Source organism: Haliotis rufescens, unplaced genomic scaffold, assembly GCF_023055435.1.
Source record: "Haliotis rufescens isolate VD_foot unplaced genomic scaffold, xgHalRufe1.0.p SCAF_25, whole genome shotgun sequence".
Lineage (NCBI taxonomy): Eukaryota > Metazoa > Mollusca > Gastropoda > Lepetellida > Haliotidae > Haliotis > Haliotis rufescens.
Window position 1 is genome coordinate 7,816,261 of NW_025963946.1, and position 72,089 is coordinate 7,888,349.

Consider the following 72,089-nt stretch of genomic DNA (forward strand, 5'->3'; position numbering starts at 1 on the left):
AATGTAGACACGTATATCACACTGTTACATTTGGTGTGTACAAAGTAGACACGTATATCACACTGTTACATTTGGTGTGTACAAAGTAGACACGTATATCACACTGTTACATTTGGTGTGTACAAAGTAGACACGTATATCACACTGTTACATTTGGTGTGTAGAATGTAGACACGTATATCACACTGTTACATTTGGTGTGTACAAAGTAGACACGTATATCACACTGTTACATTTGGTGTGTAGAATGTATACACGTACATCATGGGTTATAACTTCTGATTTGTAGGACATTTTCACTCGCTCGTTTCCTTTTCCCAGACTTCAGTGACCACTTTGGAATATTGCTGTGCCTCTGCCGGGAAACAAGAAACCAATACTACTGTATAAATAAAACACACATATCACGCCAGAACAACTTTGATCCGCATTGGGTAGATACGCACGTCACACCCTGTCACATCGGTTTTGTATGATGGAGATACCCACATCACACCCTGTGACATCTTGTCTATATGAGGGAGGTACGCACGTCAAAACTGGTCTGTATGAGAGGGATGCACACATCACAACGTGTCACAACTGGTCTCTATGAAGGAGATCACACCCTGTTTCATCTGATTTTCATCGAAGAAATACCCACATCACACCCTGTCACATCTGTTCTGTATCAGGGAGATATGCACGTCAAACACTGTCACATCGGTGCTGTATGAGGGAGATACGAACATCACACCCTGTCACATCGGTTCTGTATGAGGGAAATACCCACATCACACCCCGTCACATCTGTTCTGTTTCAGGGAGATATGCGAGTCACACCCTGTTACATCTGGTCTGTATCAGGGAAATACGCACATCACACCCTGTTACATCTGGCCTGCTTGAGGGAGATACGCACATCACACCCTGTCAAATCTGGCCTGTACGGCCTCAGACACATCCCGTCTGTATGAGGGAGATACGCATATCACACCATGTCACATATGATCCCTATGAGGGAGATACGCACATCACACCCTGTCACATATGGCCTGTATGAGGGAAATACACATATCACACCCTGTCACATCGGTTCTGTATGAGGGAGATACGCACATCACAATCTGTCACATCTGGACTGTATGAGGGAGATACGCACGCCACATCCTGTCACATCTGGCCTGTATGAGGGACATACGCGCATCACACCCTGTCACATCGGTTTTGTATGAGAGCGACACACAGATCACGCCCTGTCTCATCTGGTCTCTATGAGTGAGACACACACATCACATCCTGTCACACCTGTTTTGTATGAGGGAGATACGCACATCACACCATGTCACATCGGTTCTGTATGAGGGAGATACGCACATCACACCCTGTCACATCTGGCCTGTATGAGAGAAATACACATATCACACCCTGTCACATCGGTTCTGTATGAGGGAAATACGCACATCACACCCTGTCACATCAGGTCTGTATGAGGGAGATACGCATATCACACCCTGTCACATCTGATCTGTATGAAAGAGGCATGCACGTCACACCCTGATACATCTTGGCTGTATGAAGGAGATATACACATCACAGCCTTTCACATCGGTTCTGTATGAGGTGAGGTGAGGTGAAATTGGGTTTAACGTCGCGTCCAAGATTATTGCACTTATATAGCGACGTGCATGCACGTGTATGTGTGTGTGTGGCTGCTTGTACTAGTCCGGACTGATGCCGATTTATAGTGCTAGCTCACTGAGATACCATGCCGCAGTTTAACATGAATACCCCACTCAGACACAGTATACTGACTCCGAGCCGACCAGTCCTTGTTTTAGCCCCTTAATGCCGAGCGCCAGACAGGGTAACAACAAGTACAATCTTTTAACGTCTTTTTGTATGACGCGGCCCGGGATCGAACCCTGGACCTTCCGCTCTCCGGGTGGACGCTCTACCACAAGACCACGGAGGCGGTCGGTTCTGTATGAGGGAGATACGCACATCACAATCTGTCACATCTGGCCCGTATGAGGGAGATACGCACGTCACACCCTGTCACATCGGTTCTGTATGAGGGAGATACGCACATCACAATCTGTCACATCTTGCCCGTATGAGGGAGATACGCACGTCACACCCTGTCAAATCTGGCCTGTATGAGGGAGATACGCACATTACACCCTGTCACATCTTGTCTGTATGAGAAAGATACAGACATCATACCTTCTCAAATCTGGCCTGCTTGAGGGAGATACGCACATCACATCCTGTCAAATCTGGCCTGTACGGCCTCAGACACATCCCGTCTGTATGAGGGAGATACGCATATCACACCATGTCACATCTGATCCCTATGAGGGAGATACGCACATCACACCCTGTCACATATGGCCTGTATGAGGGAAATACACATATCACACCCTGTCACATCGGTTCTGTATGAGGGAGATACGCACGCCACATCCTGTCACATCTGGCCTGTATGAGGGAGATACGCACATCATACCCTGTCACATCGGTTTTGTATGAGAGAGAAACACAGATCACGTCCTGTCTCATCTGGTCTCTATGAGAGAGACACACACATCACATCCTGTCACACCGGTTTTGTATGAGGGAGATACGCACATCACACCCTGTCACATCGGTTTTGTATGAGAGAGAAACACAGATCACGCCCGGTCTCATCTGGTCTCTATGAGAGACACACACACATCACATCCTGTCACACCTGTTCTGTATGAGGGAGATACGCACGTCACACCCTGTCACATCTGATCCCTATAAGGGAGATACGCCCATCACACCCTGTCACATATGGCCTGTATGAGGGAAATACACATATCACACCCTGTCACATCGGTTCTGTATGAGGGAGATACGCACATCACAATCTGTCACATCTGGACTGTATGAGGGAGATACGCACGCCACATTCTGTCACGTCTGGCCTGTATGAGGGAGATACGCACATCACATCCTGTCACATCGGTTTTTGTATGAGAGAGAAACACAGATCACGCCCTGTCACATCTGGTCTCTATGAGAGAGACACAGACATCACATCCTCTCACACCTGTTTTGTATGAGGGAGATACACACATCACACCCTGTCACATCAGGTCTGTATGAGGGAGATACGCACATCACACCCTGTCACATCAGGTCTGTATGAGGGAGATACGCATATCACACCCTGTCACATCTGATCTGTATGAAAGAGGCATGCACGTCACACCCTGATACATCTTGTCTGCATGAAGGAGAAACACACACATCACACCCTTTCACATCGGTTCTGTATGAGGGAGATACGCACATCACACCCTGTTACATCTGGCCTGCTTGAGGGAGATACGCACATCACATCCTGTCAAATCTGGCCTGTACGGCCTCAGACACATCCCGTCTGTATGAGGGAGATACGCATATCACACCATGTCACATCTGATCCCTATGAGGGAGATACGCACATCACACCCTGTCACATATGGCCTGTATGAGGGAAATACACATATCACACCCTGTCACATCGGTTCTGTATGAGGGAGATACGCACATCACAATCTGTCACATCTGGACTGTATGAGGGAGATACGCACGCCACATCCTGTCACATCTGGCCTGTATGAGGGACATACGCGCATCACACCCTGTCACATCGGTTTTGTATGAGAGCGACACACAGATCACGCCCTGTCTCATCTGGTCTCTATGAGTGAGACATACACATCACATCCTGTCACACCTGTTTTGTATGAGGGAGATACGCACATCACACCCTGTCACATCGGTTCTGTATGAGGGAGATACGCACATCACACCCTGTCACATCTGGCCTGTATGAGAGAAATACACATATCACACCCTGTCACATCGGTTCTGTATGAGGGAAATACGCACATCACACCCTGTCACATCAGGTCTGTATGAGGGAGATACGCATATCACACCCTGTCACATCTGATCTGTATGAAAGAGGCATGCACATCACACCCTGATACATCTTGTCTGTATGAAGGAGATACACACATCACAGCCTTTCACATCGGTTCTGCATGAGGGAGATACGCACATCACAATCTGTCACATCTGGCCCGTATGAGGGAGATACGCACATCACACCCTGTCACATCGGTTCTGTATGAGGGAGATACGCACATCACAATCTGTCACATCTTGCCCGTATGAGGGAGATACGCACGTCACACCCTGTCAAATCTGGCCTGTATGAGGGAGATACGCACATTACACCCTGTCACATCTTGTCTGTATGAGAAAGATACAGACATCATACCTTCTCAAATCTGGCCTGCTTGAGGGAGATACGCACATCACATCCTGTCAAATCTGGCCTGTACAGCCTCAGACACATCCCGTCTGTATGAGGGAGATACGCATATCACACCATGTCACATCTGATCCCTATGAGGGAGATACGCACATCACACCCTGTCACATATGGCCTGTATGAGGGGAATACACATATCACACCCTGTCACATCGGTTCTGTATGAGGGAGATAAGCACGCCACATCCTGTCACATCTGGCCTGTATGAGGGAGATACGCACATCACACCCTGTCACATCAGGTCTGTATGAGGGAGATACGCACATCACACCCTGTCACATCAGGTCTGTATGAGGGAGATACGCATATCACACCCTGTCACATCTGATCTGTATGAAAGAGGCATGCACGTCACACCCTGATACATGTTGTCTGTATGAAGGAGATACACACATCACACCCTTTCACATCGGTTCTGTATGAGGGAGATACGCACATCACACCCTGTTACATCTGGCCTGCTTGAGGGAGAAACGCACATCACACCCTGTCAAATCTGGCCTGTACGGCCTCAGACACATCCCGTCTGTATGAGGGAGATACGCATATCACACCATGTCACATCTGATCCCTATGAGGGAGATACGCACATCACACCCTGTCACATATGGCCTGTATGAGGGAAATACACATATCACACCCTGTCACATCGGTTCTGTATGAGGGAGATACGCACATCACAATCTGTCACATCTGGACTGTATGAGGGAGATACGCACGCCACATCCTGTCACATCTGGCCTGTATGAGGGACATACGCGCATCCCACCCTGTCACATCGGTTTTGTATGAGAGAGACACACAGATCACGCCCTGTCTCATCTGGTCTCTATGAGTGAGACACACACATCACATCCTGTCACACCTGTTTTGTATGAGGGAGATACGCACATCACACCCTGTCACATCGGTTCTGTATGAGGGAGATACGCACATCACACCCTGTCACATCTGGCCTGTATGAGAGAAATACACATATCACACCCTGTCACATCGGTTCTGTATGAGGGAAATACGCACATCACACCCTGTCACATCAGGTCTGTATGAGGGAGATACGCATATCACACCCTGTCACATCTGATCTGTATGAAAGAGGCATGCACGTCACACCCTGATACATCTTGGCTGTATGAAGGAGATACACACATCACAGCCTTTCACATCGGTTCTGTATGAGGGAGATACGCACATCACAATCTGTCACATCTGGCCCGTATGAGGGAGATACGCACGTCAAACCCTGTCACATCGGTTCTGTATGAGGGAGATACGCACATCATAATCTGTCACATCTGGCCCGTATGAGGGAGATACGCACGTCACACCCTGTCAAATCTGGCCTGTATGAGGGAGATACGCACATAACACCCTGTCACATCTTGTCTGTATGAGAAAGATACAGACATCATACCTTCTCAAATCTGGCCTGCTTGAGGGAGATACGCACATCACACCCTGTCAAATCTGGCCTTTACGGCCTCAGACACATCCCGTCTGTATGAGGGAGATACGCATATCACACCATGTCACATCTGATCCCTATGAGGGAGATACGCACATCACACCCTGTCACATATGGCCTGTATGAGGGGAATACACATATCACACCCTGTCACATCGGTTCTGTATGAGGGAGATACGCACGCCACATCCTGTCACATATGGCCTGTATGAGGGAGATACGCACATCATACCCTGTCACATCGGTTTTGTATGAGAGAGAAACACAGATCACTCCCTGTCTCATCTGGTCTCTATGAGAGAGACACACACATCACATCCTGTCACACCTGTTTTGTATGAGGGAGATACGCACATCACACCCTGTCACATCGGTTTTGTATGAGAGAGAAACACAGATCACGCCCGGTCTCATCTGGTCTCTATGAGAGAGATACAGACATCACACCCTTTCACATCGGTTCTGTATGAGGGAGATACGCACATCACACCCTGTTACATCTGGCCTGCTTGAGGGAGATACGCACATCACACCCTGTCAAATCTGGCCTGTACGGCCTCAGACACATCCCGTCTGTATGAGGGAGATACGCATATCACACCATGTCACATCTGATCCCTATGAGGGAGATACGCACATCACACCCCGTCACATATGGCCTGTATGAGGGAAATACACATATCACACCCTGTCACATCGGTTCTGTATGAGGGAGACACGCACGTCACACCCTGTCACATCTGGCCTGTATGAGGGAGATACGCACGTCACACACTGTCACATCGGTTCTGTATGAGGGAGACACGCACATTACACCCTGTCAAATCTGGTCTATATGAGCGACGATCGCACGTCATACCCTTTAAAATCTGGCCTGAGGGAGATACGCACGTCACACACTGTCACATCGGTTCTGTATGAGGGAGACACGCACATCACACCCTGTCCAATCTGGTCTATATGAGCGACGATCGCACGTCATACCCTTTAAAATCTGGCCTGAGAGAGATACGCAAGTCACACACTGTCACTTCGGTTCTGTATGAGGGAGATACGCACGTCACAATCTGTCACATCTGGACTGTATGAGGGAGATACGCACGCCACATCCTGTCACATCTGGCCTGTATGAGGGACATACGCGCATCACACCCTGTCACATCGGTTTTGTATGAGAGCGACACACAGATCACGCCCTGTCTCATCTGGTCTCTATGAGTGAGACACACACATCACATCCTGTCACACCTGTTTTGTATGAGGGAGATACGCACATCACACCCTGTCACATCGGTTCTGTATGAGGGAGATACGCACATCACACCCTGTCACATCTGGCCTGTATGAGAGAAATACACATATCACACCCTGTCACATCGGTTCTGTATGAGGGAAATACGCACATCACACCCTGTTACATCAGGTCTGTATGAGGGAGATACGCATATCACACCCTGTCACATCTGATCTGTATGAAAGAGGCATGCACGTCACACCCTGATACATCTTGGCTGTATGAAGGAGATACACACATCACAGCCTTTCACATCGGTTCTGTATGAGGGAGATACGCACATCACAATCTGTCACATCTGGCCCGTATGAGGGAGATACGCACGTCACACCCTGTCACATCGGTTCTGTATGAGGGAGATACGCACATCATAATCTGTCACATCTGGCCCGTATGAGGGAGATACGCACGTCACACCCTGTCACATCGGTTCTGTATGAGGGAGATACGCACATCACAATCTGTCACATCTGGCCCGTATGAGGGAGATACGCACGTCACACCCTGTCAAATCTGGCCTGTATGAGGGAGATACGCACATTACACCCTGTCACATCTTGTCTGTATGAGAAAGATACAGACATCATACCTTCTCAAATCTGGCCTGCTTGAGGGAGATACGCACATCACACCCTGTCAAATCTGGCCTTTACGGCCTCAGACACATCCCGTCTGTATGAGGGAGATACGCATATCACACCATGTCACATCTGATCCCTATGAGGGAGATACGCACATCACACCCTGTCACATATGGCCTGTATGAGGGGAATACACATATCACACCCTGTCACATCGGTTCTGTATGAGGGAGATACGCACGCCACATCCTGTCACATATGGCCTGTATGAGGGAGATACGCACATCACATCCTGTCACATCGGTTTTGTATGAGAGAGAAACACAGATCACGCCCTGTCACATCTGGTCTCTATGAGAGAGACACAGACATCACATCCTCTCACACCTGTTTTGTATGAGGGAGATACACACATCACACCCTGTAACATCGGTTCTGTATGAGGGAGATACGCACATCACACCCTGTCACATCTGGCAAGTATGAGGGAAATACGCACATCACACCCTGTCCCATCTGGCCTGCATGAGGGAGATACGCACATCACACCCTGTAACAACTGGCCTGTGTGAGGGAGATACGCACATCACACCCTGTAACAACTGGCCTGCGTGAGGAAGATACGCACATCACACCCTGTCACATCTGGCCTACCTCATACAGATCAGACGTAAACAGGGTGTGATGTACGTACCTGCCTCATACAGATCAGACGCAAACAGGGTGTGATGTATGTACCTACTTCATACAGATCAGACGTAAACAGGGTGTGATGTATGTACCTACTTCATACAGGTCAGACGTAAACAGGGTGTGATGTACGTACCTACTTCATACAGATCAGACGTAAACAGGGTGTGATGTATGTACCTACCTCATACAGATCAGACGTAAACAGGGTGTGATGTACGTACCTGCCTCATACAGATCAGACGTAAACAGGGTGTGATGTACGTACCTGCCTCATACAGATCAGACGTAAACAAGGTGTGATGTATGTACCTACTTCATACAGATCAGATGTAAACAAGGTGTGATAATAAAGTATCCACAAGACTGTATGACAGAGGGATGACTTCAACTGTCCCTTTATGTCGAATAGTCCAGCAGCTCCAGCCTTTGGGGTCTAACATTTCGCAAATGTTGACCTTTCAAAGAAGTTTTGACATAACACGTCCCATTTTAATTCTGGAAACCCAAAAGTCCAGAAACTCTACGGTCTTTTCCCAGTCTCGGTCAAAGGTATTTACAAAAATAAGCATGCTGTTTTCATGGGAACATACTAAGGAGGAAAAAATGAAAAATAAAGTTAAAAATCTCAATATTTACACCTTCTCATTTTCACAAACAGGGCTGTTAGCTGATATAAGGAAGGTAACATCCAGTTGAATTCCCAGTTGACGTATTTACTATTTGTTTTATCAAATATGAGGACTGTATACGACATACGTTAGTCTCTCAACGACGTTTATGCAATTAATATTTTGAATAAGCCGTTCATATGCCAGTTGTGACAGGGATGATGGTATGGTAGCTGTAGCACACAGATTGACAGTCATTGTTACGTGCGTCACTAGGTAATTAGTACGGCATTGACCTTGTTGATTGTTACTACACTTTGAGGATTACCTCTGTGGCCAGTGGCGGACGTAATTCAAACTCCTTCCACACTGACACCGCATCAAATATATTTGTGTACCGATTACATAACTCTTACGGACAGGGTGGGGTTGCAGTTCACCGGACGACACTGTGTATATTGGGCGGCTCCTTTGATATCTCCTCCACACATACTTTTATTGAATGGCCCATCAAACGATGATACACATCTCGTTGAATATATCAAGGCACTAATTCATCTTTCATAAACTTTTTTTTGTCTTTGTAATACATGTATCCACAAAAAATATAGGCTAGGTATTTGCCCACCTGCACAACTGTTTATTCGCGCGCGCTGTGGTAGATCGTGATTGACCGAGAGCAGGTATTGTAGAATCACCTGTAAATAATGCCGACACTGTAATTAGATACAACGTACTAATGAGAATATGAGAATTATCATAAGAAGGCTGTTTTTTTTTCTGAACTGTTACCATTTTCATACCAAAAGTGACAATGCATTTAAAAGTTGCTTTAGTGTCATAATATTCACTCAATCGCCTGTAAACATCGCACCGCATATAATGAAATAATTATTTCGAGATTTCGTTAGAATGTGAGCCATTCAGCTAGACGTTATGCAATAAAAGACGAATCGGTTTTTTCCCCATGAAATACGCGCACGTGTACCTGTATATTGCATATCTATTGTCACTTAATTTCTCAGTGTGATGTATTAACGAGACATAAAATGGGCAGTGAAATAGAAACAAACTAAACTTTAATTCGTTGAAAAATAACGCCAATGAATTGGTGTACAAGCGCATGAATTTGTATGATAAACTGTCAAAACGTTTTGAGAGATAAGGCCGGGTTCATTACAGATCGTTGCAATATGTAAAAAAGGTGAAATTTGTAAAACTTCTGCAAAGGAAACATCCAACCAAAGGCCCTTTTAATATAGTAATGTAATGATATAATACAAAGTGTGTTTCACATGATACAATATACTTTGTAAACAATTAGTTAATTCTTTAAAGGGACTGACGAAAACAAGGCCGAAATATTTTAATAACGCCAAAAACTAGTTGAATTAAGTTAAAATGAGTTGAATCATGTGTCATGCTTATAATCCCTTAATGTATTTGCGAAACTAAAACTGTTGAGCAAAGGAAAATATGCTCGCCCATGGGCCAATTCTTTTCTCGCCCATGGGCGAAATATTTCAATATCTCTATAAAATCGTTGAATTAAGTTAAAATGAGTTAAATTTTGTGTATGATACTTGATGGAATACAAGTTAAGTATTTGCGAAACAAAAACATGAATTTTGTGTAAAGGAAAATATTCTCACCCATGGGCCAAGCCTTTTTCTCGCCCATTGGCGAAATATTTCAATATCGCTTTAAAATCGTTGAATTAAGTTAAAATTAGTTAAATGTTGTGTATGTTACTTGAAGGAATACATCTATGTATTTGCAAAACAAAAACATGAGTTTTGTGTAAAGGAAAATATTCTCCACAATGGGCCAAGCCTTTTTCTCGCCCGTGGGCGAAATATTTCAATATCGCAATAAAATCGTTGAATTAGGTTAAAATGAGTTAAATTTTTTGTCATGATACTTGAAGGAATGCATTAAAATATATTTGTGAAACAAACACATAAGTTTTGTGTCATGGAAAATATTCTCGCCCATGGGCCAAACCTTTTTCTCGCCCATGGGCGAACTATTTCAATATCTCTATAAAATCGTTGAATTAAGTTAAAATGAGTTAATTTTTGTGTATGATACATGATGGAATTCAAGTTAAGTATGTGCGAATCAAAACATGAGTTTTGAGTAAAGGAAAATATTCTCGCCCATGGGCCAAACTTCGCCCATGGGCAGGCCCATCGGCGAGATGGTGTAAAAATATTGAGTTTTTGAACATTTTTTGGTCATTTTTTTCTCCCCTAGTATGTTCCCATGAAAACAGCATGCTTACTTTTGTAAATACCTTAGACTGAGACTGGGAAAAGACCGTAGAGTTTCTGGACTTTTGGGTTTCCAGAATTAAAATGGGACGTGTTACATACAATCTAGCATGATCTTTCTCCAAAGATTTCTTTCATAAAAAATATTAATGTGAAAAACATTTGAAACTTTGATGCATCAGTGATCTCAATGGTGTCCACTGCAATTCCCTATTTTGACTTGTACTTTATATTCCCGTGTTTGTCCAGGCGAAGACTTGATCATGATCGTGTGGACAGGATGCACTCAACTCAGGAACACCTGGTATCAACACTAATTGATAGGAATTTACAGACACATGCTTTTGATCTAATGACCGCCTCCGTGGTCAAGTGGTAGAGCTCCCATCCGGGGAGCGGAAAGTCCGGGGTTCGATCCCCGGCCGCGTCATACCAAAGGACGTTAAAAGATGATACTTGTTGTTATCCTGTCTGGCGCTCGGCATTAAGGGGCTAAAAGGACTGGTCGGCTCGGGGTCAGTACATTGTATCTGAGTGGGGTATTCATGTTAAACTGCAGCATGGTATCTCAGTGTGATAACACTGTAAATCGGCATCAGTCCGGACTGGTACAAGCAGCCACACACACACATACACGTACATGCACGTCGCTATATAAGTGCAATAATCTTGGATGCGAGGTTAAACCCCATTTCACCTCACCTTTTGATCTTATGAAATGGATGACTAGGTTCTGCTTTTATCACATATTTCTCATAGTAATGGTTTTGTCATATTTTTCTGTCCAAAAGTTTAAAAATTAAGGAGATTTCATAAAAGTTGGTCGATCCGCCTATGCGAGTGAGTATAAAACTATAACGGAGCATTTACACTCCCATTTCATGACCAGTATATGACGTTATGTTTGTTACATCCTTTCTTGTACATCAATATATCATTAAGGACATTTAAGTGCAGCTTGGTTCGGAATGCCACATACTTCTTTCAGGTAATCCAATGTCCAGTGACATGTTCCAAAGTAAAGTCCCAGTTCACAACCGGTATAATCACGATGTGTCTTCCACATACTTCTTTCAGGTAATCGAATCTCAGCAGAAATGTTCCAAACTTCAAGAACTGGCAGCATTTCAAATCTGACAAAGGTGGACGGGCAGACAGTGTTCAGCTCGGATTTCCTGTTGTTTGACGTGAAGAGTTGCAATGAAGTGCAGTTCGTCATTAACTTCGACGACGGCATGGCAAGGATGGTCATTTATCCGAACAGGAGTTTGCAGGTGGAGTACTGTTACAAAGGCCCTGATTGTACCGTGGAGATGTTTACAGTAACCGGTGACACGTGCGACGGCTATACACCGTTGTGGGTGCAGGTGCCGATATATGGCGTGGTTATCGGCGAAGGTTGTGACGTTGAAGAATCCACTCGTCTTCACCATGGCGGATGTTGTTGTATGGAAACACAAGCATCGGAATCTCTTCTGCAGATGATGCTTGGTGGAGACTGGGTAAAAAAACTCTCATTTTTGCAGAACAAATAACACAGTAGGGCAAATTACTGAGTCAAAATGAATGAATTAAGAACAAACCACTTAATCCTGATGTATAATGTCAGATATTGTACAATTTACTATAAAATTAATTATCACTTAAACAAAACATGGATAGTGAAAAGTGTTTCCCAAATAAAGTGTGGCTCTTTGTAACCAGCATGCATGCTTATTCGTATGTTGTTAAAAGCCGCACTACATAGTATTCTAGCAATTTATATCATATAAACGACAAACCTCTCAATCGGTATAGACATTACACGTAGCTACATCACCGAGTCTGACAACCCGACATATTCAGTTACTTTTCCAAGAACCCCAGTTAACTAAAAGAAAACAGGAGAGTCTGCGTGTAAACCTGTGGCCACACCAGCTACGACCACCACCTCAACAACACATCCTACAACAACGCCTGCGACGACATCCGAAGCACCAGGGTCTTTAGTGAATGATACAACGAGGAATGAAACCATGCATAAAAACGTGAACATGGGGCGATCTGGCGGCGCTGTCTGCAACAACTTTCTGGCTGTGATGACTATGGTTGCTACGTATGTATTGTGCTATCGAGTTCCATGCAGAGTGAATCAGGCACCATGACCATGTACAAGACAGTTACTTAATTATACTGAAAGTATTTGTAAACAGTAAGTAAGTCCAACCTTATTCTCGTCGGAAACCTTTAGATAGAGCCCCTGGGAATGTAGTCAGCAATTTACAATTTCAACAATGAGAGACACTTAAGAAACAATTCTGCATCATTGATATTCATTCAAATAGTTGCTGCCTACCTAACACCTACTTACACAGGAAAACGTTTTAATTTTCAGAACACTTTGGAGTATAGTCATGACACAAAAAGCAAAACAACTTCAAAATTTAAGTTATTGTGAAAACGGGTATTGAATCTTAATACCAACTGAACGTAAACCAAATTGTATTTTGATTGGCTGGCACGGCTGCCGTATTCGGAGCCCATCATTGGTGGGAACATATGAAATTTCTGCTCCATTAAACAACAATCAAACACATAAATAATCATGCTGATGGATTCAAATTCCAGACTTGCCTGGAATATGGTAGTTGCTGTAACAGAATCATACAAGTGCTTCTGGGATTCACTAAAAGGGTAAACATCTAAGATCTGCATCTTTTCGGGCTTTCCTCCCACAGTAAGCTGAGAGCACATGATACAACTGCAATACTGAAATAGTGATAAAAACGGGGTTAAACTCACTCTCTTCTGGGTTCACAGTCCATATATTGGCTAGCCTTTACTCTGATATTGCGTATTCCAGTAATAGCCTGTGATCCTGATGTGGGAGAAAGGCCCGATGTAATGCAGGTCTCTGACGTTTATCACTTTGGTGTAACACACGAGCACGGGGATGGTGCAGACAAACCTAGAAACAAAATCGGGTTGAACAAGGATTTGAACCTAAAAACGGGGTTTCTGACGTGCCAAAGGGGAGCCACCCTGCACAGCGAATTGCGCCCAGCCGTGCCCCCTTATCTTGAGACCAAGGGAGCACAATGAAAAACAGCGTCAATTTTGTTACAATAATGAGGTAACATATAATTTAAATGTATCATTTATACCGTAAAACATGCAATGCTACACCTGCGTATATTCCTTTTCAGGTTGATGTTCTTTTTGAAGTACTAATGAAACATACAGCTAGAGCCGATGCACCTGTCGATGCATTTTGTCATTGTTGTCTTATAATGAATTAAAATCTGCCCCGAAAATATGACTTATTGTTAGAGGACTCGTGAGAAAACTGGAAACTTAGAACACGCCATAAAAAGTGGGATGCATTTCTTTCAGTGAGTGAGTGAATGAGTATATATTTATTCCACCCTCAAGGAGACCCTTGAAGATCCGGGGTAGAATAGGTCTTCAGCAACCCATGCTTGCCGTAAAAGGCGACAAACGGGATCGGATGTTCAGGCTCGCTGACTTGGTTGTTGCATGTCTACGATCCCAATGTCGTGGATTGATGCTCGTGATATCAATCACTGGATTGTCTGGTCCAGACCCGATTATTTACAGACCGCCGTCATATAGCTGGAATATTTCAAACAACAAACCAACCAACCTACCACCCTTAAGGCGAAAGTGGAGACCAAATATTTGTTTCACACACAAGGCGTTTAACTGGGTGGAACATTGCTCATAATTTCAATCACTTGATTGTCCTGCCTAGTGTCGATTATGTCAGAGGCAACTGCCATATAGCTTGAATATTACTTTGTTCGTTTTTACAAAAAACGAACAAACAGGGGTCCTTCCGAAACCGTACACCGACCCCTTGCATATAGGAATATGCAAATAATCAGTATAAAAATCGCGTTGTATCCCAAACTGCGTGGTCTTCAGCAGCCCATGTTTGCCGTAAAGGTGACTATGCTTGTCGTAAAAGGCGACTAACGGGATCGGATGGTCATGATATTAACCACTGAATTGTCAGGTCCAGACCCGATTACTTACATACCGCCGTCATATAGCTGGATTTTTTCTGAGTGCGGCGTTAAACAACAAACAAACCATACGAACAAACCGAACTTACATTATACATTATCTTAGCAATTGGTGCTGCCTATTTTCCACATTGTGCAGAGTTACACCACAAACATACATATTCATAATCTTGTTGTACTCGTGCAGTGAACAAAACAGAGGAGGAATACTGCTCTGTTATTTTAAGCCTAATTTAGATGAGGGTGCATGAAAACATGGTACTTAAGTTGTATGCAACAATGCGAAGAAATTAAACGGCGCTCGAGACCAGTTTCAGTTTCATAAGTATCATAAGTAGCATGCCTCGGGAATAGACCGCTGCGACATCGTAGCCACGTACTACCCTGTTTATGCAATCCGACATTCTCAGGCCGCTAACGCATAGCTATATTTCACTGCCATTGCAATGTTCTAAAATCGGCTGTGTCAGAGTGTGTCCTAAAAGTAATGAATACCGTGTAAATGTCCATAACATCGTGTTACGAAACCTTTACATTTATCATTAATGAGATACAGATTAGGGAAGTGTTTGTACACTATCTGCAGAGGGACACGCCACGCTACCTTGCCTGTTCACATTCATGATGAAAAAGTAAACGATTCAATGCAGCTCAATGAGAGTCAGAACATTGGTAATATAGGGATCAGACAGTTAGCATAAACACACGTTTCGAGTTTAGCAGGGGGCTTCATTTCTATTACTGTTTCAAGACAAAGCCAGGCAAGAAATCGAGTGAGGATTTCCCAACATTGTTTGGAATAAATTATGTCAAAATGCCTGTACCTAAGCCTAAACCAACGGCACAATAGGCTCTCCGCCATCAATACTGATAGAAATGTATTTTGTCAAAGGTTACTAACCGTCGAAGTTTGTCGAGTTTATTGCCCTGGACGCTATTACTTTTAGAACAGCGACAGTGACAAAACTCGACTGCTCCACGTATACAGGTGTTTATGTCGTACCAATGTGAAAACAGCACTTGAGACGTTACTCTCTGTCAATTATGACATGGCATAGGCTGGTATGAAACAACCAAGATTTGTGAGACTATAAGTTCAGAGAAAATTTTATACTATTTAATATACTTTGTGTAACTTGATTCGTCATCACATGGTTGGAAAATTCATCAGCATTCTGTCCTGTCAGCCATTTCCGTGACATGAATGAACAGAAAATATAACGTGGTCACTGATCATGCCCCACATATTGTTTACACTGAGTGCAAACATCACTGTCACTACGTCAAGTACCCTTAACATGTTATGAACTTTCAGACAGAAAGTTGTCATGGTTATCCAACATAAAGTAACACTGTTTCATTTAGGAGATAAACCTACTGTGTTTTCACTGTAGAGCTAGGTTACCTGTAGATTTAACCGCGCTAAATTGAATTTGGAACCGAACGCGCAGAAGTTTTCAAATGTTAAATTTAGCGCGGTTAAATCTACAGGTCGGTATGAAGAGCAACGTCCCGCGCCGTCGCTGACTAAGACATACAATCCACCAAATCTTTGCATGAGTCCCATCAAAAATGCCTCTTACGACAGCGTACGTTACTGGATACCTATTCTACCCATGCTTCCGCTCAGGGACTTGGAAGATACGTAATTCATCAGTCATACAGCATAGATACTATAGTCATAGTGGCTGCTTCGTGATATACTTTCCCAAAAAAAGAAACGCAAAGCCAGATCTGCGTGAGGTAGGAAAATATATTAAAACATTTATACGAGGAACCGTACAAAGTATTGAACCAAAATGATGTGGAGAGAACACTTGATGATTGTAGTCCCCTCAGTTATCGGTACATAGAAAAAGTCCTAGCTGAAAGTCAGCTACCATCAATAACGCGTTTGTCCCCCGTTGGGATAGTGGCCTGTCATCTCCAGCCCATGGAAGAGACGAGTATGCGAATCACATCCTGGGGAATGGTAGCCCACTCGGCCTGCAACGCAAAAGTCAACTTCTCTAAAGCCTGGGGTTGTGGTTGACGTCAGCTTAGCCATCTGTCCAATTCATTCCATAGGTGCTCGGGCCAGGGGAGAACATCAACGCTGGGCGTTGTCCTGCTGGAATACACCGTTGCTGTTGGCTGCAATTGGGAGGACGTGTGGGTAGGAGAATTTGTTTGATGTATCGTTGAACCGTAAGATTGCCCTGGATAGGGACCAAACCTGACCTGCCATAGTGAGAGATAGCCGCCCACATCATAACGCTACCTCCACCAAACCTGTCCAATTCCTGTACGCAGTTTCCAGCATAACGTTCTCCCAGGCGTCTGTAGACCAGTGCTCTTCCAGCCCCTCGACGCAGGAGAAATATTGATTCGTCACTTAACCAGACATCTCGAGCTCCGTCGCAGTTGAGGTCATACCCTGTGTAGACTACACCAATGCAGTTGTTGTCTGCTCTTAAACAGTTTTGTACGGTCTGTTCGGAGATTCTACGCAGTCCGGGTATTTGGGATCGGTTGAGGTGGCTGTTGTTGTCCTTTCACGTAGGTGGTGCAGTCGGATGTAGCGATCTTGGGCGGGGGTGCTTACTCTTTGTCGTCCCGACCTCGGCCGATCATGTATTGACCCATGCGGTTGAAACTGATCCCATGCCAGGCAATCAAAAACCCTGCTCTTTAATACCGTTTATAGTGCTGGTGCACGTGCAGTGCGTGCAGCTCCATGGCCCTTGTGTTAATGCATTGGGAGCGTTTCCCGACTACTGGTTTGCATGTCCTTGTTGTGATCACATTGATCCGGGAAATTTTTCACTGTCACTTGAAAAAACACATTAACCCTCTTCTCTGCACCTCTTGGTGCGCTAACATTTGCTGATTAATTTTGCTAAATTTGCTTTTGTGGCCAATATATCCGTATTGCGTTTCTTTTTTTGACTGCATATTTGCGGATCAAACAGACGTGATCGTGTGTTACTTATGGGTACATCTTAGTGTCATATGGAGCTGGGTGATGGTTTTGGTTAATGATATATGTGCCGAAATAAACATGAGTTGCTGTGTTTGGTAATGCCTTCACTCATACACCTTTCTCTTTTAAAACACAACTTCAACACAACACTTTAAATACGCAATGTTTCGTTGTGGTATGGGGGTTGATGCCATGTAAACTGAGTGAGTGAGTTAAGATTTAACGTCACATCGGCAGTATTTCAGCCATATCGTGACGAGAAGTACATTAATAATACACATATTTCGACAATATAAAAAGCTGTCAACGATGGACAGTACAATAACTAGAATATCACAGAGTCTATTTCAAACTAGTTGAGAATATATAAACGTCATAAGTATTAGTGAACAACACAATATAAAAATGGACTAGAGATCGTCAGTAACTAAAGGGAGATCACCATACCGGGGACCATGGTGACTTACTCCATGTAAACTGATGACGTTCTCGTGGTATGTGAGTAACTACTTTCGTAGTCACGTGTTGATCATGAGACTGAACCTAAAGCCAACATCATCATTTAAAGTGCAGTGTTGCAGGTCATATGGCAATTTGTGAGAGTCTGAAATGTGACATAAATGCAACCAAGCCTTGACAACAGATGGTGGTGAACGATAATTCTACCATGAATTTGAAATTTACTCGATTCTGATTGGTCAATCAGAGGCTATTAAATCACAATAAACCCCCTCTGATTGAAACAGCTGGTTTGACGTCCGCATCACTGCGGAAGCTAATATTCACAGAATAGTACTTTTTTCAGTCATTGTCGGTAGGCATATTTAAATAATTAGATCTACAATTACAGGTTACAAAATGCACAGGTGCGGTTACTACAATATTCAAAGGATGTTTTGCAATACATTTCGTGCAGAAAACACGATTGTAATCTACAAAGGGAATGTCTTTACGTTTTGAAGACATCAGAGAGCTTGGAATTTTGGCGCTTTTCTATATGCGACTGTGACGTCATAGATTTTGCGTCACAATGAGCGATATTACGTCATAATGGTGACGCCCGATGTAGAGCGAAAGCCTTGCAAAGCTTACCAAGTTGTCGTGCTTATATGCTTTCAATGCCTGTCATATGTTCGAGTGAAGTATTACAGTGAAAACAAACTGCTTGAGTATACACAGCGCCATATTTTGTTCGGTGATTCCGTAATTCAGATCGGTAACCCACTCAAAACACTGAACTCAGGATTAAAGGTTTTCTGGCACGACTTTAAATCAAAAGGTCAGATGGTCCCACAATGATCCCGTATCATGATACATGTGAATTACTTTTTTTCCTTATGTTTTAAATGTACATGTTATGAAATATATTATACACAACGACAGTGACATGATATGGTAAAAGATAGTCGATATATCATTCTACCCAAGCCAATCATGAAGTGAATGGAAATGTTTGTTTGACGAATTGACTTTGCTGGTCTAAGGGAGACAACTCGATATTTCATATCATGCTCCACTTTTCCCTTACACAGTTTTACAGTTGTCTGACATTGAGACAGACGTTGACTGTCTCTGTCATGCCACGTGTCAGAGTTACACAGTTTTACAGTTATCTGACGTTGAGACAGACGTTGACTGTCTCTGCCATGCCACGTGTCAGAGTTACACAGTTTTACAGTTATCTGACATTGAGACACGTTGACTGTCTCTGCCATGCCACGTGTCAGAGTTACACAGTTTTACAGTTATCTGACATTGAGACAGACGTTGACTATCTCTGCCATGCCACGTGTCAGAGTTACACAGTTTTACAGTTATCTGACATTGAGACAGACGTTGACTGTCTCTGCCATGCCACGTGTCAGAGTTACACAGTTTTACAGTTATCTGACATTGAGACAGACGTTGACTGTCTCTGCCATGCCACGTGTCAGAGTTACACAGTTTTACAGTTATCTGACATTGAGACACGTTGACTGTCTCTGCCATGCCACGTGTCAGAGTTACACAGTTTTACAGTTATCTGACATTGAGACACGTTGACTGTCTCTGCCATGCCACGTGTCAGAGTTACACAGTGTTACAGTTATCTGACATTGAGACACGTTGACTGTCTTTGCCATGCCACGTGTCAGAGTTACACAGTTTTACAGTTATCTGACATTGAGACAGACGTTGACTGTCTCTGCCATGCCACGTGTCATAGTTACACAGTTTTACAGTTATCTGACATTGAGACAGACGTTGACTGTCTCTGCCATGCCACGTGTCAGAGTTACACAGTTTTACAGTTATCTGACATTGAGACACGTTGACTGTCTCTGCCATGCCACGTGTCAGAGTTACACAGTTTTACAGTTATCTGACATTGAGACACGTTGACTGTCTCTGCCATGCCACGTGTCAGAGTTACACAGTGTTACAGTTATCTGACATTGAGACAGACGTTGACTGTCTTTGCCATGCCACGTGTCAGAGTTACACAGTTTTACAGTTATCTGACATTGAGACACGTTGACTGTCTCTGCCTTGCCACGTGTCAGAGTTACACAGTTTTACAGTTATCTGACATTGAGACAGACGTTGACTGTCTCTGCCTTGCCACGTGTCAGAGTTACACAGTTTTACAGTTATCTGACATTGAGACACGTTGACTGTCTCTGCCTTGCCACGTGTCAGAGTTACACAGTTTTACAGTTAGCTGACATTGAGACACGTTGACTGTATCTGCCTTGCCACGTGTCAGAGTTACACAGTGTTACAGTTATCTGACATTGAGACACGTTGACTGTCTTTGCCATGCCACGTGTCAGAGTTACACAGTTTTACAGTTATCTGACATTGAGACAGACGTTGACTGTCTCTGCCATGCCACGTGTCAGAGTTACACAGTTTTACAGTTATCTGACATTGAGACAGACGTTGACTGTCTCTGCCATGCCACGTGTCAGAGTTACACAGTTTTACAGTTATCTGACATTGAGACACGTTGACTGTCTCTGCCATGCCACGTGTCAGAGTTACACAGTTTTACAGTTATCTGACATTGAGACACGTTGACTGTCTCTGCCATGCCACGTGTCAGAGTTACACAGTGTTACAGTTATCTGACATTGAGACACGTTGACTGTCTTTGCCATGCCACGTGTCAGAGTTACACAGTTTTACAGTTATCTGACATTGAGACACGTTGACTGTCTCTGCCATGCCACGTGTCAGAGTTACACAGTTTTACAGTTATCTGACATTGAGACAGACGTTGACTGTCTCTGCCTTGCCACGTGTCAGAGTTACACAGTTTTACAGTTATCTGACATTGAGACACGTTGACTGTCTCTGCCTTGCCACGTGTCAGAGTTACACAGTTTTACAGTTAGCTGACATTGAGACACGTTGACTGTATCTGCCTTGCCACGTGTCAGAGTTACACAGTTTTACAGTTATCTGACATTGAGACAGACGTTGACTGTCTCTGCCATGCCACGTGTCAGAGTTACACAGTTTTACAGTTATCTGACATTGAGACACGTTGACTGTCTCTGCCTTGCCACGTGTCAGAGTTACACAGTTTTACAGTTATCTGACATTGAGACAGACGTTGACTGTCTCTGCCTTGCCACGTGTCAGAGTTACACAGTTTTACAGTTATCTGACATTGAGACAGACGTTGACTGTCTCTGTCTTGCCACGTGTCAGAGTTACACAGTTTTACAGTTATCTGACGTTGAGACAGACGTTGACTGTCTCTGCCATGCCACGTGTCAGAGTTACACAGTTTTACAGTTATCTGACATTGAGACAGACGTTGACTGTCTCTGCCATGCCACGTGTCAGAGTTACACAGTTTTACAGTTATCTGACATTGAGACAGACGTTGACTGAATAATTGGGAAGTAGTGTACTTTACCGGGCGCACTTTTTCAGATCCTGTTAGCGCTGTGGGGATCTCGAACGCGCTTCAGCAGCTCACTGGCTCGGCTCATTGTTGCATTATTTAGTCCACACTCTACCACTTGGACAAAGTGAGAGTCGTTAGAAATATCCAAAATATATTCAGGGAATACTGTTAATAACATGAATTTTCAGAACTTGTAAGAGATATTAGTTTCTAATAATAGATGATAGTAATGAACGACTTGGGAAGCATTACATGCGGTAGTGAAGTATGACAGTAGATGTTACGACCGCAAACGATCTTTAAGGACGACAGGGGTGTTTCACATACTGCGTGGAGCTAAACGTGACTCTCTTGAATATTTCAGATAATAAATTCGGGGAACTAAACATGAATCGCTTCTTAAAAAGATGAAGAAATGTAAATGTGACATAATTAACTGATTCTCAAAATCTATTGCTATCGATCTATCAGTCTAGCCCTATTTTGGCTAGCATTGTTGCGTCCTATTGCGACAGCCTATCTGAACTATCACATCCTACAACGTCCTATCTTGACGAGCTATAGAACGAAATTGTTGATGTACTTACTATCGCGACGACATATGCCAATCTCACCAATGTAGGTCCTATCGAGCCCGGGCGGTCTGGTAGCCAAGTGGTTAAAACGTTAGCCCGTCACGCTGAAAACCGGGTTCGATTCCCGACATTGGTACAATGGGTGAAGCCCATTTCTGGTGTCCCCCGCCGTGATGTTGCTGGAATATTGCTAAAAGCGGCTTAAAACCATACTCACTCACTCACTCACTCCTATCGAGCCGAGATATCAAACCAAACTGAACTCAACTCAAGTCTGATTTACCTCGTTTTTCACGTGCTCGGACAGCACGTGACATGTCTTACATTTGTTTTCTCCAGCTGCCTGTTCAAGCTTAACATGTCTTCAAATTAAGGGGTAAGATGGGAAAGTTGAAAGTTTCCCAGTTGAAGTTTATGGATCAGAAGTTTGTAATACCACCACAATTTGTCAAATATTAATTTACTTTCACAGGCATACTGCGTGTGAGTGGCGATTTGAAGGAGTCTGCAGTCTCACTCTCCGTGCGATCGCCTGGACATGTTCAGCCAAAGTGATCGCCGGCCTATGACTTTGATGCACACGTCTCCCTATCATGTCCCAGACGTATTCAATCGGGGAAAGGCCATGGCATTCTATGTATGTGCTGCAGGAGGTGAGCACTGATGATTCGTACACAGTGAACGTTGGCTTTGTCCTCTCGAAAGGCAAAATATCGACCACCACGCCTTTGAAACGGGGTAATAAAGGGTCTCAGTGTCTTGTCCTGATAGTACTGCCCAGTCACTCTTCCTTGCACAATAAGCTATAACTTTGTGATGATATGTAATATCCAGGGCTCCGTTCCACAAAGCGATAGTAGCGCTAAGATTTCGTAAGTCTATGTTAATTGTTATTATCTTAGCACTACGATTGCATTGTGGAACAGGGCGCAGCCTGTCACTCTATTGTCACACCATTGCATCTAGAGTAATAAAAACAACCTGATCAAAGTTGTCATTAGGAATAACATCTTCATAAATATTCCTTTTTGCATTAGATATGACTTTAACTATATCTGAACACGGGAAGTGATGCTATATGTTCATTCTATATTCAGCAAAACAATAATCCCATCAACTCATTTTAGGTGACTGCAACTAATAATCTGTGGGGATCAGCAATGTGAAACTGTTTTCCCAAGTATAGGGTATACCACCACAGTACCCTGTACGATTATGTGTGTGTGTTTGAGTGAGTTAGAGCTTTATTTTCTCTTTGAACAGTAGTTCGGTCATGTTATGACATAAAAACTTGGTATAGGTGGAAAACCCAACGTGATTCAACTGTTGTCAATTCTTGGTATATCTCCTGCTTACAATATTACTACTGGGTGGTGACAGTCGTCACACTCTCTGCCTCGACAAGGACGTATTTCGTGGTGTTAGATTGCGTGGTGTACTCTGGGTCAGGTCGTCCTCTCTTGAAACCCGTCATATGAGTAGGGGTGGTGGCAATGGCGGCGATGCAGGTACGTGGCTATGAGAGTCACAGCAACATTAGGTGACACAAACGATGGTTATTGACAATATAGTGGCTACATCGTCTTCTAACTTGGATCTACCACTCATGTGTTCACTATGGGATTATATGGATAACCGTAAGTTGAAGATTGTCATGTATTTATATTGTTTATTTTGACATGACACTAATTTCCAGGTGATTTGTTACAAAAGAAGACAGGTTACGTTACAAGCCAATTTCAAGGGAAAACTCGGCCGGAGAAGTACTTAACTGTTTGTCATAATAAAATGTCGACCCGTCATAAAGCTTGAATATTGCTGAGTGCGGCGTAAAACAACCAACCAACCAACCAACCAACATAATCAAATGTCAGATGAAAATAGATCTATATGTTGAAAAGTGTCCAACCAAGTACATGTGTACATGGTGTCTTGCTAATATGACACTTTATGGGCCTTCAACACGCCACCCAAGTCATGTATATACAACCTTGAACAATATCGACCCAGTTAATCTTAACTTTCTTATGACTGCCACCTTGTGGGCTATTTATAGTCAGGGTGGGGCTTTCTTTGACTGTATGTGTGCAGTAAACCGGTTTCAGTGGCCGCGTCATACCAATAACCGGTACAGGGGATAACGCAAGGACGATCGGTATGTGTTTGTTGGTATGGTGCGACATGCTATCTCAGACCTGAATTGACTGCCCTCGCTGTTATTCTGCATGGGCCGCGCCAATAAGAGGATAAGTCGAAAATAATCCTTGACAATTTCTAGTTTGAAATATCTCTTATATGCAATATCACCCAAGTGTTGTACAAGTAAGTAAATGTTTTGTCTTCAGAACGTCCATCTGCAAAAGTCCCCTTTAGGAAGTTATGAAGAAGAACAGCCCAACACACGTCCCTCCGGACAGAAGAGGAAAAAGACATGATGCTCCCTCACCTAAAAAAGCTCACAATCCTGTAGCAGGTAATCTACTCATACTAATCTTATGATACTTTGTTTGTATGGTTATTGTTATCATGATTATTTATATATCTGCATGCATTTCCATCTCCTTTCCTCGGCACGGGTGACCCTGTCGTCTAAGGAGCCGCAATTCGCTGTGCAATTCGCGTGGGCTAGAAACTTATGATTGTAGGTCCGAATTATGTTTCCAGGTTTGTCAGCACCCAAACCGTGCTTGTGGGTTTCACCAAGGCGGTCAACGTTTGAAATTTGCATCACTCCCCTGATACACTGTACATGTGATATAACTGGAATATTGTTAAGAGCGGCACTCACTCCGTCTCCTTGTATGTAAGAACTATCATTAACGATATTCCGATGACGGCATGGAACAATACCATATACTTTTTATGATATTTGCTGATACAATTCTGTGCAATTCGAACGTGTGATACCCTGATATTTGTCCACAGTTGTGTAAAAATTAAAAATTGTCGAATGTGTTTATGTCTAACTACTGATACTTCAATATGACAGCCAGTTGAGATTGAAAGACCTATTTTACAGAATCAACAGCTGTCTCTGTTACTGGCGCTACAGGTGAAAGCAAGGTTAAAAAGCTTGAGGCAATAGGACAGAAGTTTTCCGGAGGTCAAGGTGATGCATGTGTTCATAGTGTCTCGTCATTACGTTACATCAGTCTGTGGTCGCCGTTGTAAGTTTTAAGCGAAACTGTTAACATTTGTTGCAGCGTGCATACATATCTGTGCATGTGTGGCTGATTGTACTAATATATACTGGTTTTGTACTAGTCCGTACTAATATATACTGGTTTCATAGTGCTAGCCCGCTGAGATACCATGCCGCAGTTTAACATGGATACACCACTCAGATACTGTATACTGACTTTGAGTCGACCAGCCCTTTGTTTTATCCCCTTTATGCCGAGCTCGGGGCAGGGAAACAACAAGTACCATCGTTTAACGTGTTTTAGTATGACACGGCAAGGGGATCGAAGCACCGAGCTTCCGCTCTCTCGGCAGACGCTCTTTCCACAACACCACGGAGGTGGTCAGGGTATTTAGAACCACAACCTCCAGCTTTCGGGCCAGACGTCTTATGAAAAGATAAAATTCTCATTAAAAATTGTTGTGTTGAAATGACGAGTGATATCAATATTGATGGATATTTCTCTACATACAGACCCTTTGAAAACGTTAAATTTATGCTTCATATACATAGAGTAATCGATAACATGTTTCAGGTAGGAGAAATATGTTGACAATATTTACCATTTCTATTGGCAGTTGTGTTCATTTCTAGTCTCATGTTCTTGGATCGCGTGACCCATGCAAACCATGATGTTACCTAATTAACTCACATGACAGTACTTAATTTCCACTACCAATGGAAAATCATGTATATCATTGAAATCATGTGTAATCAGATGCAGAAGACATTCAGATACTGTACATTAACGAGGTAAGAACGTACACATTTCAAACCTGTCAAACTATATAGTATTATTCATGTCCACTCTTATATTGCGTTATTTTAATTATAATTTGATTGTTACTGAAATTTTGAAAAGTCTACTCTTCTTCTCAGTACAAGGTAGCGTCAGTACGTATACTGGAGATGTCAACGTCAACATCCACAACAGTTCCTCCCGGCCAGGTAGGATTGGAATAGTTATCGTGATGTGTATGCTACACAAATAGGCGTGACACTACACCACACTACGTTTCATGCCGATTGCACATACCAAGACACGTAGTGCATATATGATCGAATACAGAGAAGGATTAGAAAAAGTACATTTCAAGTTACAAGGAAGGAAACTTTAATTTGTTGTGTAATTGGAGGATATTTCATGTGTCGAGTGAAATACCATGTTTCTCTCATGGAGTGATGAGGGGAAGGGAGATATTTTCACGAGTGGCGTATTTAAGGTCACGAAAATTCTTTATCATACATTTCGACATGATTATGTACAAAATCAGCCATAAAAAAACATATTCTTGAAAACTAGGAGAACGCTGTTGGAAGCAAAGGAATACACGCTGGTTGGGTAACAGAAATGAGAAATCTACAGTTCATACCGAAACGTTTTCGAGAAAATAGCAAACGGCAAGCAGTGATATTAACTCCATAAATAACCATCTTTCATTATTTTGCCTTGTCAATATGGAACTCGTAGAAAAGGGACATCAAAAGTTTGTATACGGGCCAGACACTGGCGATAAAGTGAGATAATTTAAGGGAATGACAATAGTTCCGTGAAAGTGTTATGATCAATGCAGTGAAATATCAAGTGTTATGTTCACTGCAATGAAAATATCACGTTTCTCAAATTCAGAATGCTCAGTCTTTTACATTGATGTATATAATAATGTTATGGGTTGCGGTTATAGGTTATAGTACACGTTAAAGGTACAAAAAACTGACATGGATAATCGTATATTGCAGATAAGGGGCCACACGATCGTTATGAGGCTGATCGTGGACATTTAGTGCCGAATTTATTGGAAGAAAAAGGTAGGCATGTTAAACAGATAACAAAAGGGAGAATTTGGGATGGTGGAGCATGCATAGTCACCCTGGTATAGTCACAGGGCTGCACAACGTGATTAAAGTTAATATGCAGAATCATTTATTGAAGTTATTTACATCACAAGTGACCTTTTAATATGGGAACAATAACAACAACAACAACAACAACAACAACACCAACAACAGAGTCTTAGTTCATCAGCGTACCGATACCTGTACACACAATCATGATTAACAGGACGAAGTTGATGTTACTTAGTATGTGAAATATATGAACAATTATACTTCATTTTCCGTTACGGGGATGAAAGGCGGAGAAATAATTGAAACTGTTTAACGAAAATACTACTACGACTTTTCAATACAAACACACACGAAAGACGACCTGGAGGTGTTCTGCGGTTGGGGGGATAGTGTTACTGTTAACAAGAGATAAAGTAGTCACACCACTCAACAACCTGATGAACTGGGTCAGACGCACCTAAAATGCTGACTTGGAAAGTGTGGAAGACGGAAGTTTGATATTTGTATTTATGCACGAAACTGAAGAAGACGCTCTGAGGATGATGAGGGACCAAACATAAGTCAAGCCTCTGCTTCTGGGATTTATTCACACAATAATTACCAGTGTCAAAGATATCGAAATAAATGTTGAAATGCGAAAAACAAATCAATCAACAAATCCAGTTGAATCAGGTAAATTTTTTCCAAGGATATAATTACATGTTTGAATATAGATTTACCAAAAGTGAATATCTGTATTATCTCAAGTGTTGAAGTACAAGTATTATTTTTGGTCTCGTTCATTTTTCTAGAACTTGAAGATCTTCACATAGACTGTGAGACTGGACTGAAGGTATGTTTTCCCTAACGACTGTTGATAGTGTGTTCAATATTTGTATGCTATGTCTTATGTACTATGGATATTATATATTATATTATTACAAAGTAACATTAAGTTCTTTGTTAGATTTTGAATAAGTTACAGCATGTATATACTGTTTTTAGTTTTGAAAAAATATGATGTGGAATATCATTTACTTACACATTTGTAAGTTTATCTAAAATTTGTTTCAGCTTCGTGAACGTCTTGATGCCATGCAGCAAAGGATAACAGACTTGGAGCGAAGAGTGTTGAAGCTCGAGAAAGATGCAGAAGCAGGTACACACGCTTGTGTTTGTATTCACTCTGTTCCTTCAGTAACTGACAAACAGTACGATTGAATGACCCTGATAAAAACAACTTGCGTGGTGCATAATCAGGTCAAGTTATCTGTTTTTCAGAAACCAGGATGTTGCCTTGGATGCGATCTGACGCCAGCGGACACTGTGAGTGTATATGCCAGCTATTTTGACGTTGGGTTGGGCTACCATTGATGAGGACACGCATCTTAATTTCTATTTAAATCCACGCCCTGAAATTGCAGATATCACATTGCAGAGTGTATGTCCTTGCAACGAACAAAGAAAACACATCCTCATACATGGCACAATGTTACCCAAAATGAAACATTTTCTTCTGTTGTTATTCATGTGTCCCCAGTTTAACCATCATATGCACGTAATGTTAATCGATGTGTGACCGTTTGGTGTCAGTATGACATGCGCTGATGGAATAGATAACATACATTCCATACTCTGGACAAAAACTATAATTGTCTCTGACCGTGTCACTCAACCACTCAACCATGCACTGGTGTCAAGTTAATGCACTCTTGTGGGTTTAAACTATAAGCTTTAATACATTTTAAACAACCAGTTATATGTCTGTTTTAAATACGATATTGAACATTTTCTCTCAGAAATTCAGCTGTTATGTCAATGGTATTTTTTTTGTCACCACACATTTATGAAGCATCCAAGATAATTGATCTTATATAGAGACGTACATGCACGTGTGTGTGTGTGTGGCTGCTTGTACTTGTCCGGACTGATGCCGATTTATAGTGCTAGCCCACTGATATACCATGCCGCAGTTTAACTTGAATACCCCATTCAGCCACAGTATACCGACCAGTCCTTGTTTAAGCGTCAGACAGGGTAACAACAAGTACCATCTATCTAACATGTTTAGTATCACGCGGCCGGGGATCGAAACCCGGACCTTCCGCTCTCCGGGCGTACGCTCTACCACTGGACAACGGAGGCGGTCGTCACGTACAGACAAATAATAGTAACGTCACAGAACGAAGCGATTTTAAATACAGAATCATAAGTGCATCTTTCTTGTCATGCCGTAACATTCTACGTGAGGGGATAACAAATGGTTTTCCATCATACATCTAAACTATTCCAGAATCCAACGCCACTTCTCTAAGTTTAAGCAATACGGAAAGATACATTTCTTACACAGTACTTTAGGACACTAGTTGACGTTGTTGTTCTATTTTGCTTGTGTCTTGATTGCTGATGAGGATCGTGAACGGAATACACAGCCATAAACACCGGTGTTTTTGTGTGCATGTATTTGTAGCTTAAATATAGTTATTTTCAAACAGTTTGATGTTTGTTTTCAGATTCAGCTGATGACGATACAGAGTCGGTTTCAGACGCAGTTTCAGAAGGTGGACACAGGTTGGACACAGAAGGTGGGATTTACAGCTACATATATTATTCCTTAACAAATCAAGACTCTTTTTTTCCGATAGCATGTCATGGAAGTGATTAATACATTGAACTGTATTTGCATGTCCAGTTCGCAGTTCCTTTTCATGAGCTGATATGTCGTGCATGTTGTCGCAGGAAGATTAAATATTAACTTACATAGATAGGAAACATATATTGCTTAGTTTCCTCTCAGGAGAAGAATAAGGATATATGAACATGTTGTAGAGAGAGTTAGCAGCTTTACTGCTTAGTTTACCCTTTGGGGTCGAAATCACTTGTATGTAGATGTTACAAGTGTTTGCATACACATTGCCAAGTTCACCCTAATGAATTATTATAAAGGCATAGTCTTATATTTTGTTCAATTTAATAGTGGGTTGATTTTGAACTCACATGCTGATATGACGCTGTGATGACAAGATTGACTTGGCATGAACACTGACATGTGTTTTTCATGCATTGGAACTACCAGATGCTAGGGTGCTATACTTACAAAATGTTATGGTCGTTTATTTGTGTCTCCTAAATTATAAATTATTTGACGATTACAACTAGATACAAATGACATCATTCAATTATCATTACAAATGGTCTAATGGACCCCTGTGTTTACAAGTATCTACAAACTTATTAGTATAGTATGTCCACGGATAAATGTTTCGCGTGACTGATAAAACATATGAAATTAATTTCAGCCGCTTATATAGTTATTTCCAAAGAAAATGTTTTAGCATATCCAGTTTGTCTAAGATATTCATAAATCAAGAAGTAATAAGAACGACCGATAGCCGTCAGTTTGCCTCTGTCCATTCGACCAATCCGATTATAGGAAACTCTTAGTCAACTGAAACAAAGTATCAGACGCAAAATTAAACTGTATTTTTTGTCAGTTCAGCAGTATTCTGTTTCCGAGGAAACATATCCCCTTTTTCTTGTGATTGATAATAAGAATATTTTCTGGAGCCCATCTTAACAAACATTCTCAACCGTTGAGTAACGATGCTTATGCGTTGACAATGTATGTCAGCCCTTAGATTCTTAAGTCAGAAAGGGACATTTACAAACATTCTATTTCAAATGCACTTGACAATTTCCAGGGAAGATGCCTCACCTAACGTCCATGTGGGAGATACAAGAGGGCAACATGAAGCTGATCTACTATGACAGGAACCACATGCTGTATGAAGCTTGTCGGGAGGGAAAGTTAGAGATAGTAAAGAACATTTTGTCAACTGGTTCTGTAGATATAAATAACAAATCCCAGGGTGGCTGGACACCTTTGCTTCTTGCAGCCAGTACAGGTCAAAAAGACATATTTGATGTGTTGGTGAGGAAGGGGTGCAATACCTCAGCACTGTTAGACAACGGCAACAATATCCTTCATGTGGCATGTTTAAGTGGCAATACTGATATCATAGAATATCTTACAGCAGTTGTCAGTATTAACAGTATAGGCATGTATGGCAGAACAGCTGTGATGAAGGCGGCGGCTATGGGCAATAAAAACGTATTCGATCTCCTGGTGGGTAAAGGATGTAACCTGTCAGCAGTGGATGATAAAGGTAACAACATCCTTCACTTTGCCTGTTTTGGTGGCAATGTGCACATTGTCAATTATCTCATCAAACACAATATAGCTGACATAGAGAGCCGAGGCCAGGTAGGGAGAACACCGGTGCTGTTTGCAGCCGAGATGGGTCAAAAGCAGGTGTTCGATCTCCTGGTGTGTAAAGGATATAACCTGTCAGCAGTGGATGATAAAGGTAACAACATCCTTCATCTTGCCTGTTTTAGTGACAATGTGTACATTGTCGAGTATCTCATCACACACAAGATAGCTGACATAGAGAGCCGAGGCCAGGTAGGGAGAACACCGGTGCTGTTTGCAGCCGAGATGGGTAAACAGCAGGTGTTCGATCTCCTGGTGGGTAAAGGATGTAACCTGTCAGCAGTGGATGATACAGGTAACAACATCCTTCACCTTGCCTGTTTTAGTGACAATGTGTACATTGTCGAGTATCTCATCAAACACAATATAGCTGACATAGAGAGCCAAGGCCAGGTAGGGAGAACACCGGTGCTGTTTGCAGCAGAGAAGGGGAAACAGCAGGTGTTTGATCTCCTGGTGGGTAAAAGATGTAACCTGTCAGCAGTGGATGATAAAGGTAACAACATCCTTCACCTTGCCTCTTTTAGTGGCAATGTGCACATTGTCGAGCATCTCATCACACACAAGATAGCTGACATAGAGAGCCCAAGTTTGGTAGGGAGAACACCGGTGATGTTTGCAGCAGGGCAGGGTAAACAACAGGTGTTCGATCTCCTGGTGGGTAAAGGATGTAACCTGTCAGTAATGGATAATGAAGGTAACAACATCCTACACCTTGCTGCATTCACGGGGACAGTAGGAATTGTAAACCGAGTTCTCTCAGAGTCAGCTGTAGAAGTATCTGCCACAAACAACAGAGGTGAAACGCCATTGCAGCCTGCACTGAGAAACAAACATGGCGCTATAGTGGAGATTCTTAGAGCTAGATCTGACACGCTGCTTTGAGTTTGGAGAACTATTCAGGGCCATATCAAGGGGCTTATATCGGAGTGTCTCTGGAAGTGTACATCATTCAGAGCTGTCTGTGATAATTTCTTGTACAAAGATAAATGTCTTTTTTTACCTCACTGTATTTACAGTTCATGTACGGGATAAAATAAATGTTTCAAATCATTAACAAGGCGTCAGTTTGCTATAACGGCACCTTATCAACAGGTTCAGATTTGAAGTTGAGGTGTGCAGTGTTACAGGTCCACCGTATTCGTGGCCGTGAGAGTAGACTGGATATGCCAACGCCTTGCATCAATATATCTCAAAGAGTTATTCACTATGTTAAACATAGTGGGTTGAATTATTTCATGTTTTGTTTCATGATGGAGATATATACATGCATTATCGAACCCTGTCACACTTGGTCTGTATCGATAGGACACGTATATCACACTGTTACATTTGGTGTGTACAATTTAGACACGTATATCATGGGTTATAACCTCTGATTTGTAGGAGTACATTTTCACTCGCTCGTTTCCCAGACTTCAGCGACCACTTTGGAATATTGCTGTGCCTCTGTCGGGAAACAACAATCAATACTACTGTATAAATAAAACAAACATATCACGCCAGAACAACTTTGATCAGCATTGGGTAGATACGCACGTCACCCCCTGTCACATCTGATCTCTATGAAGGAGATACGCTCACCACACCGTGTGACATCTGGTCTGTTTGAGGGAGGTACGCACGTCAATCCCTGTCACAACTGGTCTGTATGAGAGGGATACGCACATCACACCCTGTCACAACTGGTCTCTATGAAGGAGGTCACACCCTGTTACCTGATTTTCATCGAAGAAATACCCACATCACACCCTATCACATCTGTTCTGTATGAGGAAAATACGCACATCACACCCATTTACATCGGTTCTGTATGAGGGAGATACGCACATCACACCCTGTCACATCTGGTCTGTATGAGGGAGATAAGCACATCACACCCTGTCACATCTGGCCTGTATGAGGGAGATACGCACATCACACCCTGTGACATCACTTCTGTATGAGGGACATACGCACCTCACACCCTGTCAAATCTGCCATGTTTGAGTGAGATACGCACGTCACACCCTTTCACATCGGTTCTGTATGAGGGAGACACGCACATTACACACTGTAAATTCTGATCTGTTTGAAGGAGATACGCACATCACACCCTGTCAAATCTGGTCTATATGAGCGACGATCGCACGTCATACCCTTTAAAATCTGTCCTGAGGGAGATACTCACATCACACACTGTCACATCGGTTCTGTATGAGGGAGACACGCACGTCACACCCTGTCACATCTGGCCTGTATGAGGGAGATACGCACGTCACACACTGTCACATCGGTTCTGTATGAGGGAGACACGCACATTACACCCTGTCAAATCTGGTCTATATGAGCGACGATCGCACGTCATACCCTTTAAAATCTGGCATGAGGGAGATACGCACGTCACACACTGTCACATCGGTTCTGTATGAGGGAGACACGCACATCACACCCTGTCCAATCTGGTCTATATGAGCGACGATCGCACGTCATACCCTTTAAAATCTGGCCTGAGAGAGATACGCAAGTCACACACTGTCACTTCGGTTCTGTATGAGGGAGATACGCACGTCACACACTGTCACATCTGGTCTGTATGAGGGAGATACGCACGTCACACACTGTCACATCGGTTCTGTATGAGTGAGACACGCACATCACACCCTGAAAATTCTGATCTGTTTGAAGGAGATACGCACATCACACCCTGTCAAATCTGGTGTATATGACCGACGATCGCACGTCATACCCTTTCAAATCTGGCCTGAGGGAGATACGCACATCACACACTGTCACATCGGTTCAATTGATAATCTCCGTTGTCTGTAAAATTGACATGTTTTAAAATATACAACACAATGCCACTGACATGGTTGGGAGACTGGCGCACATTAACACTGTGACGTGATGTGTGTGTGTGTGTATGTGTGCGTGTGAGTGTGTATGTATGTGTGTTAATGTCTGTGAGTTCATCCCGTGTACCCACTTTCCACACACAGTGAGAGTATCATATCACATGAAACAATCAGACAAATTGACTCTGCTGGTCAAAGGGAAGCAACTCGCTATTACACACAGCACACGCATTTACAATGCATATCTCAGCACGCTTTTCCCTTCACTGTCACTGTCCATTCGTGACCAACTCGTGTATTTTTGGACAAGCCGAATAGCGACCCTTGCCCCTCACGTGGCCGTTTTTGCGACCAGGTTCCGTCTTAGCGTAAACGGGCATACCTAAAACAACTGTCAACTGGTTGTGTAATGGTTCACATTTATATCCGTATATTATATGTATTTCATAAGCATATATGTACATGGGGAATTATACAGTATGATTGAACTCATTTAACTGAATCTTGGGTATACTTTTAGATGCAAAACATATGTAAAATCAAAAACTATATCTGAGGGATTCTGAGGGAGAATTTGAAATCATATGTGCATTCTGATTGGTTTGATGTATTTTCGCACGTAACATTCATCGATAGGGGGACGGGTCTTCTTGCAGGTTACGGAAAGGGGCGAGTGGTGACGAATGTGTCACGGTCTTGTCACGTGTCAAAGTAACACAATTATTTACCATTTATGTTCAGCCCTTGAAATGAATAATTGTTACCTGGATGCACATATCAAAGCTAGCGTCACAATTCTATGTTAACCGTTCATATTACCTCCCCAATCAATGTATATTATATGTATATTATCATAACTAAGGTAAACGGCAGAAAAATGGAAGTCATATCGCAAACATGTGACACTATATCAAGTCACAGGTGCATAAAAAAAGTGAACCGACTAAAGAAATCTGAATACAAAAACATTGGATGACATAATTCCTTATGTTGTTACATTTTCTGAAAATGATAAATTATTCAACACCTGCCTCTTTCACATCGTCATCACATGTTGCAGATCAAAGCGATGACTAGAAGATGGATGCCAAAGCTAAACATTGTAAAATGCATAAATCATCAAATGCTGACATTCAAATCATGAAGTGAAGCTGTCACAAACTTGCGCATTTTTACTTCTTTTTCTGAGAGAGTTAGTGAGTTAAACTTTCAGTTTTCAAGGCAATATCTCAAACCAAATTACATATTAAAAAAAAGCTGTGACCATTTCCGGCAAATCATTTACAATTAGAAGCTCCCTTACAATAAAAAGGTCAGTCAGATTTCCGGCTTCACATTGAGAAGCCCTTTCAATTGTACATACCAAGTTGTCAAGCACAGCACATCGTGTCATCATGAAAACAAAGTGGTGGAGGGTATAGTTTAGAGCCTATCAGTTCTCCAGCCCATGCAAATGTTGCAAAGTTTAGAATACAGCGGCAAGGAAAAGATTCGACTCGTTCGTGTTGTCAGGCCCATAACTCGCACAATATTTTCAATTGACTGTTTTGGCGTTTTTAAAGGTAATTTGTCAGTATTGTCGTGCCGCCATTTTGTAAAACATGTGCCGAAAAGTATTCAAGTGCTGCATGGCTAATTAAGTCAGCAACTGTTAGTTGAACATGGACTTCTGAGTTCGATATGTCTGTCTAAACACTTACAATATTTTAAATACGCCGCTGCCCTACTTACAAAGTCCCACACCGTCTGGGAATGATGACACGAGATCAACCTAGCCACTGAGCCTTACCACCCGATCCCACGTTGTTGCCTCTCAAAGCAAGCAATAGTGTGTTGGACGCCTTGTTTCCAGCGTGGAACATAGACCAGCTGTTCACTACATGGACTGTTTATGAGCAAATCCGCTGTATGGTCCAATGGAACTCGACTTCACCATGTGTGAAAACATAATGACCATGATGTCGAGCAGCAAACTCAAGCAAACTGATACGAATACATGTTTCTACACCTCAAAAAGATTTAGATAACGAGTGTGGAAATTAACCCTACAACAGTGTAGTTATGTAACTGCTGCATCTTTGTTAGCCGTCTTTTACCGATAGCAAGTAGTGAGTAAGCTTTTGTATTTGTCGCATTAGATTAGCAAATTGTCATCTGTAAGGCGCGAATGGTGTTTCATAGATTGCAACATGTCATCAAACCACCAAAGCTATATATTATATTATTCCAATTAGAAGTGTTAAACATTTTAGCATATCGAAAACATGATATAAAGCTCCACCAATATGAATATTGGAACATAAAACATCTTGTGCCTACATGTTTACAAACCTTTTAAATTACCTTTAACTACACAAAGTTATTTCGATTGAACAGACTTTGCTCATTCTCTCAGTTATCAAAACGTTAAAATTTTACATTTACATGTAGATTTATGTATGTTTAAAAACAAACACCATAAGATTTATAACATAAGAAATATATGTATGCTAGAAGCACGACATAATAAGACTGCTGACATTAATGTTTATCCAATGACATTAATATTATAACAGAACACTTTTTCATACCACAGCCTGCCTTTGATCCAAAACAACAAATGCCTCGCGCATGAACATGATCATAGGAACATACATGTTGACATCATTTTATATAAGGGTATTAGACCTGTGTTTGTCTAGGGCGACTCTGAGTCGATTAATGTACTCTATGTGACAACGTCGTCAATACACTTTGTAGTTGCACAAGCTTATCATAATCAGTTCTACAATATGTCATTTACATGCAACACCCGAATTACGACAGCACAAATGATCAAAAGACAAAGTTCTTGGATCGCTGATCTGAAGATCTAGGGCTGAGCACAACAGCATAACCGAAATAAGAAGCGGTGCAGCAAGTGAGTTTCGAGCAGTGTAAACGTAGCAAAATGATGTACGTCTTCATCTCCCTTTTACTGATGTACGCATGCAGGTAAATGATTTTGTCATGTTCTGTCTGTTGATAGACCCGTGAAGATCCGGATTAGAATAGGTCTTCAGCAACCCATGCTTGTCGTAAGAGGCGACTAACGGGATCGGGTGGAGAAGCTCCCTGACTTGGTTGATGCGTGTGTTTTGGTAGGTCTTTAGATTGATTGATTTAGATTGATAGCTGCGATTGATACTTTGGCTGTTTACTGTGTACATAGAAGGCAAGTATCACATATTCAATGTAAAACAAATCGAAGTTAGTGCCATGGTGCGGTATCTAACCTTGATATAAAGTCAACAGGTTAAAAAGTTGTCAACATTAACATGACAATATGTTCTGCATAACTGTAGAGGACTAACTATCAAATATAACGAGCTGAAACAAATATCATGTCATCATAATTTGGAACATACATATCACATATTCAGAAAGTCTGACACTGTCAGACAAGACGTTTACGGAAGTACAGTATGAATTTAGAAAGAATGTAAGTGCATGCTCTACACAAGCTAGAAAAATATGTAATATTCCAAACAGATCTTAAACTAGTGTGTTCAATCCATAATATCCACGATGGTCATATTGGAAATCGGACTCGAGCCCCTTGAATAAACTCAGGTGTCAATATTGCTGAACACCAAGCACCAAGATTCAGCTTCATAGGTCCAGTGATTTCGTGGAAGATGCTGTTTACAGAGCAAGGACAATCATTTTGTGGCAGCACGGTCATGGTTAAAGGTCAAATAAAGGTAAAGACTAAACATATCGCAAACGAAACCTCTACTAGAACCAACAAAATTTCGTATTCGAACCTCTTAAACAAATTCGGGTGTCATCGTTGAAACAAGTATGTATAGTGGTCAGGTTTTTTGGTCCAGAGAGGTTTAAGGTAGACACAATTTTATGGATAACAATTTCTTGAATCGTAAAAAGCGACGTTTCGGTATAGATCGTTATACCGTTGTCAATCAAAACTGAATAAGGGACATTGTACAGAATATATATATAATTGGTGGAGGATTAACAGTAGAGGATTAACAGTAAAAATTGCATACATGAGTGGGATAACATGAGTAGGTGTTGACAACAGAATGATAATACTGTCACAACACGATGGAAGCCAATGGGACATGAAACCAATTAAACAGGATAAGTGATTATTGCTTGATGAGTTCATGGTAGGCGGATGGGATGAAATAGCCTTGATCTATACCGAAAAGTCGCTTTTTACTGTATTAAAGAACCTGTTGTCCATAAAATTGTGTCTACCTTGTCATCCGTCAATTTCTAAGTAATGCCTGTCAAACGAAGTTTAAGCAGGACAAACAGTCCACGACACATGGTCACTTGACATTCAGTGAGAGGAGCTAATAAAAGTAAATTGTACTAAATTGTTCTAAATACAGACGTCCGCTTACACCAATAAACAGGAATTTCTGATTTCTGAGGGAATGGTAAGAGTCTTGTTTGATTGCAAAGACCAAATCATAAAGTAGCACACTTGACAGGGATACTTTAATCACAGTATATATATATATATATATATATATATATATATATATATATATATATATATATATATATATATATATGTACTCTTACAAAGGTAGGGTGAGTGAGTGAGTGAGTTGGGTTTAACGGTTTAAAAGGCGGCGTTAAACCCAACTCACTCATCCTATTAATTTTCAGTTCTTTACGAGTATACCCTACTTTTGTAAAGAGTATAAAGTGTCCATGAGTGTAAAGACTATCGTCCTGTGTCATAAAGTATACTGGTGGAGTGAGGTAAAGAAACAAGTCACTTCGGTACGTAGTACATCATCCATAATGGTTGGTTGGTTGGTTTGTTTGTTGTTTTACGCCGCACTCAGCAATAGTCCAGCTGTATGATGGCGGTCTGTAAATAATCGAGTCTGGACCAGACAATCCAGTGATTGATATCATGAGGATCAATCCACACAATCGGGATCGATGACATGCATCAAGTAAGTCAGCGAGCCTGACCACCCGATCCCGTCAGTAATAATCGAATCTGGACCAAGCATTTACGGCAAGCATGGGTTGGTGAAGACCTATTCTAACCCAGATCTTCACGGGGATTATAGGTTGGATTGTGACTGTGTTGTCTAAATAACTTATTGTCATCTATCATGCCCAGTGTATTTTTGTGTGCGTGCAAAGGCACCGTTGTTTCTTCAGGTTATACAAACTTGAACTTCTATTGAAGATTATATGCGGCTATATCTATAGATCGAATATCGTTTGATGAAATCAATGGTAGATAGATAGTTGAGTACAGCGTGTCGTACCATTGTCGAAAATGATTCAGGTACTCATACTGCTGTAAGCAAGATTGATTCAAAGAAAACCGATGAAAGGGAAATGTCCCGGCTTTCATGTGAAAGCTTGTGAATGTGTTATTTCCCTGTTGTGTGGTTTGAAGATGTCTAACAAACTCCACTGAAACTGAATACCAAATGACTTGCGACACGTGGATGAGTGACGGTGCTACCGGTAGAGCAGGACATGTCTCTCCCTTTTCGCAAACACATGGTGTCATCACCAATTTACAGTGATTCATTCATATAGTGTAACCTAGTTTACCCTTTACGCCCTTTGGACTTTTTGTATGTGAATCATGCTTTTCCAAAAAACACTAATATTGGTCTTTTTTCACTTTTTTTTGTAAATGATATTTGATGTCAGGTCTACATTGTAGGGTACATGCTTGGGTAGTTTGGCACCTCTTCATCTGAATAAACATCGTTAGCAGGATAAAAGTGAAATGTATAATAAACCTGGTTATGAATCGTCTTTGGGTCATATTTGAGAAACGTGAGCAATTTAGTTTAAGAAGTTATTTTAATATTATAATATCACCAGACCTGTAAATAATCACGTCTGGACCAGTAACTAAAAACAGGAGCGACGTTATCAGGCCATGAGGACAACGAAATGAGGGACGTCCTCGGAGTGTAAAGCAAAATTGATTGTGCTCTGTTGGTACCTACGCACGTACAAGAGTTCCCTGAAATGAAATAAGCGTGTGCACGAGGGAGAAAATGACTGCACGTTGAAATACATGTTTTCAGACTACCTGGAAGAAGACTTTTGGTGGCGTGTCACCTAGTGAGTTGATACAGCAGAAAATGTTGACTGTAAAACAATGAAGCAATTTAAATATTCTAATTTTATTGCAAATGAGTAGGTACAGTATTGTTCTACCTTTACAGTTGGTACACCCAGAGACCTATAAAAATTAATATGATTCATATTGATAATAAAATATCAACAAGACTGTATGACAAGAGGGAGATCAAAAGGGATAACTTCAACTTTCCCTCTATGTCAAGCAATATTCCAGCAACTCAAGTCTTGGGCCCTACATTTCCATTTCACAACTTTTGACGAACACTCGAGCATTCTTTTTCTCCGATGATTTCAAAGAACGACATTAGAGTCTTGCTCAAAGCGTTTTCAGAAAGGGTTACACCATTTCCACCTTTTCAAAATCTAATGCATCACTTTTTTAAGAGTATATATTAACCTCTATCCATGAGTATACAGGCTGTCGTCTTGTGTCCTAAAGTGTACTGGTGGAGTATTTCATTGATAATTTGACAAAAACATGTACTACATTTTATGACCAAAAAAACTTTATGTGTCATATTAGGATAATTTCTATTCAATGCTGAAAGGCCTCAGGCCAATAGTACAATTCTGTTTTCGGGAGTGGTTAAAGATATGTTTAACAGGTCATATTCTAATTAACGTAGTATGATAAATGAACATTGATAGACCTTTTAGAGTATCTCAATCTGTTGTTGACATGATCGATATAAATTTGTGGTGAGTGGCAGAGACATGTCATTGTCACATGTTTCCTGATCTGAAAATTCAAAGTAGGTATCATCCCCAACACCATTTCCACTGAACATATTTTGAAAATAATCATACCATTTATCAATTTCAATATTATTTTAAAACTCATAATGTGGATTTAGCTTTCCGAAGGTTGTCTAAAATTCTTCCAACAACTTAAACTTATCTTTCAAATATTGCTTTTCTTTTCAAGAAATATAAGCTTCTTTTCCCTGCATGTGGTTTTGATAAGATTTCTAATTCTTGTATATTCCCTTAACGACTGCAAATGTGTATCTATTCTGAATTTGTTGAGGCATGTACATCTCTCTTTTTTTAGTAACTGACATTTCCAATCAAACCATTGTTGTGTTTTCTTATTCATGTCAACTACTTTCTTCATTTCGTCACCAGCAGAGGAGAGTGCCTTTCTATACTTTTATCAATATTTGTGAATACGGCATCAACTGCTTTTTCAACCCGTGATAGAAACTTGTCTGAAGATAAGTTACAAAGAAATATTTCTTATGGATCAGTTCTCCATTTAAATCTTAATGTACTTTTACAATTGATACCATCATAACCATCGATGATTGAGTGAAGGGTACACGTACGTAACGTTTGCATATGTTGCGACTCGTAACGTGTGTCTATGTTGAACGTTTTACAGATGTCAGACATATGTACATTGTACGGTGGAGATAATAATTATAGTCATTTACGCTTGCCACTGTACGACTGATGAATGTATAGTCTCCAATACCAGCGTTACTGCCACAACGACCATTCGTAATATGAATATTTAAGACAGAGCAAAGATTCAACAAAACATTTACCAAACTTATTTAAAATATTAGTGAAATAGAATATCTGTAAATAAAATTGATCTATCCAGAAATCCAACTTTTTGTGCTGATTGTCCCCCAAAACTATTCACAATCCCCTCGAAAATTATGTTCCAAGCAATTCCCTCGTTGCCCTTGCACCTATCTTCAAGTGAACGCATGCCTTGCCTATGCATGTGTATGTGGCGGGTGTCATCTGTAGGGCAGGGTATGCTCACCTTATCGCGAACACCTGGTGTCATCACTAATTGATATTTGGGGCACGGGTGGCCCAGTCGTCTAAGGCGTCCCTTAGGCACGCCAGAAACCTATGATCGTGGATTCGAATACCATTTCGCCCCGATTATGTTTTTAGGTTTGCCAGCACCATACCCGTGCTCGTGGGTTTCACCGAAGTGGTAAACGTCAGTGACCTGAATCACTTCGGGCTTTCCTCCCATATTTAGCTGACACGCCGTGATATAACTGGAATACTGTTACAAGCGGCGTTAAATCCAACTCATTCACTCACTCACTTATTGATTGGGTTTATAAACACATGCTTATACTATTGTCGGAATCAAATTTCGAAAACGAGTTTTCTTATGCTTATTGACATGGTTTTACCTTTTTTCCAAATGTACAAATGCTAAGAGAGTTTAAAAAACGCGTGCGGTAGCACCCTAACTGAGGCCTCTGACGGCAATTTGGACACCTACAAACAGTTGTATTTCCTTAACGACCCATTATAGGTGTGTTGGATGTGTTGGAACTGGCCATTGCTTCATACAGATGTAAACTCCCAGTTCCTAACCAGTATATTCACGTTATTATTGTTACAAATATTCTAAAATGTCAATAATCATTCTACTTCCATATACTTCTTTCAGGTAATCGAATCTCAGCAGAAATGTTCCAAACTTCAAGAACTGGCAGCATTTCAAATCTGACAAAGGTGGATGGACAGACAGTGTTCAGCTCGGATTTCCTGTTGTTTGACGTGAAGAGCTGCAATAAAGTGCAGCTTCGCATAAATAGCGAATCAAGCTTGGCAGTTATTGAGATTTATCAAAACATGACTTCTCACGTGCAGCTCTGTTACGATAAAGTCAATGGTAAATGCATTGCAGAGATGTTTGCTGTGACTGGTGACCTGTGTGGCGGCTATACACCCATATGGTTGCAGATGGCACCACCTTCACTCATTATCGGTGAAGGCTGTGACGTTGGAGAATCCAAACTTTACTCATACCCACTGATGTTCTTTGACATAACGCTCGACATTAAAAGCATCGGAGTCTCTTCGACAGATGATGCCTGGTGGAGACTGGGTAATTATGTTTTTACCAACAGTTGAACAGTGGAAAAAAATACAGCTCTTTATAACTAACACAATGTGTCAGTAGGTTTATTTGTTAGTTGATTAACGCCGCACGAAACAATATTATAGATATATGGTTCACAAAACATCGGGTGTAGAATTGGTCTTCCGCAACCTAGGCGACTATGCTTGTCCTTTGAGGCCACTAACGGGATCAGGTGGTCATGCTGACATGGTTGATGTATGTCATCGTATCCCAATTGCATGGATCGATACTCATGATATCAATCACTGTATTGTCTGGTGCAGACTCGATTATCTTTAGACCGCCGTCATATAGCTGGAATATTGCTGAGTGCGGCGTTAGACAACAAACAAACATAGAGCCATGCCGTATCGTGTGATATAACTTAAATGTGTCAATGAACTACAACATTAGTCATATTTTACATTAGCAAAGTTTGATGTGTTTCAATGCTGGTTGACTACAGGGGAATCTGCGTGTCGACCTGTGACCACACCAGCTAATACCACAACGTTGACAACACAACCGAGGACATCCGAAGTACCCTTGGCGAATCATGCAATGATGAATGAAACCATGCATAAGTACATGAACATGGGGCGATCTGGCGGTGCTGTCTGCAACAACTCCCTGACTGTGATGACCATGGTTGTTACGTATGTATTGTGCTGTCGAGTTCCATGCAGTGTGAGGTAGGGCACCATGACCATTTACGAGGGTCGATTGTTCCAGAGTCGATTGTATTGTCAACATATTTCTTATATAGTAATACCAACTAATATCACAGGAAAAGACTTTTCATTTTGAGAGAGCATGGTCAAACACAAAGGTAAAAACAAGGACAACATATTAATTATTTAAATTCTGGCGTGGAGTCCTGCTTACTAAACGTATAACAAATTTGATTACATTTTCAATAAAAAACATATCTAAATAGATTTAACGATATGGATGCCACATTCGGATGGGAACCTCTCAACCAAATTGGAGTGTCATCATTGTGGGAACAAGAAAATGACGTCTCAGTTTCATTTACAACGTTAAATAACAAACAACCGAATACATATGCTGACAAGGGTCCTATGATTGTGGGTTCGAATCCCAGGCTTGCCATGATAATGATAGTCACTTCGACAGACCATACAAATCCGTCCGGGATCCTTAAAATGGCAAACGTCAAAGTCTTGCATCTTTTCGGGGTTTCTTCTCACGTGAAACTGAAACAACGATGTAGCTAAAATACTTATCAAAGCGGAGTTAAACCCACTCTGTTCTAGGTTTACTGTCAACATATTGACCATCCACTTCTCTGGTCCTGAGAACAAGGGTGCATAATGAAACAAACACCAGCGATGTGTTTTGCAACCGAAGAAGCAGGATACGCTGTTTCATCACTTTGATTCATACACGCATGCTTATGATATAGACGAAATCGTACAATGACCCCTGCTTTTAGGAAATATTTCTCATGGTAATGTAAATAGTTTTTGTCGCTTTTGTTAAGAATATTGAATGAACATCATGTTATTGTAGTATTTAACATTTCTCATAAACCATGCAATGATATAAACCTAAGTATATTCCTTTTCAGGTTGATGTCCTTTGTAAAGTACTAATGAAATGTACAGTTCGAGCTGACAAACTTGTCAATGCATGGTGTCATTTAATCTCATAATGAATTAAAATTTGCTGTGAAAATAAAGTGTGGAGTTATTGTGAAAAAACTGAACTTAACACCAAAGAAAACTGAAAACTTAGTACATGTTATGACAGGTTCTGACGCCTTATCCCCAATGGGTGAGTGAGGTGACACGCCACTTTTATCATTTTTATCGCTACAGGAGAGATAAAAAAATGGTCTTCACACATAGCTAAGTCGGGAAATATCACTGGACGATCAACAACAATATGGAAAGTACCATATGCATAGTCAAGCTTTGTCAGTGGTCTTGCGCTGTAATATTAAAATATGTTTTCGGAAATGCAACGTAAACATACGTTTGGGAGATCCTAGGCGATGTATGGGGGAAAAGGAACACTTGATTTGTGAGGAGCCCAACGATGGACTTCCTTTGATTGGTTGTGTTGAAATACTCGTCCATATTGTCAATGTGAACCCCGATGCACCACCTTTAAAAATACAAAATATCTTCATTGTATGATACCGACTGAAGTATCTGTACACAAAATGGTCCCACTTGTATTTCTTTTGGCCAAGAAACGACTGAAATGGATCGGTGGTCAGGCTCTGAATTGCATGTCATAGAGCCCAAATGTTGGTTGTGTTCCAAGTACTGGTTGTCTGGTCAACATTGGGTTATGTACAGACAACCCTGATATAGCTGGATTCTTGTTCACTTAATACCACAACACCGCGCCTTGTCACAATACATGCGTCATATACAGTTGTAAGCTTAAATACCTTTGACCTCAGGAACCGGATCTGTACACACGTTAACTCGTGCAATCGTAGACATCACCTTGTGTTGTTTGTCGTGTTACGTTAAGCACACTTCATACCTATTTTGTATGTGTCGAATGGTTTGATAATATCAGTTACACGTCCAAGAATATCCCTGTCAATTTATACCTTTTCATTGGTGTTGACATGAATGAATGGACATGTATCAACCAAGTCAGCGAGCCTGACCACCCGATCCCGTTAGTCACCTTTTACGACAAGCATAGTCGCCCTTTACGGCAAGCAAGGGTTGCTGAAGACCTATTCTACCCCGGATCTTCACGTGTCGAATGAATGAATGAATAAAGTAGTCAAGTTGAGGCCAGAGTTGCAATCAGCCAATATTATGCTCAGAATGACTGAGGACTTACATTAAGCACACTATGCAAATATCAGAAATATATGCACTGATATTATAATCCTCGCCGAGTAAGTAACGAATACTTAATGTTTAGTAGTTTGTACTTAACGTATTAATGATAGCAGATATCACCATGTGTCTTTGCCAAGTTGGTTTTCTTATTTCTGTACTTGTGATGAACACATTATACATCACCGTAGCAATCATTCATGCTTCATTAATTTTCCACACTGTAACCATGGTGATACCGGTAAGGTGTGTGTGAGTGTGAGGTGAGGGTCAGGAGAATAGAGCAAGGGGGAATGCGACTTCAGTCATCACGTATTTGTTTGAGCCATTGTGTGTTCGGAAGAAAACAAAGCTGGTGATAATAATTTAATAATTACAATAACCGCATCTGGGAGTATCAAATGAAAAGTAAATAATATAGGCAGGATATAATTCAATGATTGAACTTCCTTTGTCATTGTGAACCCCTATGCTCCACCTTAAAATACAAAACGTGAAACTGCTAATTGGTTGCTTGAATGGTTGCTATTATTACTACAACTCGTTTTGTGCCTGTTTGGTTATCGATTAAATTAGTTTAGTATTAATTGGTAGAGATGCTTCTTACCTGTGAACGCTACCGTAGCGATTGAAGTGCCTATATGCAGTAATTCATGGGTCAGAAACACCGCTGCCGAGGTCATTCAAAAACTTAAGCTTGTAGTAATTCTGGAGGTTTTGCAGTAAACCGTTTTATAAAAACCCTATACGGTCCCTCTTTGGTCCCTCTTTGCCTAATTCAGCTGGTGTTAATATTTCAAGTGTTTGTATCTAAATCAGTACAAAATGAAAAAAACACAAATTAACTTAAAAGTTTACACCGTTTCAAGTGAGTTGTCTACGAACGATTATTTTGAGGACACACTCATTTTTCTGGCGACGATTTTCTATAAATGGGAATAAATAAAATAGATTGATTCAATGGTCGAGTTCCTACAATTGCTGGTGTGTCACAAAAACGCATCATTTATCGATCACTTAAAAGGTTTTGTGAAATATACTGAACAACCAAAATTCCTGTGACATTGAATGAGATTTAATGCAAAGTTATGTTTTTTACCAAATCTGAAAACAATTTCGGTTTGCAACAGATAAAAGACTCCTGTAAGTGTTCAAATGGTTTAATTTGCCACACTGACTTCAGAAAATGCGTGATTTCATAAAAAAACCATGAACATGCCAAAATGTCAATTTACAAATCAATAGCGTGTGTGTCCATCTCTGGTTGCGATGCAAGCAATACATCTTCGTCTCATGGAATGGATGAGTCGTCGCACAAAGTCCAGTTGGATATCTGTCCATATCTGCTGGAGCATGTATCGAAGTTCCCGGAGTGTCTGTCGAACACGTGGTTAACGTCGAAGGCGCCGATCCATCTCATCCCACATGTGCTCGATTGGTGAGACATCAAGGGAGCGAGCCGTGTGTGTGTGTGTGTGTGTGCGTGCGTGCGTGCGTGTGTGTGTGTGTGTGTGTGTGTGACATCATGTTGCCATCACATACTGCCTGTATGTTCAGTGCGTGGTAACCCTTCCGACAAACGTAGGTTACCTCGTCACGTTTCGGCGCCATGATGGGATAAATTGTACAGTCAATTGCAACAAGCACTTTAGAGAATCCAGCTATGTTGAAGAATGATTCTTTGGTACGCTTTGTGGGAAATACAAAATCGCACATGGTTGTCTGTTGTTGCATGGATTGCTCTGCAGACGGAGGATTTACTCACACCGTGGATATCAGCAATCTCACTGTAAAACCTGCCCTTTCAGAACCGTTAAAACATTCAGGTAAGGTGGTATTGCATGGGAACGCTGGGTTTGATGTTCAAGTCTGCCACTCACTTTATAAATCATAGAAAATAGCATGTGTCGTTAAAGGCGGTACCTCACGATGATGTCATTATCATTGTCGAGTGGATTCGACCTGTCGCAAAATATAAGTTCTCGCCTACATACCTTTTGGCTATCTCATCCGTGTTTAGATTGATTGCCATAGTCATCGCTCGCGTAAATATTTACATCCCCCAAGACCACACGTACAATTTACGCCAATTATACACAGACTTACTATTACACTAACTTTGTGAAAGAACCCTACTTCAGTATTGCCAAGTTACGACAGTTTTACACGCACGTAAGGCTTACATGTACGACTGCTTTGTGAACCGGTAGTCTGTTCCTGTCTGGTAGGTTTATTAGTAAATGATAAAACACGCCTGCAGGTTTTGGTTGTAACTGTAAGAATAGCCCACAGGCTACATGTTCAACCAAAATTGTAGCGAAATGTTTTATCAAACTTATAAACCAAGTTTCTGAATGCAAGAAATATCAAAAAGAATAAAATTAGAATACCTCGTAGGTAAAAAAAGAATTTGGTGACATTGATGAACACCCTTCAGTCTCCTCCCCTCAGTGTTGACATTTTAACCATACAAGTAGAAAGCTTGAAACAACATTAATCAACAATTTTATGTTTTTCACATACTTACCGTGAACCTTGGGAAACGGGCGTGACTGACTTGCGTTGATTGCGTTTCACCGTATTGTATGACTTCCTATCAATCACTTGTTCATCTGGCACGAACTTGGTTATAAAGCTGGAATATTGTTGACAGGAGCGAAAAATAGCAAATCAACAAGTGACAGATAGAAAGTATCAGGCGGCATACTTACAAAGCTGTCTGTGGAAAGTTATCGTAGCATCTTAGCTGAGCGTATTCTCGCAGCTGTCTTAGGGCTGAGGTATCCAAATTTATGACAATAACTAAGACAGGGTAGGACCTGTCCTACGGGCAAGGTGACGGGCAACTGAAGGCATACTGAAGAAACAGATTCATACCGGAAACTTCGTCTGATTTTAAATGATTCCCGGATTGAAAGTTACGAAAAATCAAACTAATGCAACCCCAGTTGCACTTGCTAGTGACCATTCTCTATTTTCAAATAGCTTTGTGCACAATAATTTCCTTTTCCTATTAAAAATCCTTACTGTATTGGTAAATGAAAGGTATATAAAGGAAGCTGATCTCACACTCGACGCCGTGGCGCTAATGGTGCCACAGCATAAGAAACACTGAACTAAACAAAAGTAGGTGTTTTTCAGGGATAATTAACAAAAGCTGGAACACGCGTAAGATGCTTAAGATGTTACTCCCCATGTATCTGTACAGATAATGAACTTAAACTTAGTCACATGAAAATAGGACATTTTTCATGAAGTGTGCATAGTAGAAAACTGTTCAATGAAATGAATGATTGCAATACATTTATTGGAATATCAATGTACTTAATCCAATTACGATTCCCCGTTGGAGAACATCTTCAATACTTCACATGTATTGTACACACAAGGTTCTTCCATCACCAAGGTATACACATAATCACTTTTGCGTTGTAATTGACGTTGTTTTTAGAAATGAATAAAGACAAAGTAAGGATACGATTTATTGATGAACAGCTTCTTTATTAAAATTAAGCACGACGTTTTGGTGTAGGTTCTAACACCGTTATCAAGCAAGTGATTGGAACCTACACTGAAACGTCTTGCTGAATTGTAATAAAGAAATTGTTCATCCATAAATCTTATCCTTACTTAGTACTCCAACTTCTAAATGCCTATCAAAGAAGAATAAAGACAAGACCAGGTTCTAGAGGGAGGGACACCAGCGAGTGCTCAGACGAATGGGAGGCTCAACTTACATTGCACAAACGACAATATTTCTCATGCAAAGCATTGCGTCAGTCAACTCTACACATTTCTCAGTGTCAGACAAGGGTAAGGGTTCGTACAGAGTCCGTGCACAGGATAAGGGTCATTTGACTTTCTCGCTGTGCAGAGATGTATCCCCTGGGAACGCCAGAAACCGGGTTCGAATCCCGGTTCGCCCTGATTATGTTTCTAGGTTTGTCAGCACCATACCCATGCTCGGGGGTTTCACCGAAAAGGTAAACGTTTGTAACCTGCAACACTCCGGGTTTCCCCCCACTTTAAGCTGACATACTGCGATATAACTGGATTACTGTTAAATGTGTCGTTAACCCCAACTCACTCACTCACTCACTAATTTGACTTTCATCAGTTCAAAACCTCCTCTTGTCATCAGATGACTAAAATAAATACATCCTGAGCTCGACTACACCTACAAAGTGCTCGTATGTATCCAAGGATGTGTACAAAACTTGTGAAGTATTGACAATGGTGGGACATGTGCCTCGACTTATCCTTAAACGTCAGTCGATCAATCCACGGACACCAGGAACCCACCAAAAGATGATGCTGGTGAACTTCGATCGATTTTGATTGACTGGGTTGTCTCCACCCACACCTGTTCACCCTTGAGGATGGGGGCAACGGAAAATGCAGCCGAGTGGTCGCTGCCCGTCTTTGCTGTCCCGAACCCGATTATGGTGGAGCCAGTTTTCATTATATGGATGTACGTGCCGAATGGGTTGGACACCTTCAATGCTAGATTTGTGTAGAACATGTAGGTTCCAGAGACTGGCGCGGTGAACTTCCCTGTGTTCTCGTCATAGCAGGAGTCTACATTGTAGACAGTGAAGTCAAAGATAAGCGGGGGTCCGATGGCTGTGTCAGGTGGACTCTCTGTGCGGAAGGCAACAGTTCTTGTCTTTGACGCTGCATGGATTGAAAGCAACACTTACCAATGGACAAACTAAACATCATGATATAATACGACTTCGTCATATATTTATGCACAATTGCGGCCTGTTCTCAACGAACAATGTATGCATTTATCGAATCTAAAGACCGTTATAAAGGAGGCTTCATCTGCATAATGTTTTCCTGGGTGGTGGGAGAAACGTGGGAGAAAAGTCATTGAAGCTACTAGTCATTCCGGATGTATTTGAAATGGCACGCGAAAGTCGATTCTAGTACTGGTGATATCATCGTTTGTTGCAATCGTGGAGGAACAGCAATTGATTGGTTAACAATGTTTTACTTGACTGGCAAACATGTAAAAACACCATACGGTCGGCAGTCGAATTGGAATTAAAATTGCAAAAGTGCTGGTTGTAGTTAAAGTACATTAAACGATTAAAAAAGCAAGCAGCCTTATTGCCATCATACTCTATCAGCCCATTTACTTTACGGACCTCGAAAATTGCCCTATGCCCGAGACACTATTATTTGTTTATTGAAAAAGATTCGACTGGAACCAAAGGACATGCCTGTGCTCATAATGCTCAGTTTCGTCCACATTTGTGAAAGTTAGGCTCAGTGGATCTGGAAACTAACTCATTAACATATAAACGCCTTAAAGTGAATGTGTTTACAACCAAACAGATTGTTACACATGAACCGTCATTAAGTGCAGATTGTTGCCTGAGTATTAAGATACAGGTAGGGAATTCAATATGCTACCAGGTGTTTCCTGTTGTGTTTGAGACGGAAAACAACGAGACGAACCGGATATATATTGACTCTTGTTTCAGTTTTACAACAGTGAATTTATGTCACAGTATTTCTCTCATAAGTGGATGTAGTAAGTGAAGTAGGTTTTAAGTAGTGGCATATAGTAATGGGACATAACTAGGGCGAAACTGAGATTCAAACTCACAATAGAACCTCAGCAAGGACGCAACCTGATTCTGCAAATTGACGCGACTTATATAACTAGGTCACCAGTAGACGGTAGTGAAGACAGGCGGAAGTGAAGCCCGAAAGCATAATGCGGGAGGAAACCCAAAGTGATGCAGGTATCATATGTTTGGCCCTGGTATTTTGGCAACCTGAGGGTCAAAATTGGTCAAAAGGATTATGCTCAACCATTTTCGAAAGAATGATTTAGTAGAGAGTCATCATACTGACATTACTTAATATTATGTAAGTATTTTGTCAAGAGATTATGATTATTCGTATTCATCGTCAAAAAGCGACCTAGGCATTAATAAAATTGACAGATGGGGGCGCTTAGTGAAGTCAACCAGGAAGTTAAATTTGTTGTCGGAGAAGGAGCGGTAGTGAACAACCATAGTTCAAACGTAGACTGAACTCAGAACTGTTTCGATAATAGTTAAGTCAATACAAACATGCTGCACAATAATACCTATGGCCAGTTTACTATATTTTGGTCAGGGTGCCAAGCCAATCATTTCCTGCTTTAAGTTGATTGATAGGGTAGTTGTTGGGCCTTTGCTAGTTCGGGTGATTATAGTTGTTAAGAAGTGTAGAGAGGTAAATAGTTGAATATTCCTGATTAAAAAAAATATTTGTTCACTATCTTTGTTGATGATACTTTACACTTCAGTTATGCCGATGGCAGCTAATAATAGTTCAAAATGCCATTGCCATGTTGTCACAAGCAAAGAACTGATAGTTCGAGCAATTGTTACAATAACATACACCCCTAATTGTGCCTATCAACATTCTCTTTTGAAGCTTGAAAAGGGATCACAGCAATCGTGCAAGCTGAAGTAATATCACGCTGAAAATACACGACTTACCAACATCAATCATCATCTTGTATGACTTGTGACAGCGACTTGGTGTTGCCCAGAGACTGCTTCTGTACACTAGACATGTCACGTTGCAAACCTGCCACTTCTGAGCTTGTGAAACTGATATTATACTGTGCTGTGTGTAGATTATCCTTGACTGTCTGAAGACCTTGTTGAACATTGCGCATATCAACGGTTGTTTGGTTCATTTCTGTCCCAAGTCTTTCCAGCTGTTTTGACGCATTTTGTAACACTTCTTTTGTGGACACCATGTCCGTGATCTCAACCAGCAACTGGTTTGTAATGATTTTGATGGACGATGACGTATTTCGGATGAAACCCTCTTCTTCATTCTTGACATCATACAGTGTAGAGTTTACTCGATGCAGCTGTTTATCTAACGCCGAAACATCTGATTGTACTACATTTACCTGCACGGAGTTCTGCTTGATATTGCGACTCATAGAGTCCATCGTGAGGTTCAACAGAAAGTTAGCATTAAGTTTATCCAGTTTCAAGTCTCTCAGTTCAGACTTCACCTGGTTCAACTCATTCGAAGACAACTTCAGTTCAGCCTTCAGCATTGCCATCTCAGACTTCAGAGAGGTAATTTCAGCACTGGCCAATTGTTGTAGGGATTGGCTTGTTTGTAAGTCTGTTTGGGTGTTCTGTAGAACTGTTTTTGTGGTTTGCAGCTCTGTTTTTGTACTCTGTAGATCTTGTTTTGTTACCTGTAGATCTGTTTGCAGCTTCCCTGTGGTTGTCTTAAAGCTAGTCATGGACTGTTCAAGCAATACGACGTGACTCAGTACACTGGAGAGATCAGCACTGCCATCTGGCTTTGTCATGGGTAAAATTAGTCCTGAGACAGAGCAATATAGCAAAATACATAGGAATAAGGTCTGCATTGTAGCTTGTGTCATTGTAAGAGACTGCTCAACATAGAGGCATTTCGCACTTTTATCTTGAATTTCAAGATAATGTAACACGGACACTCCTTTGGCACAAATACGAGGCCAAGAATAGTCCATATTTCATGTTTCCATTATCTATTGCAAAAGCAAAACTCTGACATTTGCTGAATGTATGTGCGAGATTATTCCATTTATTGTGACAATGAAGATGATGACCCAGCCAGCAGAAATAGATGCCGAATTATAAGTAGTATCATTATCGTAAGAATCAGCTATGTGGTAGCCCAGCTTTACAAGTCATGTCTTGCAACATCATATTTTTCATATGTTCTTATCAGAATCGGTCGTGTGGGTGGGTGCCACGCACAGATATCGTAGATGCGTAGACGTTGTCGGACTGTCCTTGTCGATATGTATCAATGGATTCTAAGGGCTGTGAGAATTGCTCTCCTGAGCTTGTCTTGTCGAGGGGTTGACATGGGTGGACGGCCACTACAGGGGCGGTCTCTGACGTGGTTTTCCTGTTGATAACGTCCCATATGGTGTACCTGTGGACGTTGAATTGAAGTGTGGCGTTGCGCTGCGTGGAACATGATGCACTCATTTCTATGTCATTTAAGCTTAGGTGTGAATGGAGAGGAATCTCACCCACACATTCAAAAGTAGTATATTTATGCACTTTCAAAGCTGCTAATGCCTGGTGTCATCGCTGGTTTTCAGTGATCTATACAATTTTCGCAGCTAATATGTCTGTCATGCCCTATGGATTGATTGTATTCTTTGATGTTGAGGTGGTGTTTTTGTTTTTGTTTTGTTTTGTTTTTTATATTAGAGAGGTACTGATTTTAGTTTGGTTATCTGACCTGATTCAGAGAACATTTAATACAATTGTCTACGGATATTCATTGTTTCCTACAAAAAAAAACATGAAATACCGCCAACATTTCTTTGGATGTGTTTCATCTAACTTATTTAGAAACATTTTTCATGGTTCATGAGTGTAAAGAATCCACATCACAATATCTTTTGATTTTTGTATAATATATTTATCAGACGAAAACACGTACTCCGCATCCCTATTTATATACCTATGTATTATATATATACATATATAAATACATGGTGAAGATGGAATCCATATGAGACAAGTGAGTGACAAAGTTGGGGTACAAGCATTGTTAATGTTTTTAAACACTTAAATCCAAGCAGATACATTTCAAAGCAGTCGAAAGGAAACATAGCCCAAACTGCTGAAGAACTTAAATATTTGTGGTAGCGTGAACTCTTAAACATAAGTGAGAAATATCTTTTTTATCGCTCGGCACCATCTGTTGTGTCTCAGACTGTCCTAAATTTTCACTGAACCTAAATTTATGATACTGGGTTAAGGCGTAAATACTCAACACGTAAATAAAAAGTGTCTGCAAGATTGAAGAATAGCAGAGATAATAGTCTCTCCTGGTGATAATATATCATCATAGAATACCCAATTATGACAACGCTAAAGGTAAAAGTTTGGGTGACGGAAGATGGCAACTTAGTTGGCTGATGAAAAGACATTTACAACCTTCAAATACATTTATGTTTACCATGTGAAAACAGGCCTTGGAGAAATACAAGCACCACCACACAGAATCAGATTGTTCCAGTCTCATCGGCACCGCCTTCGCAAGAAACCCTCCTCAGTGTGTACTTGATTTAGTAGAAGATGACTTCGGACATACATATGAAGAGGACATTGACTGTTTTCCTGCCAGAAAATAAAAATGAAACACTCGAAAGAAAACTGAACAGAATTTAAAAAGAATCAAAACGTACCTGTCTGTCTTTTTGTACAAATTCCTGATAGGTGTTAGGAAGGTCGTCGGGTCGGAATATGAATGGCAATGCAACAGTGGATTTCGATTAAGTATTGACAGGGCGCTCAACTAGCCTGACTATGGCTGCACATAGTAGGATTCACATCAATTTGTCAAATTCTGTGAAATTAGTAAATCCAATACCAAGTCCCTGACTTTCTAGAAAAAGGAATCCTGATTGGACTTATCCAATAACTCCCAATGAAACCCAGAAACTAAGAGTTGTTAGCCAACTTGGTTTCAAGACATTCTGAAAACTTTATGGCGGAACAAGATTGTTTATTTTTAATACTCCAACCCATTGAATCACAAAGGCAAATGAATAGGGGTGATGTTACTGTTGAACACAACTTTCAAAAAGAGAATATCTGGAGTACGTCAGAAGACAGACAACATAACGTACAGCACGCCATCACCAAAAGCATTGGCCTTGAAATGTTTCCTGTCAGTCTGTGCAAGGTCTAGAGGGATTTGTGGCCTCAACCCGTTTTAATCATGACGACACTTTCTATCTTGCCATATATACCACAAGCTATCCTTAACTCTGCGATGCATGGTTCAAAGGACAGCCTGTAGGCAAAAAGAATTTTGGCTTCTGAAGAAAAACATGGTCGGTGAGGCAAACATCACCACAAGCCAGCGGCTGACGAACCAGAATGCCAGGAACCATATGATCCAGTCGTTGTCACACCAAATAACGCAATAATACGGACTTAGAACTATCCATATCCTCAATTTGTATTCACAAATCACTGATCTGACATGCTACATAATCCTCAAGTCATCTGACATGTAGTTCATTTCCGCCACATCCTCGCACACTCATGGTGTTTCTATGACAAGGGGGGCATCATCGACTTTGATAGTCAGTGTTTGTGAGTCTGTTCAGGGTGGAGCATTCCACGTTCATATTAACAACGCCACTTCTGCTCCGCCAATCACTGCCACCCGATCCCACAAGTCGCCTCCTACAACAAACATGATAGTCATAATCAATTGATAAAATGATGGGTGCAGTTTCATAAAATGCTTTGGTGATGGGTAAAAGTAAAAACAGTGGGATAATGATACTCACATGATGGGATGTCTGATTTGATGAGTGCTGTTGGAGCTTCTAAATACAAGGCAACAGTTAGGGTACGCAGTTTACAAAACATCTTTTGCATAGCTGTTACTGAACGGCAGACATGACACAACACCAATCAATACATCATGTTAAATGTTGAGTTATTTGACCATCCAAAATTATTTTTCAGGATTTGAAATACGGATTAACAATTTTTAACACTATTAGCAATTCGTGTCAGTCTAAGATGAACTGTACATGTATGATCATTTCCAACAATTATATCAAATTTATGATTAAAAAGATGCACCATAGGAATAATGACTTTAACTTAGCCAGGATACGTAGTATCAAGAAATACTGAAGTAATAGCATTGTGCTCAAAGAAGTGCTGAAAAACTGCTATGTTGATAGGATGGAGATATGTTAAATTATTTGGTGTTGCATTGAGGTATCTATCTATGCATGCTGACAAAAAGAGAGTTTGAGTACTGAGAGAACGGGGGCGTGGTAGGACGGGAACAAAGGGAATAATCGAGACTGGGTCACAGAGATAGCTATGTCCCACTCCATCAGGTTATGACGACACGCGATGAACCAAGTCACCGTGCCTCACAACCGGATACCGTCTTGTTGCCCTTCACGACAAGCGATAGTGTGTTGTGGACCGTTTGTAACCAACGAGCCCCTCGGTGGCTTGACAAGCAGTACATTACATGACTTCTCTATAGACAAATCTGATATTCCATTGAAGCATGTCTTGCCCATTTTGTGAAAAAGATTTACCAGGATGACTTGCTGACAAAAAGCTAAAACTGATTTGCACATGCTTCTAAACCTCGAAATGGTTTATATGATGATATATTATCTGAAGGATCAATTAAGAACTAAAATAAGTGTGTATAATCGATGGAGCGCGATTACAGGACTGAAGGCGTTACAAGAGAAAACCGATGAGGATTTGAGTTTGGTGGTAAAAGTATCCCCTGGCTGATTGTTAGTCATCAAGACCAAGCACTGGCTACAATGCATGTGTACGAAATCGTAGCTATGTAACTTGTCATCCGTCATCTACTAATAACAATTGGATAGGTAAATATTTTCGCAAAATCAAGAATTTGTCACTTGTTAGTCGAAATAACGTGTTAAAAACAGGCATTACGAAAGATATGAATGGCAGAAAGTTTATATTACATAAAATTCGTATCCCATGATGTTAATGTTACAGAATAATATGTCATACCATAGCCTCCCTTTTATCCTAATGAACACATGTCTCGTGCATGAAAATTATCTAAGGGAACAGGCACATTGACATCATCATATATAAGGGTATAAACAGCGCATGTCTGTGCCGACTTAGTATAATCAAATCTAAATATGGCATTTACATGCAACACCCGAGTTACGGCTGAACAAATGATCAAAAGATAATGACCTGATCTAAAGATAGTTGGGGCGACTATATAATAAAACATGATGACCAAATTGCCCATATACGAAACGGTGTATCCTGGCAAAAAGATGCACTTCTTCATCTCGTTTGTGCTGATCTACGCAGGTAAATATATTGGTCATGTTCTGCCCGCTTCCATACATGTTGCAATTTTTAGGCCTTAGGTTTGATTGATACATAAGCTAAACTGTGGCTCTTTACTGTATATTGCTAAAATGTATTTTTTCAAATTAGGGTGTGTGTCTTGGTTGTTTAACATCGAATACAGCAATATTCCAGCTATATGACGGTGGTCTATATGAATAATCCAGTTTGAATAAAAAAAATCAATTGATTATTATTGTAAGTTGACCGGCTATCAACCAAGTCAGCGACCCTCATCAATCAATCCTCCTTACGGTGCGGGGACCGCTTCGTGCCGAAATGTCCACTATGCGGATGTATAGCCAATATCAGGAATATCAATGCAACTTGTCATTTGGTTTATTTGTTTGATGTTCAACGCAAGACTCAGCAGTATTCTAGCTATATGACGACGGCCCGAGAAGTAATCGAGTCTGGACCAGACCACCCAGTGATTGCTATTGCGAGCAACAATCCATGCAATCGGGGTACTATTAGGTCTTATGATCGGTGTGCGTTGCAATTGCTGGGACCCCTTGTATTCTGGAATCACTGGCATACTGTGGCGTCATATCTTCTACGTCACAGTGCTTGACCATCCTTTTCCACAGAACTTCTAAAGGTTTCAATTGTCTGAATATTTATTATATTTATTTGAAGCTTATTTTTTTAATTCAACAGTGTTATGATAATAATATGGTTTGATTATTTCGAATTAAACATTGGCAGATTAAAATACTATCGACATTCCAGCTTGTGAAAGAGATTAACTGATTTTCCAACTTTGTGACTTCTTCAGATACTCGAATGACAATAAAAGGCATTGGATCTACGTTTAGAGGCTCTGAATACCCGTGAATATCCGGGGTAGAATAGGTCTTCAGCAACCCATGCCTGCTGTAAAAGACGAAAATGCTTGTCGTAAGAGGCGACCAACGGGATCGGGTGGTCAGACTCACTGACTTGGTTGATGCATGTCACCGTGTCCCAATTGCGACGATCGATGTTCACGATGTCAATAATTGGATTGTCTGGCTCAGACTCAATTGTTTACAGACCGCCTTCATATAACTCGTCTTTTGCCTCGTGAGACAACAACAACAAACCTAGATAACGTTAATCATTTCGCTCAAGAGAAAGTATCTGACAAGTTATCATCCATACAGATATTTTGATATTTCAAAGTAAATAAAGCTCATATTAGCGCTTAACAATGCATGCCTTTGGATATATTTGCATTTTATTATCTATTATCATAGAAGCCTGTATATTTGAAATAGGCACGTCTAGACAGGTAAACGTCGTGTAAACAAAACCTCTTTGACATATCCCTGATTTTAAAATAATACGAAGACATGAATGACATGGGAAACACGTTTCTGCATTGTCTTTAATTGAGTTTGTGTTATCTCAATAACGTTTTAAACATTGCTTATTGACTGAAACGAAACTATATATTTAATATTAAAATGAATATATATTGTTTTGAAATTGGTAGCTATTTCAGTTATTTGAAAATATTCATCACCTTTTAGTGCATATCAAAATGGATATTAAAGTGAATTGAATTTGGAAATATATCATCACAGATAAGTTGCATGAGTGTCAACAAAAACAGGTGCGTGGATTGAATCTTTCAATGTGCATCTGCATAAACAACATTTCACACGCCATTGACTTAGTAATGTCGACATGATGACGATTTATTAGATGATCAAATATTGCCATATATGACTGATTTAAGTACTCGCGAGTATTTTAAGTGGTTCAATCCTTAAGCGCATTCTGATTGGTTTGTCGAATTTTCACACACAATATTGGTCAGAGGGAGGATTTTCTTGCAGGTTAAAGGATCGTGTGGTGTTGTATGTGCAAAATCAATGTGGTCAAGCAGAAATAATTAAGTGAGATACTTTAATCGCAATATGGATATATGTATGCAAGGAGAATCAAGAGTATACTGACTTTTGTTCATTGTTTGTTCACAGTCAAAGTTTATTGGTTGAGTGAGTTACAAGGTCAAGTCCACAATATTAAAACCGTCCCTTAAATAGGCATCCACAACCTATTAAACGTTCATCTGTTAGTTATTACCATTTTCGTTTGCTTGTTTGTTTATAAAGCCGCAGACGTATTACAGCTACAGGACGGCGGTCTGACAATAACCAAGTCTGGACCAGACTTTCCAATTAATGACATCATGAGCTTCTATCCAAGACATTCGAAACGATGACATGATGACATATGTTTCGAGTTTCCGTGGTAACAATGAGTGAGTGAGTATGGTTTTACGCCGCTTTTAGCAATATTCCAGCAATATCACGTCGGGGGACACCAGAAATGGGCTTCACACATTGTACCCATGTCGGAAATCCACCCCGGGCCTTCGGCGTGACGAGCGAACGCTTTAACCACCAGGCTACTCGACCGCCCCTTCCGTGGTAACAAGTTTCATATATTTATCCACAAGTATTACCACTTCGTGGGATAATGAAGCCTTTTCATCATAATAACCATAGCTTTAGGCGTCATGTCGAGCCCGGTGTATTCAGTGTGCGTGCATAGGCACCGTTGTTTACGCAGTTTATTCAAACTTTGCAATGTCATGAGTGAATGTTAAAGTCACATCGGCAATATTTCTTCCATATCGTGACTAGTGGAAATTAAGCATACATATTATGCACAGTAAACTTGTCGTCGAAGGACAGTATAACAGCCAGTACTATATCAAGTGCGTATGAACTGGAATACCTTTTGAAGAATACATGCCGGTTTATCTGTGTACATCGAACACCGTGAAAGGAATAGTAGAGAGATAGTTGAGTTGATAGTATTTGTAATTTCAATGCGTTTTGTACCAATATTGACAGCAAGCATGCAAATCTAAAGCTGTTTGATGTCAAACCATAATTGCATGTGTTGGGGTAGTTAGAGATGGCACCTATCCATCTGAATATACACCATTAACATGATAATAAGAAATTTGATTAGAGATCTGATCATGAATGTTGTATAGATCCTGTTAGAGAAACGTTTGCAGTTTAGTTTAAGACGTTTCATTTTTTCGGAAATATTGACTTTTTCGTTAGTGTATTGTTGTAAAGTTATTGTTAGGTTTTTTTACAATACGACGGCGGCCTGTAAATAATCGCTTCAGGACCAGATAATCCAGTGATTTATATAATGAGCATCGATCCACACAATTGGGATCGATGACATGCTTCAACCAAGTCAACGAGCCTGACCACCCGATCCCGTTAGTCACCTCTTACGGCAAACATGGTCGCCTTTTACGGCAAGCATGGGCTGCTGAAGAACTATTCTACCCCAGAGCGTCATGGGTCTAATGTATAGAGTGATCTCAATAGTGTCCAACGCAATTCCCTATTTTGACTTGTACTATAAATTCCCGTGTTTGTTCAGGCGAACACTTGATCACGATCGTGTGGACAGGATGCACTCAACTCAGGAACACCTGGTATCAACACTAATTGATCGGAATTCACAGACAAATGCTTTTGATCTTATGGAATAGATGAAAAGGTTCTGCTTTTATCACATATTTCTCATTTACAAAAAAAGTAATGGTTTTATCACATTTTTCTGTCCAAAAGTTTAAATATTAAGGAGGTTTGATAACAGTTGGTTGATCCGCGTATGCGAGTGAGTACAAAACTATAACGGAATGGCCATTGCTTCATAAACATATACACTCCGAGTTCATAACCAGTATATTCACATTATGTTTGTTACATCCACTCGTGTACATCAATATATCATTAACGACATTTAAGTGCATCCTGGTTTGGAATACCACATACTTCTTTCAGGTAATCCATTGTTTGGTGACATATTCCAAAGTCCTTTTTCATAACTGGTATATTCACGATGTGTTTGTTAAAACTTTCTTATATATCAATGTAATAATATTCTTCCACACAATTCTTTCAGGTAATCCAATTTTCGGTGACATGTTCCAAAGTAAAGTCCCAGTTTACAACCAGTATATTCACGATGTGTTTGTTACAAACGTTCCTATATATATCAATGTAATACTATTCTTACACATACTTCTTTCAGGTAATCCAATTTCCGGTGACATGTTCCAAAGTCCTTGTTCATAACTAGTATATTCACGATGTGTTTGTTAAAACTTTCTTATATATCAATGTAATAATATATATTCTTCCACACAATTCTTTCAGGTAATCCAATTTTCGGTGACATGTTCCAAAGTAAAGTCCCAGTTTACAACCAGTATATTCACGATGTGTTTGTTACAAACGTTCCTATATATATCAATGTAATAATATTCTTACACATACTTCTTTCAGGTAATCCAGTTTTCGATGACATGTTCCAAAGTCCTTGTTCATAACTGGTATATCCACGATGGGATACGATTATTACATGCATCAACCAAGTCACCCGGCCCAACTAACAGATCCCGTTAGTTGCTTCTTACCAAAAGCAAAGGTTGCTGAAGATAGTTATGTCCTAGTTCATAACCAGTATATTCTCGATGTGTTTTTAACAAATTTTCTGATATATCAATGTAATAATATTCTTCCACATACTTCTTTCAGGTAATCGAATCTCAGCAGAAATGTTCCAAACTTCAAGAACTGACAGCATTTCAAATCTGACAAAGGTGGATGGGCAGACGGTGTTCAGCTCGAATTTCCTGCTGTTTGACGTGAAGAGTTGCAATAAAGTGCAGTTCGTCGTTAACTTCGACAACGGCATGGCAAGGATGGACATTTATCCGAACAGGAGTTTGCAGGTGCAGTACTGTTACAAGGGCCTTGATTGTACCGTGGAGATGTTTACAGTAACCGGTGACACGTGCGACGGCTATACACCGTTGTGGGTGCAGGTGCAGTTTTATGGCGTGGTTATCGGCGAAGGTTGTGACGTTGAAGAATCCCAACTTTCCTCTTCACCATGGCTGATGTTGTTGTATGGAAACACAAGCATCGGAATCTCTTCTGCAGATGATGCTTGGTGGAGACTGGGTAAAAAAACTCTCCTTTTTGCAGAACAAATAACACAGTAGGGCAAATTACTGAGTCAAAATGAACTTAGTTCATCCATGGTACTTAAGAACAAACCACTTAATCCTGATGTATAATGTCAGATATTGTACAATTTACAATAAAATTAAATCACTTGAACAACACATGGATAGGGAAAAGTGTTTCCCAAAAAAACTGTGGCTCTTTGTAACCAGCTTGTGTGCTTATGTTGTTAAAAGCCGCACTACATAGTATTCTAGCAATTTATATCATATAAACGACAAACCAGTGATTGATAGTATGAGCAACAAACCTCTCAGTCGGTATAGACAATACACGTAGCTACATAACCGAGTCTGACAACCCAATATATTCAGTCACTTTTCCAAATAAAAGAAATACTTGATGGTGGAAAGGTCCAGGATATTTCTCATAATAGAATGTAGACTTAAATTACCGAATAATCGAGGATTAACAATATCAAGAAACCAAGGGAGATAAAAAGATATCAGCTATAAACAACATCAGTCCAAGTAACGAAGTTTCATGCGTTTTAATGCTGGTTGACCACAGGCGAGTCTGCGTGTAAACCTGTGACCACACCAGCGACGACCACCACCTTAACAACACATTCTACAACAACGCCTGCGACGACATCCGAAGCACCAGGGTCTTTGGTGATTGATACAACGAAGAATGAAACCATGCATAACAACGTGAACATGGGGCGATCTGGCGGCGCTGTCTGCAACAACTCCCTGGCTGTGATGACCATGGCTGCTACGTATGTATTGTGCTGTCGAGTTCCATGCAGAGTGAATCAGGCACCATGGCCATGTTCAAGACTGAAACTAAATGATACTGAAAGTATTTGTAAACAGTAAGTAAGTTCAACCTTAGTCACGTCGGAAACCTTTAAATAGAGCCCCTGGGAATGTAGTCAGCAATTTACAGTCAACAATGAGAGACACTTAACAAACAATTCTGCATCATTGATATTCATTCAAATAGTCGCTGCCTAACTAAAACCTACTTACACAGGAAAAAGGTTTTTAAAAAAAGCAAAACAACTTCAAAATTTAAGTTATTGTTGAAACAGGTATTGAATCTTAATACTAACAAAACGTATACCAAATTGTATTTTGATTGGCTGGCACGGCTGCCGCATTCGGAGCCCATCATTGGTGGGAACATATGAAATTTCTGCTCCATTAAACAACAATGAAACACATACATAATCGAGCGATGTTGTTCATGCTGATGGATTCAAATTCCAGACTTGCCGTGAATATGGTAGTTGCTGTAACAGAATCATACATATAAGGGTAAACATCTAAGATCTGCATCTTTTCGGGCTTTCCTCCCAAAGTAAGCTGAGAGCACATGATACAACTGCAATACTGAAATAGTGATAAAAACGGCGTTAAACTCACTCTCTTCTGGGTTCACAGTCCATATATTGGCTAGCCACTACTCTGATATTGCGTATTCCAGGAATAGCTTGTGAGCCTGATGTGGAAGAAAGGCCCGATATAATGCAGGTCACTGACGTTTATCACTTTGCTGAAACACATGAGCACGGGGATGGTGCAGACAAACCTAGAAACACAATCGGGTTGAACCAGGATTTGAACCCCAAAACGGGGTTTCTGGCGTGCCAAAGGGACGCCACCTTGCACAGCGAACTGCGGCCAGGCGTGCCCCCTTATCTTGAGAAAAAGGGAGCACAATGAAAAACAGCGTCAATTTTGTTACAATAATGAGGTAACATCATGTAATTTAAATGTATCTTTTATACCGTAAAACATGCAATGCTATATCTGCGTATATTCCTTTTCAGGTGGATGTTCTTTTTGAAGTACTAATGAAACATACAGCTAGAGCCGATCCACCTGTCGATGCATTTTGTCATTGTTGTCTCATAATGAATTAAAATCTGCCCCGAAAATATGACTTATTTTTAGAGGACTTGTGAGAAAACTGGCAACTTTGAACATGCCATAAAAGGTGGGATGCATTTCTTTCAGTGAGTGAGAGAATGAGTATATATTTATTCCACCCACCGTGAAGATCCGGGGTAGAATAGGTCTTCAGCAACCAATGCTTGCCTTAAAAGGCGACTATGCTTGTCGTAAAAGGCGACTAACGGGATAGTGTGGTCAGGCTCGCTCACGTCTGTCCAATTCATACCATAGGTGCTCTATCAGGTTCAAACCCGGGGATCTGGCGGGCCAGGGGAGAACATCAACGTTGGGCGTTGTCCTGCTGGAATACACCGTTGCCGTTGGCTGTAATAGTGAGGACGTGTGTGTAGGAGAATTTCGTTGATGTATTGTTGAACCGTAAGATTGCCCTTGATATGGACCAAACCTGAACTGCCATAGTGAGAGATACCGCCCACATCATAACGCTACCCCCAACCAAACCTGTACGCAGTTTCCACCGTAACGTTCTCCCCGATGTCTTTAGACCAGTGCTCTTCCATCCCCTCGACGCAGGAGAAATATTGATTCGAGCTCCGTCGCAGTTGAGGCCATATCCTGTGTTAACTACACCAATGCAGTCGTTGTTGATGATGTTGCCGACTCAGTTGATGTGTCGAATAGGACGTCTTGCTCGTAGACATGCTGCTCTTAAACGGTTTCGTGCGGTCTGGTCGTAGATTCAGCGCAGTCCGGGTATTTGGGATGCGGTTTAGGTGGGTCTGGTCCTTTCACGTAGGTCGCGCAGTCGGATGGCGCGATCTTTGGCGGGTGTGGTTACTCTTGGTCGACCCGACATCGGCCGATCACGTATTGACCCATGCGGTGGAAACTGATCCCGTGGCAGGCAATCAAAAACACTGCACTTTAATACAGTTCATAGTGCTGCTGCACGTGCTTCATAGCCCTTTTGTTAATGCATTGGAAGCATTTTCCCGACTACTGGTTTGTATGTACTTGTTGTGATCATTTTGATCCGTCACTTTAACACATTAAACCTCTTCATTTTTCACCTCCTTTTTTTTGGTGCCCTAAGTTTTGCTGATTAATTTTGCTTTTATGGCCAAAAATATCCATATTGCGTTTCCTTTTTTGAGTTCATATTTGCGGATAAAACAGACGTGATCATGTGTTACTTATGGCGCTGGGTGGTGGTTTTGGTTAATGATATATGTGCCGAAATAAACATGAGTTGCTGTGTTTGGTAATGCCTTCACTCAAACACCTTTCTCTTTAAAAACACAATTTCAACACAACAGTTTAAATACGCAATGTTTCGTTGTGGTATGGTGGTTGATGCCATGCAAACTGATGACCTTCTCGTGATGTGTGAGTAATTAAGTTCATAGTCACGTGTTAGACTGAACCTTAAGCCAGTATGATCATTTAAAGTGCAGTGTTGCAGGTCATATGGTAATTTGTGAGAGTCTGAAATATGACATAAATGCAACCAAGCCTTGACAACAGATGGTGGTGAACGATAAATATCACATTTCTCGTACAACGTTTCTAGTTCACAAATACATGTTAACCCCGACATGCTAAAAACCAGGGAATGGAGTTTATTGTGTCATATATTAGGAATAATATTGTAATATGCGACCCTTTTATTGCAGCACTTTGACCTTGCTCGTGCGTTAAAATACTATCTACAGCCAACCTAACTTTCAGAATTCGCCCTGCATTTATCTGACACGTAGCCACAGAACCGACTGCTGACCGTTATTTCCGATTGATCTTGTAGTGCCAGCCTGATGTGTGATCTTGAGACATTTACCTCTATGGTGAAACCTTTGAGCATTGACATGGTGGCGACAAACCTAAAATCACGGAAGAATTCAGAATTTAAACTGATGATTAAAGGTATTCTGGCACGCCAAAGTGGACGCAGCTGAAAGGACTGGGGCAACAGTGTCCCCATTTGTCGTTGTAACTGTTGCTGATTATCATACGGGTGAAGTAAGACGAGTTCTATGGATGAACAACTTCTTTATTACAATAATAATTGTAATAAATTGTAATAAAGAAGTTGTTCATCCACAGAACTCGTCTTACTTCATCACACCAACTTCTAAATGCCACTGAAAGAAGTCATCATACGGGTGTTGTAACGGAATATATTCTTTCTCTCAAAAGTAATCTCCATTTTTCGGATCCGTGGAACCTCCTGTAGACTGGCACAATAGCTACACATACTGAACCTTCTGTACAAAATAGATCATGTGTCAGTAAACTGCTTCTTATTTATCTCTGTTAAATGGAGCAGATAGTGGAGATCTCTTTTGACAGGCCAGCAGTAATCATATAGAAGTCCTAAATGACAACATGATCGTTCAAACCAAAGAGGAATCTATCCAAGATGTCCGTTATTTTCTTGCAATAATGCGGTGTTAAATACGCCAGGCGAGTATACAAAGATCCCTGTGATGAAGTTGGAAACAGTGGCAGGAAACAGAACAACCCAGGCATACCCACCGTCAGTGTCCCTGTGGTGTCTTGTATCCATGTCAATGGTACCTCTTTGTTGGCGCTGCAAGTCACACCGAGGAAATACCACTGCTAACAGAGAGTGCACTAGAAATTCGTCATGTCAGCAATGTTTGCAGAATCCTATTGTGACCAGATACCAACCGGCGGGGACACCAGAAATTGGATGAACACCTTGTACCCATGTGGGGCATCGAACCCGGGCTTGCGTCGTGACGACTGAATGCTGCAGTAACCACTGTGCTAACCCACCGACCTTCATTTTTCCTGTATTCAGGCTGACGGACAAGGTTATGTGTATACACCTTCAACGCTATCTCCAAATTCTGTCCCCGTCATGTCGTATTCGACGTTTGATCGGGAATTCTTCAGGCACAGGCTGGTATTGCTGCTAAATCTACTGTAACTACTACTACAACAGCAACAGCAACAACAACTTCTTCTACTACTTTATGTCAAAGGTTCATTGCCGATAACCGGATTTCTCGTGTGATATTGTAATGCTGTAATGTATGATAAACAACTCCCCTTGGTCGCATATTTCTTGAATATACTGCAGATAATACATGCGACGTTAAGGGACGACTCATCAGTCTCCAAATACATATCATCAATAGGTGATATTCTGGAGACCCCAAGGCAGGTCTTGATGATGATTGGTATTAGCTTTTGTAAACTGCTTTTACAGGCCCCCACCATAAATGACGGAGTTAGAATTCAGTTTAGAGAGGATACAAAACGGTCTCAATAGTTTGAGGAAAGTTTTCTGATCCCTTTACTGACTTTTCTGAAATATTTATTGTGTTGCAGAAACGTCAAGTGCTGATACAACGTAATACCAAGTAATTTTACGTCTCTTACAATTGTCATAGGGGTCCAGGCATAATTCAGGGTCATTACAAGGTTGACACACAAGTGAATAAAGATGGTTTGGGGTTTTTAAAGAGAAAATACATGGATTGTCTTCAAATATACTTGTAGTTGTCGTTGGTGTACATTTCGTTATCATCCACACAATTTAGAATCACAAATAAAACTTTTTGTGGCGCACTACTTTCTCTGTGACGGCATAATTTAAACTGGTCAGTGCTAAGGGCTTCACGGTGTATCTATATCTAGGGAATCGAACCTTGCGATCATCTTAACTATCTGCTACGAGTTTGCCATGGACAGTTCATGCCATTCTTGGGAATTAGACCTTGGGAACACTTGCGCCAATGAACTACCAAACCCTCCAAAATAAGCAGGTGTGTTGACCAGCCATCTGGTATTCATGATATCAGTATTCACATTCGGTTTACTTTCAACGTGGTTTGGATCTTACCGAAAGTGTATGTAGTCATGCCAATTGTTATATACATACAGCTCCTCACCGTAATGGAAGTCTCTGACGGCGGGGAATTCGCCGACGCCGTTACCACCCCTTCACCTCCTGAAAGAAGCACGCCAGGGGTTTAATATCGCCGCGGTGAGGAGTCGCAGCTGTAAGGAAAAACGACACTTACATTAGAAGCTGTATTCTGGTGCATTTCTAAGGATAAAAGTGGGGTATATTGTCACAGTGTGGATCTGGTGGTCACAATGGCTACTGACTATGGTTAATGTGCAGCTAGGCAACTAACAGGGACGGCCAGCCCTTAATGGTCGTGTCGTGACCTGGGCGTTTGTTAAGCCTATTGATGAATGATTTTACGACTGCTTTTAAATCAAAAGGCCAGATGGTCCCACAATGGTCCCGTATCATGATACCTCTGAATTACTTGTTTCCATTATGTTTTAAATGTACATGTCATCAAATATATTATACACAATGACACTGACAAGATATGGTTAAAGAGAGTCGATATATCACTCTACCCTAGTCAATCATAAAGTGAATGGAAATGTTTGTTTGACGAATTGACTTTGCTGGTCTAAGGGAGACAACTCGATATTTCATATCATGCTCCACTTTGACCTTACACGTTTTACAGTTGTCTGACATTGAGACAGACGTTGACTGTCTCTGCCTTGTCACGTGTCCGAGTTACACAGTTTTACAGTTATCTGATATTGAGACAGACGTTGACTGAATAATTGGGAAGTAGTGTACTTTACCGGGCGCACTTTTTCAGATTGTATTATCGCTGTGGGGGTCTCGAACGCGCTTCGGCAGCTCACCAGCTTGGCTCATTGTTGCATTAATTAGCCGACGCTCTACCACTTGGACAAAGTAAGAGTCGTTAGAAACATCCAAAATATATTCTGGGGAATATATTAATACGGAATACTGTTAATAACATGAATTTTCAGAACTTGTAAGAGATATTAGTTTCTAATAATAGATGATAGTAATGAACTACTTGGGAAGCATTACATGCGGTAGTGAAGTATGACAGTAGATGTTATGACCGCTAACGATCTTTCAAGACGACAGGGGTGTTGCGCATACTGCGGGGAACTAAACGTGACTCTCTTGATATGAGGAACTATTTCAGATAATAAATTCGGGGAACTGAACGTGAATCGCTTCTTAAAAAGATTAAGAAATGTAGATATGACAAAATTAACTGATTCTCAAAATCTATTGCTATCGATCTATCAGTCTAGCCCTATTTTGGCTAGCATTGTTGCGTCCTGTTGCCACAGCCTCTCTGAACTATCACATCCTACAACGTCCTATCTTGACGAGTTATAGAACGAAATTGTTGATGTACGTCCTATCGCGACGACATATGCCAATCTCACGAATGTAGTTCCTATCGAGCCCAGATATCAAACCAAACTGAGCTCAACTCAAGTTTGATTTTCGTCGTTTTCACGTGCTCGGACAGCACGTGCCATGTCATATGTTGTTTTTTTCTCCAGCTGCCTGTTCAAGCTTAACATGTCTTCAAACCAAGGGGTAAGAAGGGAAAGTTAAAAGTTTCTTAGTTGAAGTTTTTGGATCAGTAGTTCGTAATACTGCCACAATTTGTCAAATAGTAATTCACTTTAACAGGCATACTGCGTGTTAGTGGCGATTTGAAGGAGTCTGTCTCACTCCCCTTGCATCGCCATGACATGTTCAGCCAACGAGATCAGCAGCCTATGACGTCGATGCGCACGTCTCCCTATCTTGCCCCAGACGTATTCAATCGGGGAAAGGCTTCGGCTCATTGCTGGCCATGGCATTCTATGTTAGTGCTGCAGGAGGTGAGCATTGATGATTCGTACACGGTGACCGCTGGCGTTGTCCTCTCGAAAGGCAAAACATCGACCCCCACGCCTTGGAAACGGGGTAATAAAGGGTGTCAGTGTGTTGTCCCGTTAGTACTGTCCAGAGACTCTTCCTTGCACAATAGATAGAGGGGTGCGGTCAGTCATAGTGATGGCACCCCGCACATCAATGGATTGCTCGAGAGGTTATTTCATATATACAGTTCATCATTTCCGTTAGAACTTCTGATATTATACAGCCAACTTTTTTTCTTTTAAATGCAGCTTTTATTTTGTGATGATATGAAATATCCAGGGCTCCGTTCCACAAAGCGATAGTAGCGCTAAGATTTCGTAAGTCTATGTTAATTGCTATTATCTTAGCACTACGATTGCATTGTGGAACAGGGCGCAGCCTGCCACTCTATTGTCGTCACACCATTGCATCCAGAGTACTAAAAACAACCTGATCACAGTTGTCATAAGGAATAACATCTTCAGAAATATTCCTTGATGCATTAAATATGACTTTTTACTATGTCAGAACACGGGACGTAATGCTATATGTTCATTTTCTATATTCAGCAAAACAATAATCCCATCAACGCATTTTAGGTGACTGCAACTAATTATCTGCAGAGGTCAGTAAAGCAAAACTGTTTACAAGTATATGGGATACCCTTACTTGTATCCAGATGTTTATTTGTGTGTTTGAGTGAGTTAAAGCTTTATTTTCTCTTTGAACAGTAGTTCAGTCATGTTATGACATAGAAACTCGGTACAGGTGAAAAACCCAACGTGATTTAACTGTTGTCAATTCTTAGTATTTCTACTGCTTACAATATTACTACTGGG

The 72,089-nt window shown here is 41.1% G+C and overlaps 5 protein-coding genes across 6 annotated transcripts; 3 read left to right on the forward strand and 2 right to left on the reverse strand.

Moving 5' to 3' along the window:
* Positions 1-24,190: 24,190 nt before the first annotated feature.
* On the forward strand, positions 24,191-33,046 carry LOC124141314 (putative ankyrin repeat protein RF_0381). Of its 2 annotated transcripts, XM_048402328.1 has the most exons (10): positions 24,195-24,243; positions 24,287-24,345; positions 25,054-25,181; positions 25,728-25,817; positions 26,769-26,837; positions 28,529-28,569; positions 28,791-28,875; positions 28,998-29,042; positions 30,230-30,301; positions 31,418-33,046. In XM_048402328.1, the coding sequence occupies exons 3-10, from the start codon at positions 25,088-25,090 to the stop codon at positions 32,872-32,874; spliced, it is 1,953 nt and encodes a 650-aa protein (XP_048258285.1). In that variant the 5' UTR covers positions 24,195-24,243; positions 24,287-24,345; positions 25,054-25,087; the 3' UTR covers positions 32,875-33,046. The 2 variants fall into 2 exon arrangements, with proteins under 2 accessions (XP_048258284.1, XP_048258285.1); XM_048402327.1 differs by having other exon boundaries at positions 24,191-24,345.
* A 10,542-nt stretch (positions 33,047-43,588) lies between these two features.
* LOC125383626 lies at positions 43,589-45,455 on the forward strand. Its single transcript, XM_048402223.1, has 3 exons — positions 43,589-43,812; positions 44,294-44,483; positions 45,419-45,455. Exons 1-3 carry the CDS (start codon positions 43,614-43,616, stop codon positions 45,441-45,443), a joined length of 414 nt encoding a protein of 137 aa, XP_048258180.1. The 5' UTR covers positions 43,589-43,613; the 3' UTR covers positions 45,444-45,455.
* Positions 45,456-50,934: 5,479 nt separating this feature from the next.
* LOC124141370 (complement C1q tumor necrosis factor-related protein 3-like) lies at positions 50,935-51,917 on the reverse strand. Its single transcript, XM_048402214.1, has 2 exons — positions 51,887-51,917; positions 50,935-51,332 (listed from the first exon to the last, which is right to left on the reverse strand). Exons 1-2 carry the CDS (start codon positions 51,915-51,917, stop codon positions 50,935-50,937), a joined length of 429 nt encoding a protein of 142 aa, XP_048258171.1.
* Positions 51,918-53,166: 1,249 nt separating this feature from the next.
* Positions 53,167-54,099, reverse strand: LOC124141315 (meiotic coiled-coil protein 3-like). The gene has a single exon (XM_048402215.1). The coding sequence runs from the start codon at positions 54,076-54,078 to the stop codon at positions 53,167-53,169; it is 912 nt and encodes a 303-aa protein (XP_048258172.1). The 5' UTR covers positions 54,079-54,099.
* Positions 54,100-58,506: 4,407 nt separating this feature from the next.
* LOC124141316 lies at positions 58,507-65,523 on the forward strand. The gene is made up of 4 exons (XM_048402175.1): positions 58,507-58,555; positions 63,160-63,588; positions 64,162-64,372; positions 65,429-65,523. The coding sequence occupies exons 1-4, from the start codon at positions 58,519-58,521 to the stop codon at positions 65,451-65,453; spliced, it is 702 nt and encodes a 233-aa protein (XP_048258132.1). The 5' UTR covers positions 58,507-58,518; the 3' UTR covers positions 65,454-65,523.
* The last annotated feature ends 6,566 nt before the right edge of the window (positions 65,524-72,089 follow it).

What these genes read in the sequence shown, in the direction of transcription:
- LOC125383626 (XM_048402223.1), top strand. Translation starts at nt 43,614, where the DNA reads ATGTTTGCTGTGACTGGTGACCTGTGTGGCGGCTATACACCCATATGG. An exon ending in TGATGCCTGGTGGAGACTGG is followed by an intron (nt 43,813 to 44,293) that starts GTAATTATGTTT and finishes GGTTGACTACAG; the next exon opens with GGGAATCTGCGTGTCGACCT. An exon ending in GTGATGACCATGGTTGTTAC is followed by an intron (nt 44,484 to 45,418) that starts GTATGTATTGTG and finishes ATTCCTTTTCAG; the next exon opens with GTTGATGTCCTTTGTAAAGT.
- LOC124141370 (XM_048402214.1), bottom strand. Translation starts at nt 51,917, where the DNA reads ATGTGGACGAAACTGAGCATTATGAGCACAG. An exon ending in ACTGAGCATTATGAGCACAG is followed by an intron (nt 51,333 to 51,886) that starts GCATGTCCTTTG and finishes CAATCCATGCAG; the next exon opens with CGTCAAAGACAAGAACTGTT.
- LOC124141316 (XM_048402175.1), top strand. Translation starts at nt 58,519, where the DNA reads ATGCACTTCTTCATCTCGTTTGTGCTGATCTACGCAG. An exon ending in GTTTGTGCTGATCTACGCAG is followed by an intron (nt 58,556 to 63,159) that starts GTAAATATATTG and finishes TACTTCTTTCAG; the next exon opens with GTAATCGAATCTCAGCAGAA. An exon ending in GTGATGACCATGGCTGCTAC is followed by an intron (nt 64,373 to 65,428) that starts GTATGTATTGTG and finishes ATTCCTTTTCAG; the next exon opens with GTGGATGTTCTTTTTGAAGT.
- LOC124141315 (XM_048402215.1), bottom strand. Translation starts at nt 54,078, where the DNA reads ATGACACAAGCTACAATGCAGACCTTATTCCTATGTATTTTGCTATAT.
- LOC124141314 (XM_048402327.1), top strand. Translation starts at nt 25,088, where the DNA reads ATGAAGAAGAACAGCCCAACACACGTCCCTCCGGACAGAAGAGGAAAA. An exon ending in AGCTCACAATCCTGTAGCAG is followed by an intron (nt 25,182 to 25,727) that starts GTAATCTACTCA and finishes CCTATTTTACAG; the next exon opens with AATCAACAGCTGTCTCTGTT. An exon ending in ATCTGACGCCAGCGGACACT is followed by an intron (nt 29,043 to 30,229) that starts GTGAGTGTATAT and finishes GTTTGTTTTCAG; the next exon opens with ATTCAGCTGATGACGATACA.